This window comes from Petromyzon marinus, unplaced genomic scaffold (assembly GCF_048934315.1).
Source record: "Petromyzon marinus isolate PM22_M1 ecotype Great Lakes invasive population unplaced genomic scaffold, UKy_Petmar_22M1.pri1.0 PM_G_Scaffold_86, whole genome shotgun sequence".
Lineage (NCBI taxonomy): Eukaryota > Metazoa > Chordata > Hyperoartia > Petromyzontiformes > Petromyzontidae > Petromyzon > Petromyzon marinus.
This window is the reverse complement of record NW_027423042.1, coordinates 286,888-338,993: the sequence shown is the minus strand read 5'-3', so window position 1 is coordinate 338,993 and position 52,106 is coordinate 286,888. Positions and strand designations below refer to the sequence as shown.

Genomic DNA, 52,106 nt, shown 5'->3' with positions numbered 1-52,106 from the left:
ACCACTGTGCCAGGCTAGGTGCAGGAGGTCACGGGACAGGCCCAGCAGGTGGCATTAGTTTACTGACCGAGATGACTGGCAGATGCACCACTGTGCCAGGCTAGGTGCAGGAGGTCACGGGATAGACCCAGCAGGTGACATTAGTTGACTCACCGAGATGACTGGCAGATGCACCACTGTGCCAGACTAGGTGCAGGAGGTCACGGGACAGACCCAGCAGGTGACATTAGTTGATTCTTTAGCACCCATGCAGAACTGCCATAAAGTGGCGGTGACGTGACCACAGTGCTTGTGCCAGGTTAGGTGCACTTAAAGTGCACACTTTGAGGCCACGTGAAGTATCGAAGGCTCTCTGCGAGCCGGTCACGGGACAGACTGACCGAGATGACTGGCTGTTTCACCACCTGTGCTCCCCATTGTGCCAACTCGCTGTATTTTATCCGCCCAGTGCAACGCTCGTTGTTGTGAGCGTCGCTTCTCCAACCACTGCTGTTGTTGGGAGGGCGACTGCCTCTACTGCCCAGTAGCGTTCTTCAGGAAACTCCTCCACAGAGGCCAAGCTTGGCACCGCTGGTCAGCAAGTCCACTCAGCTCCAAATACTCCTGTGCCGCATCAGTCCATCCCTTCTCATAGTTTCATAGTTTCATTTATATGGTATAGCCCTGTGAGCCATTCGGCTCTTGAATCGGGTGCAACGCAAACAAACAAAAAAACATGAACAAGAAAACATCTTAAAGTGACTTTGTGCATGTGCAAACAGAAAATCCAGGAAAAAAACATCAAAATATTCCTGAAATAGCACCGTACACCAACGCTGTGTGCAAAAATCCCATTGGGATGCAAGTCAAACAACAACAAGAAAACTAAGATTAAGGCCATCAATTCTAGATTTAAAGCTTTCGTGACTGCAAGGATCCATACTCTTTGGTTCTATTCGGTAAAGTCACGTAGGTAAATTGTTGTTTTATTATTTACCTACGTGACTTTACCGAATAGAACCAAAGAGTATTAAGGCCATCAGTCTAACTCCGTACAACAATAAACAAAAACATGGTCAAACCAAAAAACTTTTAGAAATCACCAAAATAAAGCCATAAATGCAATGTAACAGTGATCATAGGAACTGTGACCGAATTTTTAACAATAAACTACATAAACAACCATGTAACACCAAACCCTAGAGCCACAGCTGGCTGCATGAGTTACTCCACAAACAACAGGAGCATCGGTCGGAGTATCAAATTTTTCAATGCACCTTTAAGATCAGCATGCTAAATCACAAAACAGATAATACTTTGCAGCGGTCATCCGGAGCGAAACATTTTATTTTATTTTAGGCCACTGAATAGCAGTGGCAAGCTAGGGGTGTACAACTCCTCTAGAGCAGTTTTGAGTGAATATCTCATAGGTAGCCATTCAAGTTGCAGTTTATTGGCAATAGCATTCCAGACCCTGGGGGCATCAATAGCAAAGGCCCTTCCTCCGGGTTTTTGTACGGGCAATAGGGAATGTGAAGCTGGTAGATGAGCAAAGACACGAGGTCAAAATTTGTTCAAATGTGTTCTTTGAAACAGAGAGGAGATCCAGCAGCAGGCAGTCTGCGGGTTGTTTGGTTCTCCAACTCATGGTGCGAACCCCTCGCCCACAACAGGGGGGGAAGGGAGGGGAATGAGAAGGGAGGAGCCGGAAGTGAGGGGGGGCGGGGTCTGAAGTGAGGGGCGAGGGGGGGGCGGAGGTGAGGGAGGTGACGGGGGAGAGGAGGGCCGGAAGCGAGGGGGGGAGGGTGGGAAGGGCGGAAGCGAGGGGGGAGGGGCATAAGTGAGGGGAGGGCCCGGGGGGAGGGTCCAAAGAGAGGACGAAAGAGGGGCCGGATGTGGAGGGGGGCCGGATGTGGGGGAGGGGCGGATGTGGAGGGGGGCCGGATGTGGAGGAGGGGCGGATGTGGAGGGGGTGAAGTGAGGGGGAAGGGCTGGAAGTGAGGGGGAGGGGCTGGAAGGTGGCGTCCTAGCCAGGTGCTGTCCCTGTCTCTCATCTCTCTGCGTCATCTCCCAGCTGCTCGGGACGTCTCCTGGGCTCCCGGGCGCTCCAACAGAGGTCTGATCCACCACTCCACCACCCTCCTCCTCCTTCCCTCTCTCTCTGCGCTGTCTCCCACGCAGCCGCTGCCGTCTTTGTCTCCCCTTGCTGCTGTGGCCACGGCCCCGAGATCTGTGTCAGTGTGTGTCTGTGTGTGTGTCTGTGTTTGTGTGTGTGTCTGTGTCTGTCTGTGTGTCTGTGTGTGTGTGTCTGTGTGTGTGTCTGTGTGTGTGTCTGTGTTTGTGTCAGTGTGTGTGTCTGTGTGTGTCTGTGTGTGTCTGTGTGTGTGTCTGTGTTTGTGTCAGTGTGTGTGTGTGTGTGTCTGTGTGTGTGTCTGTGTGTGTCTGTCTGTGTGTGTCTGTGTGTGTGTGTGTCTGTGTGTGTATCTGTGTGTGTGTCTGTGTGTGTGTCTGTGTTTGTGTCAGTGTGTGTGTCTGTGTGTGTCTGTGTGTGTGTCTGTGTGTGTCTGTCTGTGTGTGTCTGTGTGTGTTTGTGTTTGTGTCAGTGTGTGTGTCTGTGTGTGTGTCTGTGTGTGTGTGTCTGTGTGTGTCTGTCTGTGTGTGTCTGTGTGTGTCTGTGTGTGTTTGTGTCAGTGTGTGTGTCTGTGTGTGTGTCTGTGTGTTTGTGTCTGTGTGTGTGTCTGTGTGTCTGTGTGTGTATCTGTGTGTGTGTCTGTGTGTGTGTCTGTGTGTGTGTTTGTGTCAGTGTGTGTGTCTGTGTGTCTGTGTGTGTGTCTGTGTGTGTCTGTGTGTGTGTGTCTGTGTGTGTATCTGTGTGTGTGTGTGTCTGTGTGTGTGTCTGTGTGTGTGTCTGTGTTTGTGTCAGTGTGTGTGTCTGTGTGTCTGTGTGTGTCTGTGTGTGTGTCTGTGTGTGTCTGTCTGTGTGTGTCTGTGTGTGTGTGTCTGTGTGTTTGTGTCTGTGTGTGTGTTTGTGTCAGTGTGTGTGTCTGTGTCTGTCTGTGTCTGTGTGTGTGTGTCTGTGTGTGTGTCTGTGTGTGTCTGTGTGTGTGTGTCTTTGTGTGTCTGTCTCTGTGTGTGTCTGTGTGTGTATGTGTGTCTGTGTGTGTGTCTGTGTGTGTGTCTGTGTCTGTGTTTGTCAGTGTGTGTGTCTGTGTGTGTGTGTCTGTGTGTGTGTCTGTGTGTGTCTGTATGTGTATGTGTGTCTGTGTGTGTGTCTGTGTGTGTGTCTGTGTGTGTGTCTGTGTGTCTGTGTGTGTGTCTGTGTGTGTGTGTGTCTGTGTGTGTGTGTCTGTCAAAACAACCCCCTACCTCCTCGCGGGGCCGGACGGGCAACTCTGTCGTGGACAGTGCTGTGGGGGGAGATCCAATTTTGATTGGCTCCTCCCCTCATGGCATATGTGTCCACCACAGGGGCTAAACGGGGGCTCTGGACGGGTGCGAGGGGCTGGTAACCCCTCCATCTTCAATTAATTACCACGAAACCACGAATTAAACTGAAATATGTAACTAATAAGCTTGTGCCGGAGGCCCCGGGGGTCCAGGCGTCTATGACGTCTCCTGGCCAAACCCCATTTGGCAGAGCCAGGGGATTGAATACCTACCCTCGGGGCTACTCCAGAAACAACGAAAAGCCACTTCGGGTGGCCACGTGGAATGTTCGAACGCTCACTGCAGAGGAGAGGCTGCCACTCCTCTGTCGGGAGCTGGACCGGTACCGGCTGGATCTATGCGGCATTCAGGAGGTCCGGTGGTGGGTGTACACCCAGGACCCCATTCCAACCTAAAGTTTCCTGGTCTCAGTTATCTGATGAAAGTTGCAAGCGAGAATTTCATCATCGCTTGCGGCTGGGATTGGCATCGTCCCCGACTCCTGAATGCGTTTCTTTGTAGCCTTTGCTACATTTTAAAAATATAAGCACCCATGTATCAATAAGCACCCATGCTTTGTGAAATATTCTGAGATGCATTTGTATGTATGTATGTTGAGGTTCTTTCACACCGTACAGCGAGGGAAAAAAAAGTATTTGATCCCCTGCTGATTTTGTACGTTTGCCCACTGACAAAGAAATGATCAGTCTATAATTTTAATGGTAGGTTTATTTGAACAGTGAGAGATAGAATAACAACAACAAAATCCAGAAAAACGCATGTCAAAATTTTTATAAATTGATTTGCATTTTAATGAGGGAAATAAGTATTTGACCCCTCTGCAAAACACGACTTAGTACTTGGTGGCAAAACCCTTGTTGGCAATCACAGAGGTCAGACGTTTCTTGTAGTTGGCCACCAGGTTTGCCACATCTCAGGAGGGATTTTGTCCCACTCCTCTTGGCAGATCTTCTCCAAGTCATTAAGGTTTCGAGGCTGACGTTTGTCAACTCGAACCTTCAGCTCCCTCCACAGATTTTCTATGGGATTAAGGTCTGGAGACTGGCTAGGCCACTCCAGGACCTTAATGTGCTTCTTCTTGAGCCACTCCTTTGTTGCCTTGGCCGTGTGTTTTGGGTCATTGTCATGCTGGAATACCCATCAACGACCCATTTTCAATGCCCTGGCTGAGGGAAGGAGGTTCTCACCCAAGATTTGACGGTACATGGCCCCGTCCATCGTCCCTTTGATGCGGTGAAGTTGTCCGGTCCCCTTATCAGAAAAACACCCCCAAAGAATAATGTTTCCACCTCCATGTTTGACGGTGGGGATGGTGTTCTTGGGGTCATAGGCAGCATTCCACCTCCAAACACGGCGAGTTGAGTTGATGCCAAAGAGCTCCATTTTGGTCTCATCTGACCACAACACTTTCACCCAGTTGTCCTCTGAATCATTCAGATGTTCATTGGCAAACTTCAGACGGGCATGTATATGTGCTTTCTTGAGCAGGGGGACCTTGCGGGCGCTGCAGGATTTCAGTCCTTCACGGCGTAGTGTGTTACCAAGTGTTTTTTTGGTGACTATGGTCCCAGCTGCCTTGAGATCATTGACAAGATCCTCCCGTGTAGTTCTGGGCTGACCCCTCCCGTTCTCATGATCATTGCAACTCCACGAGGTGAGATCTTGCATGGAGCCCCAGGCCGAGGGAGATTGACAGTTCTTTTGTGTTTCTTCCATTTGCGAATAATCGCACCAACTGTTGTCACCTTCTCACCAAACTGCTTGGCAATGGTCTTGTAGCCCATTCCAGCCTTGTGTAGGTCTACAATCTTGTCCCTGACATCCTTGGAGAGCTCTTTGGTCTTGGCCATGGTGGAGAGTTTGGAATCTGATTGATTGATTGCTTCTGTGGACAGGTGTCTTTTATACAGGTAACAAGCTGAGATTAGGAGCACTCCCTTTAAGAGTGTGCTCCTAATCTCAGCTCGTTACCTGTATTAAAGACACCTGGGAGCCAGAAATCTTTCTGACTGAGAGGGGGTCAAATACTTATTTCCCTCATTAAAATGCAAATCAATTTATAACATTTTTGACATGCGTTTTTCTGGATTTTCTTGTTATTCTTTCTCTCACTGTTCAAGCAAACCTACCATTAAAATTATCGACTGATCATTTCTTTGTTAGTGGGCAAACGTACAAAATCAGCAGGGGATCAAATACTTTTTCCCCTCACTGTACGTAGCCAACCGTGCCATATCGGAGGTGCGGGGGAAGGACAACAATCTAAACACGAAAATCAGTAAAAAAAATAATTAGTTTTCAATTTAGATTTAAAAGTGCATCAGGATTAAATGTGGCATTATTGACTTGATTTCATTAGTAACAGGCCATTGTTATAATAATTGTCATGTTATACGAAACAAAACATTTCAGATTGTATTTGCGTTCAGCACGATAATTGTCAACCCTTGATATACCTTAAGCATGTTGTGAGCATCCTGTCGTGTCTTGTGTTGAGTACATTCATCATAGGTTTGCTCTGTAAAGGGGGGAATCGCAGTGAATTTATCCAAGTTTGCTCACGTCCCTAAGCCTCAGTGTGGACTGCATGATGATAGGTACGTTTGACGGTAAATTAAGTGTGCTGAAAATTAAAAATGCAACAGTGATGAATACTTTTGATTTAAAGCTTTCGTGACTGCAGGGATTCATATTTTTGGTTATTTAGGTAAAGTCATTTGATTGTTTAATATTTTTATTATTTTATTGCTCTCCTATTGTTTCACGACGTTTCGACTGCAACACAAGCAATCATCATCAGGTGTGAAAACCACAGCAATCATCATCAGGTGTGAAAACCACAGATTTGTGGTTTTCACACCTGATGATGATTGCTTGTGTTGCAGTCAAAACGTCGTGAGAATGTTATTGTTTTATATTTTTATTTTTTAATTGTTCCCCTTCTACGTGGTGACTTTACCGAAAGAACCAAGAATATGGTGATTAATACATTAATTATGCTGAGTCATACCGTGTTAAGGTGTGTTGTACTTGTATAGCCATGGCAAAGCTTGATATTTTAAACGTGTTTGTCTTATTGCAGATGCAGTGGCCCTTCTGAGCTCCTGTCCCCACAAGGCCAGTTGGGTAATGTGGTTATGTCTGTAGATAATAGCTATATGCTCAACTTAAAATGCTACACTTGTCATTTTGATAACTCTGTGTCGTCTGAGCTCTTAACCTCCTAATGCAATGACTACAATTAACTGCAACGTTTGATTTTAAAATAAGCGATGCAGGAGAGACTATGTGTCTCTTTGCCTATCTCTCTCTGGGCCCTTTGGTCGAGTGTCTGTCCCACGAGACATGCTTCATCATGCCCTTCATGTCTTATCTATCTCTCTGTCCCTTCCGCTTCCAAAGTGTAAAATCTTGGAGTATCAAAGGCCACCCTGATTTTCTTGTAATCATGCATCTTTTTTCACCTTGCGATACAGAACAATAATAAGGCACTGTTGTATTTATATGTTTATAACCCTACATTTTAATTGTGCAAACCTGGAAGCAAATTAAAGGAGATAAGAAAAGATGGAGGCTTAAAATACCGTCGTCAAAAAAGTCAGAATAATTGTCTTGCTCAAATGAGCATTGTTGCACACTGCTGTTTATAGCCCTGATCCAGCGGTGGGATTTCACCTTTCCGACGGCAGGGGCAGACCCTATGCATAGGACAACCACAGATTAATTGTTCTCACACACACTGGTACTTACAGACCACGCAGGGTTGATGGGCAGAGTCAATCCCAAATGAGGATTTAAATTTGTAATCTTCCAATTTGCAAGCATTCGATCTCGTGCTGAGCCACAACGTCGGATAGCTTTAAAATGCGGCCATAGACTCTAAAAAGAGCTCAACATAATTCGCTTGGGAATGTATTATAATAGATGATAAAATCAATTAAAATGTAATTCCTTGATTTCTTTTCCAGATTAAAAAATGTCAAAAGTACAAGGCCAAGCATATAAAGCTGTTTCCGACATACAGGGTATCCCAAAAGTTAGAGTAATTTCATTTAATGTAACACTGGCATTAAAAAAATGTGTTTATTCTTTAAGGTAATATTTTATCTATTATTATTAATACCTATTTTCTTCTGCCCCTGGGGTCACCTCGACAAAGAACCCGAATTGAATTGAGACAAAATAATTGATGAATGTTCAAAGATTACACCTGCAGTCAAAAGAGTCCTTAATGAATTTCAAAAGAGAATTCAAGCATCCATTAATGTCAATGGGAGTCAGTTTGAACGTTTGTTAAAATAAATCAAATAACCCGATGTGGTTTGTAAAAAATAAGTATAATAACTCTTTGTGCCCTTACTTTTGGGCTGCTACTGTATATTTATGCACTCTGGATAGGGACAAACATTTAACATGCAACAATATACATCAAGAAGCTTTGTAATACCGCTCTCTATGAAACGTGGTGTGTGCAGCTGTGTTTGCTGGTGACAAGATTGTGGATCATCGCACGTCGGGGTCAACAGAGTTACCAAGTGGAGTGGCCAAACTCCGATCTCCCGTGAGCGTCACTGATGTTCCAGCTCCAGCATTTCGAAATCAAGACGACAGTGGGTCTGTCTCCCAGATCACCTTTCACACAACACACATTCAACATGCAAACGTTATTCAGCGAAATCATCCAAAATGCACCACCAGGTCTTACCAGTCCAAAGCTAATCAGGTTTAAGTCTGATTAAGCATTCAATGGGTGGTCATCGGGACATGCCAGATGTTGATAGCTTGGACTATGATCTGGGTTGTCTCCGAGTTTTCCAGTTTTCTACAACATGCTAACTTTCTCATGAATGGAAATGGCCAAACATCCCAAACCAAGATCTTCTGGAAGCACAGTCTTAGTAGTCAGTGAGGTTTTCCTGGAAAATTAAATAGCTTGATCTTTAAGAGAGTAATGCAAGTTATGGGTCGAAATAAGCAACAGCCAATCAGAATATTCTGGTTGATACTGGTTTACTAGTATCAAGTCGATACCAGATGACAGGTATGGACTAGAATACCTATTTAAACAGTTCACATAATTAGCCTGACTTCATCCTGATTACAGTGTGGCATTCAGGCAAGATGGGAGGGCCCATTGGGTGTGGCCGGCCTGGTGGAATCGCAAATGAAATGTTGAATTTTAGCCTCCTTGACGATCACAGCGATGCCGATGCCTATGGAGTACATTTCAATGGCATTACTGGCCAGCTGGTTTCATGGTCTACGGCAGGGGTGGGGAACCTTTTTATCTGCCAAGGGCCATTTGGATATTTATATAACATCATTCGTGTTATATAAACAAATTAATTGGTGATAGTTAATAGTACAAAGGTAGATTGCCAATACTGCTAAATAGGCCACATTCTGGTTGTGCAGAGTCGACAAGAGGCATGGCAACCATAGGAAGAGACCTTATGACAGATGCTCAGGACTGGATGGGCAGTGGAGTCACCAGGAGCAGCGTGATCCAGCTGTTCCCCCGTGTGTCACACAAGCCAACCAACCCTTGCCAGCACATCCTGAGCAGGTAAAATTGCATCACAGACTTAACGTGAAAATGTAAATACTACATTTAATATGCACGTTTGGTAAGAATATGATAAACCACGATCGCACGCGCGGTTTAAGGTTTAGTTCCAAAGAAAGCAATGCAATTATGATTATTCATAGAATTTAACAACAGTTACCTCCTTATCACTGTTCTGTATCTGCTGTGACTACTCTTCGCTTGAACCTCACCCATTGAACTCTACACATATAATAATAATAGGGTTTTCCCCCTTTTTTCTGGCAACAAAACTGAAACCTTTTTACAAGGATTCATGTCTACTGCATTAACCACAATACTTGCAGTCAAAATGCAAACAAAACACATACTATGATAATATGATGCATTGTCCTTGAAACTGATTGGTCCACACCAGGGGACGGCTTTCTTTTGAGCCTCTACCCAATTGGTGCTCGACCAGATGACATCAAAAGGCTCAAAAGAAAGCCGTCCCTTGGTGTGGACCAATCAGTTTCAAGGACAATGCATATATTATCATAGTATGTGTTTTGTTTGCATTTTGACTGCAGGTATTGTGGTTAATGCAGACATGAATCCTCGTAAAAAGGTTTCAGTTTTGTTGCCAGAAAAAAGAGGAAAAACCCTATTATTATATTTTGGTACTGGCAAAGGAGGTCTAAGGATGTAGATGCTCTACACACATGTTGAGCGCTCGGTTTACCGGACTGTTTCATCTCATCCACGCTCTGCATGCGCTAACCACAACAACTCCCTCTTTGCTTCTTTCTTCTTCCCTCGCTTGTAGAAGTCTCGTGGTATCAACGGCTGTCGCCACGATGACATCTTGTGTTTTGACACGATTGTGATTGGAGGGCGATGTTTAAGTGCTTACTCTTTTTTGACATCTCAGGTGGCATGCGGTGTGAAATCCTACGGTGATTCCAAAAGTCGCATGTTTTTTTCTCCAAGTTCCACTAGGTGAGACAAACCAGTGCTTTAAACAACGGGCCCAAACACCGGTGCAGTATTATCGTATTTAACGTTCTTATACAGTGCCTGCCCCAGCGGTAGTGGGTTTTTTCCCCCGCTTGTTGTAAAGGTCCCGGGGTTAGAATCTAGCAGACTGTCCTGGATATTACTGCCAGGCAATGAACTGCTAAGTACGACATGCCGTCTGCTTCGAAGAGGATGCTAGAAGAGCCCGTGGCATTGTTTTAAGATGAGTTGGCCATTGCGTGCCGGAGTCAAATTTGCAAATGACAGTCCTGCACTATTGTACGCCGTATATTGAAAGGTTGAATTTCCCGTGGGGGTAAGAAGTGAAACGCTTAGTGACGGTGCTGTTGTTACGAGTGTGTAACAGGGAGTTCATTGAATCTTCAGACAGTGATTGTACTCGGTTGTCAAGAAATTGCCATCCGCCACAGTCGGTTCGTGACCTTGTGCAATGTGTCAATAGTGAGGAAGGGAATCAAGGCATAGTTTATACATTCCAAATGTTAGGATTTATTGTATTCTAGATCGGGTTACCGTCCTTCTGTCTGTCGTCGTGAAGCATGTTTAAAGAATCCGTCCGCGTTGGTGCCCTATAAAAAAAATATTGAGGGAATTGCACGTGAGAGAAAATGAATCAGAACAACCCACCCTCCCATATTAAACATGAGCAACCCTCACAAGTCCAGTCATGAAGCTGGGTGTAATTACCAGCGAAGCGTCACAGTACGCAATTTGTAAATGTTGTGCATTTATCAATGGTATGGGTTTCTTGGGTTAGATCGCAAAAATGTAAATGTGTCGTTAAACCCGCCACCACCCGACACAGCCAACTAGTAAGGTTTGTCATGTAAACAGAACGTGCCAATTCGTTACTAGTACAGCACGCCGGTGTGTTGCAGAGCAAATCCACAACATTAACAATCTGAGTACGACGTTTCGCCAGTGTTCGCGACCAGCATCATCAGGCGACAGCCAGATTTGTTCTGTCCTCCTGTCTCCACAAATCTGGCTATCGCCTGATGATGCTGTTTGTAATTACTGGCGAAACGTTGTACTCAGTTTGTAAATGTTGTGGGTTTACTCCACAACACACCCGGTGTGCTGTGCAGGTAACGAGTTGGCATGTTCTGTTCAGATGTCATAGTTTTCATAGTTTCATAATTTCATTATTTGGTATAGCCCTGTGAGCCATTCGGCTCTTGAATCGGGTGCAACCGCAACAAACAAAAAACATGAACAAGAAAACATCTTGAAGTGATTTTGTGCATGTGCAAACAGAAAATCCAGGAAAAAACATAAAAATATTCCTGAAATAGCACTGCACACCAACGCTGTGTGCAAAAATCCCAGTGGGATGCAAGTCAAACAAAAACAAGAAAACTTAGATTAGGGCATCAGTCTAACTCCGTACGACAATAAACAAAAACATTACCAAACCCAAAAACTTTTAGAAATCACCAAAATAAAGCCATAAATGCAATGTAACAGTGATCATAGGAACTGTGACCGAATTTTTAACAATAAAATACATAAATAACATGTAACACCAAACCCTAGAGCCACAGCTATGTCGGGTGGTGGCGGGTTTAACCACACATTTATATTTGCGCGATATAACCCCCCCTCCAAAAAAACCTTACTAGTACAGCACGTTGATGTAACGGAGAGCAAATCCACAACATTTTTAATCTGAGCACGACGTTTCGCCAGTGATTACAACCAGCATCATCAGGCGGACGGCCAGATCTGTGCATTTACTCTGCAACACACCGGTGGGCTTAAGTATGAACTAATTGGCACGTCTTGTTTACGTGACAAACCTTACTAATTGGCTGTGTTGGGTGGTGGTGGGATAACGACACATTTATGCGATCTAACCCAAACAAAAACCTTTCTACTGTATTCATAGCAATTGGCGCCCCCTATTGGAGTGATGTATTTTTTGACCGATGTTTTCCTGGGTTAATAAGTATAGTGACTATAGTCTATATGGTGAATAATATGGACTACTGTGAGGGTTTGTTAAAATTGACGCACTAATTGTAATGCTGGTCGTTGTTGTTCGACATTTTAGCGTACAACAAACGGAGGACGCTGAGGATGCTATGAAGAACTTTCTGAAAATATTTAGAGGGATTTTCTGAGTTGGTAAATTGATTTTGAAACGTCTGACCGAGGTGTTCTAGCAAAATTGCGTCACTTATATTCTTTACGGATGGTCTTCATCATAACAGCAATTTCCTTGCCTGCAACACAACTTGTATAAGTTAATGTTTTTTTTTTATAATGTAGTTTATCTAATAAAAACATTTCACGGTTGGTGTTGCATATCTAATCCTCTGATCGTATTACCAGTTTCAGTAAATGGTCAAGAGATGTAATGTTCCACAGTTGTGAAAATAAAGTCAAAGTTTCAAAATACTTTTGAGCGCCGAACGACGCCTCTGAAAGGTTTTTAGCCAGCGGAAGGACAAAGAAAATCCTTCTGTGATAGCGGAGGCGGCGGGGAGGGGGGACTGTGGACACAGCTCCTGTATGGGATGGAGAGTTTCTCCAGCGACCTAGGGGAAGAGGAGACGAGGCCACATGGTGGGAGACTGTGACGCAGATCTGAGAGAGGTCGCTGTTGTGCAGCAGCAGCGGTAGCAGCTGCGGGGATTGACGGGAGGGTAGAACGCGTTGGAACCTGTGCCAGGCTAGGTGCAGGAGGTCACGGGACAAACCCAGCAGGTGACATTAGTTGACTCACCGAGATGACTGGCAGATGCACCACTGTGCCAGGCTAGGTGCAGGAGGTCACGGGACAGGCCCAGCAGGTGGCATTAGTTTACTGACCGAGATGACTGGCAGATGCACCACTGTGCCAGGCTAGGTGCAGGAGGTCACGGGATAGACCCAGCAGGTGACATTAGTTGACTCACCGAGATGACTGGCAGATGCACCACTGTGCCAGACTAGGTGCAGGAGGTCACGGGACAGACCCAGCAGGTGACATTAGTTGATTCTTTAGCACCCATGCAGAACTGCCATAAAGTGGCGGTGACGTGACCACAGTGCTTGTGCCAGGTTAGGTGCACTTAAAGTGCACACTTTGAGGCCACGTGAAGTATCGAAGGCTCTCTGCGAGCCGGTCACGGGACAGACTGACCGAGATGACTGGCTGTTTCACCACCTGTGCTCCCCATTGTGCCAACTCGCTGTATTTTATCCGCCCAGTGCAACGCTCGTTGTTGTGAGCGTCGCTTCTCCAACCACTGCTGTTGTTGGGAGGGCGACTGCCTCTACTGCCCAGTAGCGTTCTTCAGGAAACTCCTCCACAGAGGCCAAGCTTGGCACCGCTGGTCAGCAAGTCCACTCAGCTCCAAATACTCCTGTGCCGCATCAGTCCATCCCTTCTCATAGTTTCATAGTTTCATTTATATGGTATAGCCCTGTGAGCCATTCGGCTCTTGAATCGGGTGCAACGCAAACAAACAAAAAAACATGAACAAGAAAACATCTTAAAGTGACTTTGTGCATGTGCAAACAGAAAATCCAGGAAAAAAACATCAAAATATTCCTGAAATAGCACCGTACACCAACGCTGTGTGCAAAAATCCCATTGGGATGCAAGTCAAACAACAACAAGAAAACTAAGATTAAGGCCATCAATTCTAGATTTAAAGCTTTCGTGACTGCAAGGATCCATACTCTTTGGTTCTATTCGGTAAAGTCACGTAGGTAAATTGTTGTTTTATTATTTACCTACGTGACTTTACCGAATAGAACCAAAGAGTATTAAGGCCATCAGTCTAACTCCGTACAACAATAAACAAAAACATGGTCAAACCAAAAAACTTTTAGAAATCACCAAAATAAAGCCATAAATGCAATGTAACAGTGATCATAGGAACTGTGACCGAATTTTTAACAATAAACTACATAAACAACCATGTAACACCAAACCCTAGAGCCACAGCTGGCTGCATGAGTTACTCCACAAACAACAGGAGCATCGGTCGGAGTATCAAATTTTTCAATGCACCTTTAAGATCAGCATGCTAAATCACAAAACAGATAATACTTTGCAGCGGTCATCCGGAGCGAAACATTTTATTTTATTTTAGGCCACTGAATAGCAGTGGCAAGCTAGGGGTGTACAACTCCTCTAGAGCAGTTTTGAGTGAATATCTCATAGGTAGCCATTCAAGTTGCAGTTTATTGGCAATAGCATTCCAGACCCTGGGGGCATCAATAGCAAAGGCCCTTCCTCCGGGTTTTTGTACGGGCAATAGGGAATGTGAAGCTGGTAGATGAGCAAAGACACGAGGTCAAAATTTGTTCAAATGTGTTCTTTGAAACAGAGAGGAGATCCAGCAGCAGGCAGTCTGCGGGTTGTTTGGTTCTCCAACTCATGGTGCGAACCCCTCGCCCACAACAGGGGGGGAAGGGAGGGGAATGAGAAGGGAGGAGCCGGAAGTGAGGGGGGGCGGGGTCTGAAGTGAGGGGCGAGGGGGGGGCGGAGGTGAGGGAGGTGACGAGGGAGAGGAGGGCCGGAAGCGAGGGGGGGAGGGTGGGAAGGGCGGAAGCGAGGGGGGAGGGGCATAAGTGAGGGGAGGGCCCGGGGGGAGGGTCCAAAGAGAGGACGAAAGAGGGGCCGGATGTGGAGGGGGGCCGGATGTGGGGGAGGGGCGGATGTGGAGGGGGGCCGGATGTGGAGGAGGGGCGGATGTGGAGGGGGTGAAGTGAGGGGGAAGGGCTGGAAGTGAGGGGGAGGGGCTGGAAGGTGGCGTCCTAGCCAGGTGCTGTCCCTGTCTCTCATCTCTCTGCGTCATCTCCCAGCTGCTCGGGACGTCTCCTGGGCTCCCGGGCGCTCCAACAGAGGTCTGATCCACCACTCCACCACCCTCCTCCTCCTTCCCTCTCTCTCTGCGCTGTCTCCCACGCAGCCGCTGCCGTCTTTGTCTCCCCTTGCTGCTGTGGCCACGGCCCCGAGATCTGTGTCAGTGTGTGTCTGTGTGTGTGTCTGTGTTTGTGTGTGTGTCTGTGTCTGTCTGTGTGTCTGTGTGTGTGTGTCTGTGTGTGTGTCTGTGTGTGTGTCTGTGTTTGTGTCAGTGTGTGTGTCTGTGTGTGTCTGTGTGTGTCTGTGTGTGTGTCTGTGTTTGTGTCAGTGTGTGTGTCTGTGTGTCTGTGTGTGTGTCTGTGTGTGTCTGTCTGTGTGTGTCTGTGTGTGTGTGTGTCTGTGTGTGTATCTGTGTGTGTGTGTCTGTGTGTGTGTCTGTGTTTGTGTCAGTGTGTGTGTCTGTGTGTGTCTGTGTGTGTGTCTGTGTGTGTCTGTCTGTGTGTGTCTGTGTGTGTTTGTGTTTGTGTCAGTGTGTGTGTCTGTGTGTGTGTCTGTGTGTGTGTGTCTGTGTGTGTCTGTCTGTGTGTGTCTGTGTGTGTCTGTGTGTGTTTGTGTCAGTGTGTGTGTCTGTGTGTGTGTCTGTGTGTTTGTGTCTGTGTGTGTGTCTGTGTGTCTGTGTGTGTATCTGTGTGTGTGTCTGTGTGTGTGTCTGTGTGTGTGTTTGTGTCAGTGTGTGTGTCTGTGTGTCTGTGTGTGTGTCTGTGTGTGTCTGTGTGTGTGTGTCTGTGTGTGTATCTGTGTGTGTGTGTGTCTGTGTGTGTGTCTGTGTGTGTGTCTGTGTTTGTGTCAGTGTGTGTGTCTGTGTGTCTGTGTGTGTCTGTGTGTGTGTCTGTGTGTGTCTGTCTGTGTGTGTCTGTGTGTGTGTGTCTGTGTGTTTGTGTCTGTGTGTGTGTTTGTGTCAGTGTGTGTGTCTGTGTCTGTCTGTGTCTGTGTGTGTGTGTCTGTGTGTGTGTCTGTGTGTGTCTGTGTGTGTGTGTCTTTGTGTGTCTGTCTCTGTGTGTGTCTGTGTGTGTATGTGTGTCTGTGTGTGTGTCTGTGTGTGTGTCTGTGTCTGTGTTTGTCAGTGTGTGTGTCTGTGTGTGTGTGTCTGTGTGTGTGTCTGTGTGTGTCTGTATGTGTATGTGTGTCTGTGTGTGTGTCTGTGTGTGTGTCTGTGTGTGTGTCTGTGTGTCTGTGTGTGTGTCTGTGTGTGTGTGTGTCTGTGTGTGTGTGTCTGTCAAAACAACCCCCTACCTCCTCGCGGGGCCGGACGGGCAACTCTGTCGTGGACAGTGCTGTGGGGGGAGATCCAATTTTGATTGGCTCCTCCCCTCATGGCATATGTGTCCACCACAGGGGCTAAACGGGGGCTCTGGACGGGTGCGAGGGGCTGGTAACCCCTCCATCTTCAATTAATTACCACGAAACCACGAATTAAACTGAAATATGTAACTAATAAGCTTGTGCCGGAGGCCCCGGGGGGCCAGGCGTCTATGACGTCTCCTGGCCAAACCCCATTTGGCAGAGCCAGGAGATTGAATACCTACCCTCGGGGCTACTCCAGAAACAACGAAAAGCCACTACGGGTGGCCACGTGGAATGTTCGAACGCTCACTGCAGAGGAGAGGCTGCCACTCCTCTGTCGGGAGCTGGACCGGTACCGGCTGGATCTATGCGGCATTCAGGAGGTCCGGTGGTGGGTGTACACCCAGGACCCCATTCCAACCTAAAGTTTCCTGGTCTCAGTTATCTGATGAAAGTTGCAAGCGAGAATTTCATCATCGCTTGCGGCTGGGATTGGCATCGTCCCCGACTCCTGATGTCGAGGGTAAATGGGCGAGGTTTAGGACTGTGACTCATGCAGCTGCAATGGCTGCTTTGGGTATGCGGTCCAGACCTCCCCAGAGACCCTGGCTGACAGAGGAGGTGTTCAGGATGGTTGAGAAAAAGCGACAGGCCCACTGTCATCGGCTACAGAATCCCACGTCAGAAAATGAGGAGGCTTACCGCAGCCTTCGCTCGGAGGTTCGGAGGGCCGTGAGGCGCTGCAAGGATGGGTGGTGGTCGCGGGTTGCTCAGGAGATAGATGCTGCCTCAGTGGCCCATGATCACAAATCTCTATTTAACTCCATCAAAAAGTAACCTGCAGCGCCACACCTATTACAATCATTAGGGAAAAAAACGGTGATCCAATCTCCGACCCCCAGGAACAGGTTCGCAGATTTGCTGAGCATTTCTGTGAGGTCCTGGGGGAGGAAAGATCCCTCAGCCAGGAAAACATCGTGGCACAAAATGAGGATGACCCTGCTGAGGCTGCGGTGCCTCAAATATTGGAAGAAGTCACCCCCTGTGAGTGGCTGGCTGAGGTGCCATCTGCTGAGGAAGTATTGAAGGCGATCAGGAGTCTGAGACCAGGAAAGGCAGCGGGCAGAGATGATCTCCCAAGCGAAATGCTGAGGGACGGTGGCGTTTGTGCACAGACTGCCCTATATGACATCGTAACAACAGTCTGGACCACTTGACGGGTTCCGCAGGATTGGAAGGATGCCCTGGTGGTCCCCCTTTTTAAGAAGGGGGACCGCACAGACTGTAACAACTACAGGGGCATCTCACTCCTCAGTGTGCCGAGAAAGGTCCTGGCAAGGATTATTCAGCATCGCCTTGCCAGGCACGCTGAGGAGAGGCTTGCGGAGCCCCAATGCGGTTTCAGGAAAGGGCGGTCCTGCACAGATGCCATATTTTCTGTCCGTCTGCTACAGCAGAGGTGTAGGGAATTCCAACAAGACCTACATCTCTGCTTTATTGACCTGGTCAAGGCCTATGATACCATCAGTAGGCCTGGGCTATGGGTCGTTCTTCGTGCTTTTGGAGTACCTGACCCTCTGCTCACGATCATTAAGGACCTTCATGATGGTGAGCGGGCCCGGGTAAAACTACGTGGCCGGGAGTCAGAGCTATTTCCTGTACACCTTGGGGTGCGACAGGGATATCCTCTGGCTCCCACATTATTTAACATCTATTTTGACCATGTAGTTCGTGAAGCCTTCAATAGCTGTACCGGGGGAATCTCCATATGGTACAGATATAATGGGAGGCTAATCGATGCCCGGGTGCGGTCAAGGGATGGCTCCCTATTGCTCAACCACGTTATGTATGCTGATGATTTGGTAATAGCTGCTCAGTCAGAGGAGGAGTTGGAGACGCTGCTGCTGAGACTGGAGCGTGCGACTAAGAGGTGGGGCCTTACCATCAGCCCCACCAAAACTAAGCACCTGCCTGGGTATTTTGTACCATCGGACACTCCACCCCCACAACTCCCAATCGGTGATGGGGCAGTTGTGGAGAGAGTGGAGAGTTTCCCATACCTGGGCAGTGTGCTTATGACTGGCTCCAGTTTAACAGCAGAGGTCTCACTCCGAATCAGTCGAGCGGCAATATCTTTTCATCGGTTGCGTAACGCTGTGTGGAAGCTACCTGGTCTGTCGCTCCGCACTAAGCTTCATGTCTTCTCGGCCACGGTCATTCCCTCCCTTCTCTACGCTTGCGAAACGTGGACCCCCCTGGTGGAACATCTTCGCCGGTTAGAAACATTTAGGCTGGCCTGCCTACGATCCATCCTGGGTTTAACCAGACTGGATTGTGTGAGGAGCTCACAAATCCTTGAAAGATCTGGGCAGGGTCCCATCGGTGAGCTCCTCCGGCAGGCAAGGCTGCGATGGCTGGGTCATGTAGCCCGCATGCCCAGCCACCGCATGCCGAAACAGCTTTTGTTTGGCCGGATTGAGGGGGCTAAGCGGGCGCGGCATGGGCTAGAGAAGAGATGGAGTGATGTGGTACGGGAGGACGTGGAGCTGAGTGGACTTGCCGATGACTGGTACCAGCGGTGTCAAGATCGGCCTCTGTGGAGGAGGCTCGTGAAGGATGCTACTGGGCAGTTGGAGGCAGTCGCCCTCCAACAACAACGGAGGGCGGAGGAGCGACGCTCACAACAACGAGCGGAGCGCCGGGTGGCTAAAGCACAGCAGGTTGGCACAGTAGGGGGCACAGGTGGTGCATCAGCCAGTCATCTCAGTCAGTCGACCCGTGGCACCTGGGTCTGCCCAGTGACCTCCTGCCAGCGGGCGTACGACACTTCACGTGGCCTCACGGTGCACATAGCCTGGCACAAGCGTCGTGGTGACGTCACCGCCACTTAGTGGCGAATGGCGGTTGTTGTTGTCTGTGTGTGTGTCTGTGTGTGTATGTGTGTGTGTCTGTCTCTGTGTGTGTCTGTGTGTGTCTGTGTGTGTGTGTCTGTGTGTGTCTGTGTGTGTGTCTGTGTGTGTGTCTGTGTGTGTGTCCGGTGGACCGGTTCTGGCTCCTGCCACCATGAGGGGTGGACAGTCCTCTACTCGGGGCAGCAGACTGCCAAACAACAGGGTGTGGCTCTTCTTTTGAACAAAAGAATGAAGGGGGCGTGGGAGCGTGGCGGTGAGGTGTGGGAAGCTGTAAGCCCCAGGCTACTTTGGGCTCGCCTTCCCATCAACCGGAGGCAAGGAATGGTGGTCGTGGTTACTTATGCCCCCACCGAAGATGAACATCCATGGAGGGATGCAGGCAAAGCCGATGAGTCAGATGCCTTCTATGACCTCCTGTCACAGGTGCTGGCTAAATTGGCCCCTCGGAAAAGAGTCATCATGTTGGGTGACTTCAATGCCCGAGTTGGTCATGATGCTGGCACCTGGTCTGGAGTGATTGGAGGGCATGGGCCAGATCAGCTCAATAACAACAGTAGGAGGCTGCTAGATTTTGTGCAGCCCATGGGCTTGTAATTACCAACACGCTGTTCTGGCATCGGCACATCCACACAACATCATGGATGCATGCCGGGTCCACGCAAGAACATCTGCTGGACTACATAGTGACGGACCAGCGGATGCGAGCCCATGTCCTTGACACCAGGACCTACCGTGGAGCTGATCTGCCCTCTGACCAGCGACTTGTCATCTGTAAGATGCGCCTGCCATTCTTCCACTCCGGTGGTGGGTGTACACCCAGGACCCCATTCCAACCTAAAGTTTCCTGGTCTCAGTTATCTGATGAAAGTTGCAAGCGAGAATTTCATCATCGCTTGCGGCTGGGATTGGCATCGTCCCCGACTCCTCCTGATGTCGAGGGTAAATGGGCGAGGTTTAGGACTGTGACTCATGCAGCTGCAATGGCTGCTTTGGGTATGCGGTCCAGACCTCCCCAGAGACCCTGGCTGACAGAGGAGGTGTTCAGGATGGTTGAGAAAAAGCGACAGGCCCACTGTCATCGGCTACAGAATCCCACGTCAGAAAATGAGGAGGCTTACCGCAGCCTTCGCTCGGAGGTTCGGAGGGCCGTGAGGCGCTGCAAGGATGGGTGGTGGTCGCGGGTTGCTCAGGAGATAGATGCTGCCTCAGTGGCCCATGATCACAAATCTCTATTTAACTCCATCAAAAAGTAACCTGCAGCGCCACACCTATTACAATCATTAGGGAAAAAAACGGTGATCCAATCTCCGACCCCCAGGAACAGGTTCGCAGATTTGCTGAGCATTTCTGTGAGGTCCTGGGGGAGGAAAGATCCCTCAGCCAGGAAAACATCGTGGCACAAAATGAGGATGACCCTGCTGAGGCTGCGGTGCCTCAAATATTGGAAGAAGTCACCCCCTGTGAGTGGCTGGCTGAGGTGCCATCTGCTGAGGAAGTATTGAAGGCGATCAGGAGTCTGAGACCAGGAAAGGCAGCGGGCAGAGATGATCTCCCAAGCGAAATGCTGAGGGACGGTGGCGTTTGTGCACAGACTGCCCTATATGACATCGTAACAACAGTCTGGACCACTTGACGGGTTCCGCAGGATTGGAAGGATGCCCTGGTGGTCCCCCTTTTTATGAAGGGGGACCACACAGACTGTAACAACTACAGGGGCATCTCACTCCTCAGTGTGCCGAGAAAGGTCCTGGCAAGGATTATTCAGCATCGCCTTGCCAGGCACGCTGAGGAGAGGCTTGCGGAGCCCCAATGCGGTTTCAGGAAAGGGCGGTCCTGCACAGATGCCATATTTTCTGTCCGTCTGCTACAGCAGAGGTGTAGGGAATTCCAACAAGACCTACATCTCTGCTTTATTGACCTGGTCAAGGCCTATGATACCATCAGTAGGCCTGGGCTATGGGTCGTTCTTCGTGCTTTTGGAGTACCTGACCCTCTGCTCACGATCATTAAGGACCTTCATGATGGTGAGCGGGCCCGGGTAAAACTACGTGGCCGGGAGTCAGAGCTATTTCCTGTACACCTTGGGGTGCGACAGGGATATCCTCTGGCTCCCACATTATTTAACATCTATTTTGACCATGTAGTTCGTGAAGCCTTCAATAGCTGTACCGGGGGAATCTCCATATGGTACAGATATAATGGGAGGCTAATCGATGCCCGGGTGCGGTCAAGGGATGGCTCCCTATTGCTCAACCACGTTATGTATGCTGATGATTTGGTAATAGCTGCTCAGTCAGAGGAGGAGTTGGAGACGCTGCTGCTGAGACTGGAGCGTGCGACTAAGAGGTGGGGCCTTACCATCAGCCCCACCAAAACTAAGCACCTGCCTGGGTATTTTGTACCATCGGACACTCCACCCCCACAACTCCCAATCGGTGATGGGGCAGTTGTGGAGAGAGTGGAGAGTTTCCCATACCTGGGCAGTGTGCTTATGACTGGCTCCAGTTTAACAGCAGAGGTCTCACTCCGAATCAGTCGAGCGGCAATATCTTTTCATCGGTTGCGTAACGCTGTGTGGAAGCTACCTGGTCTGTCGCTCCGCACTAAGCTTCATGTCTTCTCGGCCACGGTCATTCCCTCCCTTCTCTACGCTTGCGAAACGTGGACCCCCCTGGTGGAACATCTTCGCCGGTTAGAAACATTTAGGCTGGCCTGCCTACGATCCATCCTGGGTTTAACCAGACTGGATTGTGTGAGGAGCTCACAAATCCTTGAAAGATCTGGGCAGGGTCCCATCGGTGAGCTCCTCCGGCAGGCAAGGCTGCGATGGCTGGGTCATGTAGCCCGCATGCCCAGCCACCGCATGCCGAAACAGCTTTTGTTTGGCCGGATTGAGGGGGCTAAGCGGGCGCGGCATGGGCTAGAGAAGAGATGGAGTGATGTGGTACGGGAGGACGTGGAGCTGAGTGGACTTGCCGATGACTGGTACCAGCGGTGTCAAGATCGGCCTCTGTGGAGGAGGCTCGTGAAGGATGCTACTGGGCAGTTGGAGGCAGTCGCCCTCCAACAACAACGGAGGGCGGAGGAGCGACGCTCACAACAACGAGCGGAGCGCCGGGTGGCTAAAGCACAGCAGGTTGGCACAGTAGGGGGCACAGGTGGTGCATCAGCCAGTCATCTCAGTCAGTCGACCCGTGGCACCTGGGTCTGCCCAGTGACCTCCTGCCAGCGGGCGTACGACACTTCACGTGGCCTCACGGTGCACATAGCCTGGCACAAGCGTCGTGGTGACGTCACCGCCACTTAGTGGCGAATGGCGGTTGTTGTTGTCTGTGTGTGTGTCTGTGTGTGTATGTGTGTGTGTCTGTCTCTGTGTGTGTCTGTGTGTGTCTGTGTGTGTGTGTCTGTGTGTGTCTGTGTGTGTGTCTGTGTGTGTGTCTGTGTGTGTGTCCGGTGGACCGGTTCTGGCTCCTGCCACCATGAGGGGTGGACAGTCCTCTACTCGGGGCAGCAGACTGCCAAACAACAGGGTGTGGCTCTTCTTTTGAACAAAAGAATGAAGGGGGCGTGGGAGCGTGGCGGTGAGGTGTGGGAAGCTGTAAGCCCCAGGCTACTTTGGGCTCGCCTTCCCATCAACCGGAGGCAAGGAATGGTGGTCGTGGTTACTTATGCCCCCACCGAAGATGAACATCCATGGAGGGATGCAGGCAAAGCCGATGAGTCAGATGCCTTCTATGACCTCCTGTCACAGGTGCTGGCTAAATTGGCCCCTCGGAAAAGAGTCATCATGTTGGGTGACTTCAATGCCCGAGTTGGTCATGATGCTGGCACCTGGTCTGGAGTGATTGGAGGGCATGGGCCAGATCAGCTCAATAACAACAGTAGGAGGCTGCTAGATTTTGTGCAGCCCATGGGCTTGTAATTACCAACACGCTGTTCTGGCATCGGCACATCCACACAACATCATGGATGCATGCCGGGTCCACGCAAGAACATCTGCTGGACTACATAGTGACGGACCAGCGGATGCGAGCCCATGTCCTTGACACCAGGACCTACCGTGGAGCTGATCTGCCCTCTGACCAGCGACTTGTCATCTGTAAGATGCGCCTGCCATTCTTCCACTCCGGTGGTGGGTGTACACCCAGGACCCCATTCCAACCTAAAGTTTCCTGGTCTCAGTTATCTGATGAAAGTTGCAAGCGAGAATTTCATCATCGCTTGCGGCTGGGATTGGCATCGTCCCCGACTCCTCCTGATGTCGAGGGTAAATGGGCGAGGTTTAGGACTGTGACTCATGCAGCTGCAATGGCTGCTTTGGGTATGCGGTCCAGACCTCCCCAGAGACCCTGGCTGACAGAGGAGGTGTTCAGGATGGTTGAGAAAAAGCGACAGGCCCACTGTCATCGGCTACAGAATCCCACGTCAGAGAATGAGGAGGCTTACCGCAGCCTTCGCTCGGAGGTTCGGAGGGCCGTGAGGCGCTGCAAGGATGGGTGGTGGTCGCGGGTTGCTGAGGAGATAGATGCTGCCTCAGTGGCCCGTGATCACAAATCTCTATTTAACTCCATCAAAAAGTAACCTGCAGCGCCACACCTATTACAATCATTAGGGGAAAAAACGGTGATCCAATCTCCGACCCCCAGGAACAGGTTTGCAGATTTGCTGAGCATTTCTGTGAGGTCCTGGGGGAGGGAAAATCCCTCAGCCAGGAAAACATCGTGGCACAAAGTGAGGATGACCCTGCTGAGGCTGCGGTGCCTCAAATATTGGAAGAAGTCACCCCCTGTGAGTGGCTGGCTGAGGTGCCATTTGTTGAGGAAGTATTGAAGGCGATCAGGAGTCTGAGATCAGGAAAGGCAGCGGGCAGAGATGATCTCCCAAGCGAAATGCTGAGGGAGGATGGCGTTTGTGCACAGACTGCCCTATATGACATCATAACAACAGTCTGGACCACTGGACGGGTTCCGCAGGATTGGAAGGATGCCCTGGTGGTCCCCCTTTTTATGAAGGGGGACCGCACAGACTGTAACAACTACAGGGGCATCTCACTCCTCAGTGTGCCGGGAAAGGTCCTGGCAAGGATTATTCAGCATCGCCTTGCCAGGCACGCTGAGGAGAGGCTTGCGGAGCCCCAATGCGGTTTCAGGAAAGGGCGGTCCTGCACAGATGCCATATTTTCTGTCCGTCTGCTACAGCAGAGGTGTAGGGAATTCCAACAAGACCTACATCTCTGCTTTATTGACCTGGTCAAGGCATATGATACCATCAATAGGCCAGGGCTCTGGGTTGTTCTTCGTGCTTTTGGAGTACCTGACCCTCTGCTCACGATCATTAAGGACCTTCATGATGGTGAGCGGGCCCAGGTAAAACTATGTGGTCGGGAGTCAGAGCCATTCCCTGTACACCTTGGGGTGCGACAGGGATGTCCTCTGGCTCCCACATTATTTAACATCTATTTTGACCACGTAGTTCGTGAAGCCTTCAATAGCTGTACCGGGGGAATCTCCATATGGTACAGATATAATGGGAGGCTGATCGATGCCCGGGTGCGGTCAAGGGATGGCTCCCTATTGCTCAACCACGTTATGTATGCTGATGATTTGGTAATAGCTGCTCATTCAGAGGAGGAGTTGTCGACGCTGCTGCTGAGACTGGAGCGTGCCACTAAGAGGTGGGGCCTTACCATCAGCCCCACCAAAACTAAGCACCTGCCTGGGTATTTTTTACCATCGGACACTACACCCCCACAACTGCCAATCGGTGATGGGGCAGTTGTGGAGCGAGTGGAGAGTTTCCCATGCCTGGGCAGTGTGCTTATGACCAGCTCCAGTTTAACAGCAGAGGTCTCACTCCGAATCAGTCGAGCGGCAATATCTTTTCATCGGTTGCGTAACGCTGTGTGGAAGCTACCTGGTCTGTGGCTCCGCACTAAGCTTCAGGTCTTCTCGACCACAGTCATTCCCTCACTTCTCTACGCTTGCGAAACGTGGACCCCCCTAATGGAACATCTTCACCGGTTAGAAACATTTAGGCTGGCCTGCCTACGATCCATCCTGGGTTTAACCAGACTGGTTTGTGTGAGGAGCTCACAAATCCTTGAAAGATCTGGGCAAGGTCCCATCGGTGAGCTCCTCCGGCAGGCAAGGCTGCGTTGGCTGGGTCATGTAGCCCGCATGCCCAGCCACCGCATGCCGAAACAGCTTTTGTTCGGCCGGATCGAGGGGGCTAAACGGGCGCGGCACGGGCTAGAGAAGAGATGGAGTGATGTGGTACAGGAGGACGTGGAGCTGAGTGGACTTGCCGATGACTGGTACCAGCGGTGTCAAGATCGGCCTCTGTGGAGGAGGCTCGTGAAGGACGCTACTGGGCAGTTGGAGGCAGTCGCCCTCCAACAACAACGGAGGGCGGAGGAGCGACGCTCACAACAACGAGCGGAGCGCCGGGTGGCTAAAGCACAGCAGGTTGGCACAGTAGGGGGCACAGGTGGTGCATCAGCCAGTCATCTCAGTCAGTCGACCCGTGGCGCCTGGGTCTGCCCCGTGACCTCCTGCTAGCGGGCGTTCGACACTTCACGTGGCCTCAGGGTGCACATAGCCTGGTACAAGCGTCGTGGTGACATCACCGCCACTTAGTGGCGAATGGCGGTTGTTGTTGTGTGCAAGCGGATGCCTAAACAGCTAGAGAAGAGATGGAGTACACAGCAGGCGTCAGGTTCGGGATCGAATCCACGACCTCCTGTATACCAGGCGAGGGAGTCAACATTTTATTGATTGGCTGTGTCGGGTGGAGGAGGGCCCGAACGCACACACACGCGCGCGTCCACAAGAGATCTTGATCCCAAAAAAAACAAATTACGAATCGTCTTCTCGGGCGGCATCTTTGCTCCCTTATACACCGCAATCGATTAGGGCGGCATCTTTGCTCCCTTATACACCGCAATTGATGATGCTATCCAGGAGGGCACGGGACGGATGCGCGTTTGTTTTTTCTCGAGTGCCACCGAGAACTCGTCTCTCGGCAGCGCGCGAGGAACCAACGCAACTGCCGTGGCCTTCTTAGGAAATGCGTCCTCATGGACATGACCTCCGAACAAGTGACCGATTGACATTTTACAACGAAAATAGATGAACGCTGTTCGAACAGAGGGCAGTAGTGATAATAACGATGTGATTCAGTTCACCCGGGGGGGAATTCCTCGCCAAGTCTCAAGGCTCTTATTCAAGAAGGGGTTTGTGAGATTTTTGCACACAGAGTTGTAATAAGTTTTTTTCTTTTCTGGAAGATTTGCTGTTTTATCACAGGATGTTTCCGTTACGCGTCGTCGCTTTAAGATGTTTCTCTGTTCATATTTTGTTTGTTGCGGTTGCACCCGAACTCAAGAGCCGCATGACTCACAGGGCTATACACCTAATAAATGAAACTTGAAACTTGATTGGACTTGCCGATGGCCGCTACCAGCGCTGTAGATGTAGATGCCACTGGTTCTTCACGTTCTGTAGATGTAGATGCCACTGGTTCTTCACGTTCTGTCGATGTAGATGCCACAGGTTCTTCACTTTCTGTAGATGTAGATGCCACTGGTTCTTCACGTTCTGGAGATGTAGATGCCATTGGTTCTTCACGTTCTGTAGACGTAGATGCCACTCGTTCTTCACGTTCTGTAGATGTAGATGCCACTGGTTCTTCACGTTCTGTCGATGTAGATGCCACTGGTTCTTCACTTTCTGTAGATGTAGATGCCACTGGTTCTTCACGTTCTGCAGATGTAGATGCCATTGGTTCTTCACGTTCTGTCGATGTAGATGCCACTGGTTCTTCACGTTCTGCAGATGTAGATGCCACTGGTTCTTCATGTTCTGTCGATGTAGATGCCACTGGTTCTTCACGTTCTGCAGATGTAGATGCCACTGGTTCTTCACGTTCTGTAGATGTAGATGCCACTGGTTCTTCTCGTTCTGCAGATGTAGATGCCACTGGTTCTTCACGTTCTACAGATGTAGATGCCACTGGTTCTTCACATTCTGCAGATGTAGATGCCACTGGTTCTTCACGTTCTGCAGATGTAGATGCCACCGGTTCTTCATGTTCTGCAGATGTAGATGCCACTGGTTCTTCACATTCTGCCAATGTAGATGCCACCACTGCCATTTATTGTGCGTGGAGGTTGAACTTACGACTCTCATTCCAAACGGGCAACTGGACAAACGGGATAGGTTTTTTTTTATTATCTCTAAAAGTCCTGAAGTTGAATGTTTGTAAGCAGAGTAGTGCCTGTACAAACACGGGTGAACGTTTCCCCGCAGCGGCGTCGCTGAATTAGACCGGCGGCCACGATGAGCTGGGGCTACCTCACACATCTGCTGGAGGAGGTTCATCGGCACTCCACCTTCCTGAGCAAGCTGTGGATCACCACCTTCGTCATCTTTCGCGTCGTTCTCACGACGGTCGCCGGCGAGTCCATCTACTACGACGAGCAGGGCCGCTTCTCGTGCAACACGGCGCAGCCCGGTTGCGAGAACGTCTGCTACGACAGCTTCGCCCCGCTCTCCCACGTCCGCTTCTGGGTGTTCCAGATCATCGCGGTCGCCACGCCCACCATCCTGTACCTCGGCTTCGCAGTGCATCGCATCACCAGGTACCGAGGTTCTCGGAGGGAGTTTTCACAGTGGGGGGGGGGGGCTACGGTGGAAATTTGAATGGCTGCCCGCAGTTGGAAATGTTTTAATTTGTTTTTTAATTAGGTTGCGCCATCGATTTGGTCACGAGTTTGAACGGTGAAAGTGCCGGCAAGGTTTCCCCTTGACTTAGGAACGGAGTTCCGTTCCCGAGCCCCCCCGTCGGTACGTCCGAACGGCTAGTTCAGTTCGGGAGGGCGAATGTGCGCTGTGTTTAAACACGCACACGGTCAGCGTCGTAAAATATTCTGCGATTCAACAGCAAAAAGGGAAGCATTGTTAAACTCTTCAACAATAAGAAATATACATTTGCATGCGATATTATAATTGCATATGTATAAAAGGCAAAGTTGTGAGTATGTGTCTGTTCAAAATGTTTAGCGTACTTCCCGACATGCAACAAACTTGAAATTTGCCATGTGGGTACTTTCCATACTGTACACCATGCAAACATAAAAATACACTTATTTTTTTTGGGGGGGGGGTGGGGAAATGACGATGAAGTGTGGCGAGAATCGATATCTGGTGAGCTTTGTGGTATCGATTAAACAGGAATAGGCTGATTCTAAAGAAATCTACAACCTTCGATTCCTTTGCGCGATCTAAAGAATCGAATCTTGGCGCGCGAGCGTACGTTTTTTTACGCCGCGCGTTGGGTTTCATTTTAGTTTTGTACGAATGAGGCAATGATCAAAGTTTTTTTTTCCACTTGTATATGTTATGTTTTTAAGTTTTGAGAAGTGTTTCAATATATGTTTTCCCCCGGACAACGCCGGGTGCTTCCCGCTTAGTAGTAAATAAAGCGTCAAATTTTAAAGGAAGGTAAATATTTTCACTTACCTCGAGTCCCGACGGTGGCTCGCTCGTAGCGAGGGGTGAAACTTCGACGCCGCCGCCGCTCTCTGTCGTGGTAGGATCGAGTACAAGCGAGACGAACAAACCAAGCGAGCCAAGCGAACCGGCAGCCCCGACCGCGTGATTGAATGCACGGAGAAAGAGGAGGAGGTGGAGGTGGAAGAGGAGGTGGAGGAGGAGGGTGAAGAAGACGGCGAGGGGAAGCAGCACAACGAGCGGTGGAGGATCAAGACGGACGGCCTGATGGTGGCCTACACCCTCCAGCTGCTGGCCCGCACGCTGGCCGAGGTTGGCTTCCTGGTGGGGCAGTACCTGATGTACGGCGTGGAGGTGGCCCCGCGCTTCAAGTGCGTCCGTGACCCCTGCCCGAATAGCGTCGACTGCTTTGTGTCGCGCCCCACAGAGAAGACCGTCTTCCTTCTGGTCATGTACGCAGTCGCCGGTCTCAGCCTCCTGCTCGAACTGTCCGAGATTGCCTACCTGGGGCTGGGCACCATCCACGACTCGCTGAGCGGGAGGCACCGGCCACGGAGCAGGTGGGGAGCCTCGCCGGCGCGGTTGGCATTGCGTCACGTAAACTAAACGTGCCGGGTCGCTACCAGCTCGACACTCGCCGGCTGTGTGTCAGAGAGCGACCCCCAACTACGCCGACAATTCGAGTTTCCGTGACGTTTCGCCGATGATGACAACAGCAAAAAAACATCATGGGACCTCCCTTGCCAGTAACAAAATATAAGAATTGGTTTTACCCTTTCTAGTAATAAAACAGCTGTGTGAACATGATAACACCAAACGTAAACCTCTTGCAAGGAATCATCTCACTGCATTGGCCACGCACACGGTACTTGTAATGAACATGCAAACAGAAAAAAAACAAGCTCTGGTAGTCTACGAGATGATGATGATGCATTGTCTTTGAAACTGATTGTTCCACACCAGAGACAGCTTTCTTTAGAGCCTCGTGTGTCTCACCCCGAGCTGTCAATGTCTTCGTAGTGGCATTGTCCTCTCATCTAACACTGTTTGAGACTAGGCTCTAAACAAAGCTGTCTCTTATTCTTGGTTCTTTCGGTAAAGTCACGTGGAAGGGAAATAATAACGGTTCCGTCAGCTTCCCAACCGCTATATATAGATGTTGTGTATAGTTTATAGTGTAGTGTATAATGTAGTGTATGTGTTGATATCTATGTATATAGATGTTGTGTATAGTTTATAGTGTAGTGTATAATGTAGTGTATGTGTTGATAGCTATGTATATAGATGTTGTGTGTAGTGTATAGTGTATAATGTAGTGTATGTTTTGATAGCTATGTATATAGATGTTGTGTGTATTGTATAGTGTAGTGTATAATGTAGTGTATGTGTTGATAGCTATGTATATAGATGTTGTGTATAGCTTATAGTGTAGTGTATAATGTAGTGTATGTGTTGATAGCCATGTATATAGATGGTGTGTATAGTTTATAGTGTAGTATATAATGTAGTGTATGTGTTGATAGCTATATATATGCTGTGTGTAGTGTATAGTGTATGTGTTGATAGCTATGTATATAGATGTTGTGTGTGTAGTGTATACTGTATAGTGTAGTGTATGTGTTGATAGCTATGTATATAGCTGTTGTGGGTAGTTTATAGTGTAGTGTACAATGTAGTGTATGTGTTTATAGCTATGTATATAGATGTTGTGTTTGTAGTGTATAGTGTAGTGTATGTGTTGATAGCTATGTATATAGATGTTGTGTTTGTAATGTATAGTGTAGTGTATGTGTTGATAGCGATGTATATAGATGTGTGTAGTTTATAGTGTAGTGTATGTGTTGATAGCTATGTATATAGATGTATGTAGTTTATAGTGTAGTGTATAGTGTAGTGTATGTGTTGATAGCTATGTATAGATGTTGTGTGTAGTGTATAGTGTAGTGTATGTGTTGATAGCTATGTATATAGATGTGTATAGTTTATAGTGTAGCATATAATGTAGTGTATGTGTTGATAGCTATATATATAGATGTTGTGTGTAGTGTATAGTGTAGTGTATGTGTTGATAGCTATGTATATAGATGTGTGTGTAGTGTAGTGTATGTGTTGATAGCTATGTATATAGCTGTTGTGTGTGTAGTGTATACTGTATAGTGTAGTGTATGTGTTAATAGCTATGTATATAGATGTTGTGTGTAGTTTATAGTGTAGTGTACAATGTAGTGTATGTGTTGATAGCTATGGATATAGATGTTGTGTTTGTAATGTATAGTGTAGTGTATGTGTTGATAGCGATGTATATAGATGTGTGTAGTTTATAGTGTAGTGTATGTGTTGATAGCTATGTATATAGATGTTTGTAGTTTATAGTGTAGTGTATAGTGTAGTGTATGTGTTGATAGCTATGTATAGATGTTGTGTGTAGTGTATAGTGTAGTGTATGTGTTGATAGCTATGTATATAGATGTTGTGTATAGTTTATAGTGTAGTGTATAATGTAGTGTATGTGTTGATAGCTATATATATAGATGTTGTGTGTAGTGTAGTGTATGTGTTGATAGCTATGTATATAGATGTGTGTGTAGTGTAGTGTATGTGTTGATAGCTATGTATATAGCTGTTGTGTGTGTAGTGTATACTGTATAGTGTAGTGTATGTGTTGATAGCTATGTATATAGATGTGTGTAGTTTATAGTGTAGTGTACAATGTAGTGTATGTGTTGATAGCTATGGATATAGATGTTGTGTTTGTAGTGTATAGTGTAGTGTACGTGTTGATAGCTATATATATGTTGTGTATATTTTATAGTGTAGTATATGTGTTGATAGCAATGTATATCGATGTTGTGTGTGTAGTGTATAGTGTAGTGTATGTGTTGATAGCTATGTATATAGATTTTGATTTAAAGCTTTCGTGACTGCAGTAATTCATATTCTTAGCTCTTTCGGTAAAGTCACGTTGAAGGGAAACAATAAAATAATAAAATATATATAAAACAATAAAAAATTCTCACGACGTTTCGACCATAACACAAACGGTCGTCATCAGGTGTGTCGGTTTGCATTATTTTTTTTATTTTTTTACAGTGTCTTTATTTCTTTTAAGAAAAACGTCAGCGCCACGCGCAGCGATTTGGCAGTTTATTTAGAAGGACGAGTCCATCTATGTTCTGAAAAGAGGAGGGGGGAGACGAAAAATTAATGTATGCTGTCTGAAAGCCACTGTAAGCGTGAACAATCAATTAAGACCTGAAATGGTTAATCAAATCTTTCCAATGATTGCTAAGCCAGAATCCATCTTCTCGGTTGGAATTGTCTCTGTCCTTGTATATGTGGATAGCCTCATGAACGAATCTCTCATGGTAGCCAGATGGCTTACAAAGAACCTCTGTCTTGGAAAAGTCAATGTCATGTGAGCCTACTGAATTATAACAATGATCTGCCACGGCCGAGGTGTTGGTCGTACGGTGTTTAAGGTCTGCTTTGTGTTCACGGATGCGGTCCGAGACGTGGCGTTTGGTTTCTCCAATGTAACTACTACCACAGAGGCAACTTAGTTTGTAGACACCAGGGTACTGTATGTCCGGAATCACTTCTTTTACAGACGGAACCAGATCACGTATTTTATGTAATGTGTTGAAACGGACCTGGATCTTGTGTTTATTCAAGATTTTAGAGATCTTTTTTGTGATCGCCGCAATGTAGGGTAAAGTGATGGTTTTGAAAGGCTCCTCAAGAGGGTCCTTCATGGTTTGAGTGATAGCTTTGCGGATTGTATAGTCGGAGTAACCATTAGCCTTAAGAACTTGGTGTACGAGCTTGAGTTCACTGACTATGTGTTCCTGGTCGGATATGCATTGGGCTCTATGGTACAGAGTCTTGATGAGAGAATTCTTCTGTGATGGATGGTGGTGGGAATCCGGTTTTATTGTTTTATATATTTTTTATTATTTTATTGTTTCCCTTCAACGTGACTTTACCGAAAGAGCTAAGAATATGTATATAGATGTTGTGTGCACTATACACTGCACTATACACTGCACTATACACTACACTATACACTGCACTATACACTGCACTATACACTACACTATACACTACAATACACTGCACTATACACTGCACTATACACTGCACTATCCACTGCACTATGCACTGCACTATACACTACACTATACACTGCACTATACACTACACTATACACTGCACTATACACTGCGCTATACACTACACTATACACTACACTACACACTACAGTACACTATAAACTACACTATACACTACTATCCACTGCACTATACACTACACTATGCACTGCACTATACACTACACTATACACTACACTATACACTACACTATACACTACACTACACACTACAGTACACTATACACTACACTATACACTACTATCCACTGCACTATACACTACATTATGCACTGCACTATACACTACACTATACACTACACTATACACTGCACTATACACTACACTATACACTATACACTGCACTATACACTACTATACACTACGCTATACACTACACTATACACTGCACTATACACTACATTATGCACTGCACTATACACTACACTATACACTACACTATACACTGCACTATACACTACACTATACACTATACACTGCACTATACACTACTATACACTACGCTATACACTACACTATACACTACACTATACACTACTATACACTACACTATACACTGCACTTTATACTACTATACATTACACTATACACTGCACTTTATACTACACTATACACTGCACTATACATGCGATATAACCAAAAAACCCTCTATCATGGAGAGTGTATATATATTTTTTGTTAATGAAAATACTCTTATTGAAATTCGACTCGTTTCTAGGGTGGCAGATGCCGTCGAGCCGGAGTCCACGGCGGGTCCCAGAGCGACGTCACCATCGGAATTGTGGCAGCTCCGTGACGAGTTGAAGGAGCTTCAGACGGAGCTGGGGGCGACGCCGAGGGCCCACCAGGAGCCCCCCGAGCAGGCCGCTGGCGGCGCCTCCCACGGCGTGGACGCGCCCCATGACCTGCACGTCTTGATTTAGCGGGATGGTTTTACTCTCGGGCGTAGTTATCGCTCAAATCGCTTTTTGCCATCCCACGTTCCATTTACTCGGCCCCCCAATGCCCCGCCGCCGTTTTGATCGTCTCGACTTTGGAGGTTTTCTTGACATTCTTCCGTCAAGATTCAATCGGAGGCGACCGTTTGCGCTTTTAAGATTCGAGCGGCAGAGCGCGGGCACCCCGCTAACGCGCTCGCGACGGCACGGGGGGCACGCCAGCACCCAGCCTCGTGGCTCGGGGGATTCGGCGCTGGGTTTGTAACCCAGAGCGTTGAGAGTTCAAATCTCCTTAGAACGCGTTTTGTGTGGCATTGTGGCTTTCGCATTCGGCCAACGTATAAATGCACGAGTCGGGGGGGGGAATGTTTGCGTGAGTGTTTAATCAATATGGAGGTGTGTTTTGATTAAAGCAACCCAAATATTTTTGTTACTTTAGCTTACTTCTTAATTTGCGTGAGTTTCTGTTTTCATTGTTTTGTTAAACTTCCTCGTTCATCGGTGGATAAGAGGGCCTGAGTTTAGCGGGCACGTCGTTATTATACCGTAACAGCCTGCTCCGATTTATATTTTGTCAAACCAAAAGGCGTTTAAGATGCTGGCTATGCGGTTTGTGAACAGCTGTGGCCAAATCTGAACGGCAGGTGACACAGTTCATAATAAAGGTTTTTGGGTTAGATCGCGTTTATTTATAAATGTGTCGTAACCCTCCACCACCCGACACAGCCAATCAGCAAAAAAAGTGTCACGTTGACAAAAGACAAATAATTCACTACTTCAGCCCACCGGTGTGTTGAAGAGTTAATCCACATTTACAGTTTGAGTACGATGTTTCGCTGGTAAATACATCCAGCATCATCAAGCAATTCGCCAGAATGGTAAAGCCCTCGCTTGCTCCCAGTTTTTATATAGAGCAGCAGGGTGACGTCATCACTTAACTCATATCAGGTGCATTGATTAGAGGCGGAGGGGGGGGGGGTATTGTAATTATATAATCGATTAGTAATCAGTTATTGGTTATGATTAGTAATGAGTTGTAGATTAGTAATTCTTTAAATGTAATGTGTATTATTTAATAATACGCTTCCAGGCCGCACTAAGCCGGTAGCTGTCAGAGCGATTAAAGTTATTCTTGTTCCTCTCAATTTCAATGGATTCTCTAATTAGTCTTTGCCGGTAATAATTCGTTTTACACACCACTGCAACATTGTCAAAATCAATTGAGTGTCCTTGTTGACAAGCATGTTCTGCCACTGCCGACAGTTGTGTTTGAGATAATTTAATATTTCTCTGATGTTCTTTTAGTCTTACGCTGATGTTACGTCCCGTCTGCCCAATGTAGCAGCTGCCACATGAACAATTAATCCGATATACACCTTCTGTTGATAGTTCAGGTAATGCATCTTTAGTGCAAGATACTAGTTTTTGAATTTTGTGTACTGTACCAAATCTTACTGTAATGTTTTGCTTTTGCAGAACACGGGCTAATTTGGCAATATTATGAATAATATTGGTCGCGAAAGCCTACGTGTTAAACTGAGGTGACACAGTGTTCATGTGGCAGCTGCTACATTGGGCAGACGGGACGTAACATCAGCGTAAGACTAAAAGAACATCAGAGAAATATTAAATTATCTCAAACACAACTGTCGGCAGTGGCAGAACATGCTTGTCAACAAGGACACTCAATTGATTTTGACAATGTTGCAGTGGTGTGTAAAACGAATTATTACTGGCAAAGACTAATTAGAGAATCCATTGAAATTGAGAGGAACAAGAATAACTTTAATCGCTCTGACAGCTACCGGCTTAGTGCGGCCTGGAAGCGTATTATTAAATAATACACATTACATTTAAAGAATTACTAATCTACAACTCATTACTAATCATAACCAATGACTGATTACTAATCGATTATATAATTACAATAACCCCCCCCTCCGCCTCTAATCAATGCACCTGATATGAGTTAAGTGATGACGTCACCCTGCTGCTCTATATAAAAACCGGGAGCAAGCGAGGGCTTTACCATTCTGGCGAATTGCTTGATGATGCTGGATGTATTTACCAGCGAAACGTCGTACTCAAACTGTAAATGTGGATTAACTCTTCAACACACCGGTGGGCTGAAGTAGTGAATTATTTGTCTTTTGTCAACGTGACACTTTTTTTTGCTGATTGGCCGTGTCGGGTGGTGGAGGGTTACGACACATTTATAAATAAACGCGATCTAACCCAAAAACCTTTATTATGAATAATATTGGTCGCGAAAGCCTACGTGTTAAACTGAGGTGACACAGTGTTGTATGTATTGTTTTTCAGAAAAATATTCAATAAAATTGGGAAATGTAAATTATTATTGTGTATTTCATGTTAATTGATGCTAATTGAGTAAGTTTAATGTGATCAATCGCACACCCACTAAACACACGCACACCCCCACTAAACACAGACACGTAGGTAAAATAAAATAAATGAAAACTAAATTAAATCACGACGTTTCGGAGGCAACACAAGCTTCCGTCTTCAGATGGAAACCGTCAGCAAAATTGCTTTGATAGCAGGCTACAGTCTACATTAGTGGTTTATTATTTTAGTTTATGATAGTCAACAACAACCGCCATTGGTCACTAAGTGGTGATGACGTCACCACGACGCTTGTGCCAGGCTATGTGCACCTTGAGGCCAAGTGAAGTGTCGAATGCCCGCTGGCATGTCACGGGGCATACCCAGGTGCCACTGGTCGACTGACTGAGATGACTGAGATGACTGGCTGATGCACCACCTGTGCCCCCTACTGTGCCAACTTGCTGTGCTTTAGACAGACACACAGACATACAGGACAGGCGGACAGACACAGATAAGAGGAACACAGAGACAGAAAGATAGAGAGACAGAGACACAGGCAGAGAGAGACACAGAGGCAAACAGAGATACAGACGTACAGAGAGATGTTGAATCGAACACATTTAACTCGCTCCATTGAAAGAGATTCCTCGATCTTTGCCCATCCCCGAAAGTCGTTCTAGTTTCTATTTATTTCATTGTGTGTGGTGTGTACGTGTAAGCAATGTGGGATATCGATGTACACGGATATGAACAATATCAGCAGACAAGACGTCTTTCATACTCTTTGGTTCTTTCAGTAAAGTCACGTAGGTAGAAAAAATAAAATAATAAAAAAAGATATCACGATGTTTCGATCACAACACGAGCAGTCATCCTCAGGAGAAACATCCAGACATTGTCGCGGCAGAAGTCACGTGAGTTACAGAACGTGACAAAGGTGCCCCCCCCCCCCCCCCCCCGTGGCTCACCCCGCTCAGCTGAGCATTGTTTTAATGCGGTGGGCTCACGTGAAATGTATTTCTGTAAAAGGAAGGTACTTTGAAAACCCACTGGCTTTACTCTTTTACAGTGAGGGAAAAAGTATTTCATCCCCTGCTCATTTTGTACGTTTGCCCACTGACAAAGAAATGATCAGTATATAATTTTAATGGTAGGTTTATTTGAACAGTGAGAGACAGAATAACAACAACAAAATCCGGAAAAAGGCATGTCAAAAATGTTATAAATTAATTTGCATTTTAATGAGGGAAATAAGTATTTGACCCCTCTGCAAAACATGACTTAGTACTTGGTGGCAAAACCGTTGTTGGCAATTACAGAGGTCAGACGTTTATTGTAGTTGGCCACCAGGTTTGCACACATCTCAGGAGGGATTTTGTCCCACTCCTCTTTGCAGATCTCCAAGTTCTTAAGGTTTCGAGGCTGACGTTTGGCAACTCAATCTTCAGCTCTCTCCACAGATTTTCTATGGGATGAAGGTCTGGAGACTGGCTAGGCCACTCCAGAACCTTAATGTGCTTCTTCTTGAGCCACTCCTTTGTTGCCTTGGCCGTGTTTTTTGGGTCATTGTCATGCTGGAATACCCATCCACGACCCATTTTAAATGCCCTGGCTGAGGGAAGGAGGCTCTCACCCAAGATTTGACGGTACATGGCCCCGTCCATCGTCCCTTTGATGCGGTGAAGTTGTCCTGTCCCCTTAGCAGAAAAAAACACCCCCAAAGCATAATGTTTCCACCTCCATGTTTGACGGTGGGGATGGTGTTCTTCTTGGGGTCATAGCATTCCTCCTCCTCCAAACACGACGAGTTGAGTTGATGCCAAAGAGCTCAATTTTGGTCTCATCTGACCACAACACTTTCACTCAGTTGTCCTCTGAATCATTCAGATGTTCATTGGCAAACTTCAGACGGGCATGTATATGTGCTTTCTTGAGCAGGGGGACCTTGCGGGCGCTGCAGGATTTCAGTCCTTCACGGCATAGTGTGTTACCAATTGTTTTCTTGGTGACTATGGTCCCAGCTGCTTTGAGATCATTGACAAGATCCTCCCGTGTAGTTCTGGGCTGATTCCTCAGCGTTCTAATGATCATTGCAACTCCACGAGGTGAGATCTTGCATGGAGCCCCAGGCCGAGGGAGATTGACAGTTCTTTTGTGTTTCTTCCATTTGCGAATAATCACACCAACTGTTGTCACCTTCTCACCAAGCTGCTTGGCAATGGTCTTGTAGCCCATTCCAGCCTTGTGTAGGTCTACAATCTTGTCCCTGACATCCTTGGAGAGCTCTTTGGTCTTGGCTATGGTGGAGAGTTTGGAATCTGATTGATTGATTACTTCTGTGGACAGATGTCTTTTATGTATACAGGTAACAAGCTGAGATTAGGAGCACCCCCTTTAAGAGTGTGCTCCTAATCTCAGCTCGTTACCTGTATAAAAGACACCTGGGAGCCAGAAATCGTTCTGATTGAGAGGGGGTCAAATACGTATTTCCCTCATTAAAATGTAAATCAATTTATAACATTTTTGACATGCGTTTTTCTGGATTTTGTTGTTGCTATTGTCTCTCACTGTTCAAATAAACCTACCATTAAAATTATAGACTGATCATTTCTTTGTCAGTGGGCAAACGTACAAAATCAGCAGGGGATCAAATACTTTTTTTCCCTCACTGTATATAAGTGTTGTGTCCTTAACTAACCACATGGAGACATCTGGTTGAGGCAACACATTTATTATAACTCTTTCGAACTCGGCTCTACACACTACTGAAACACGAAGGGGTACGTCCCCTTCCACCCGATCGCCTACGGGAATGACAGACTCCCTTCTATCGCAGCCTGCACAATCCGGGCTCTGCTACCCACGGGTCCCTTAGCCCGGCGTTAAGGGAAGACTGGACGACCTGTCCTAGCCAGGGTACGGGAGCTCACCTCTGGTCTGCTACAACCTGGCTCTGGCTAGAGCCTGGGAAGGGTCCCAGGGTGTCCGAGCCACCTCTGGTCCGCTACAACCCGGCTCTAACAAGAGCCTCGGATGAGGGTCCCCGGGTGCCGGTCCAGTCTTCAGGTCTTCGGATGTCTTCAGGCTTGAGTTAGTGAACACTGCCTCGGCCCGTCCAGAGGGCCGGCCTTTTATCCCCAGGTCGGGGTCACCCCTCCCCTCCTGAACCTTCTGAAAGGTCTTAAGGGGCCTTAGGGACGGGTGGGGGGTCAGGGGTGTCAGTCTCCGATCACGGGGGGGTGGGGCGGGGATTTAACCTTTGGTCGACCCCTACGCACCGCGCTCTCTCTCGGCTGCCCCGTTGACCCGTGAATGTGGTGGCAGGTCAGCTTACAGTGCCTTGTTATGGCGCTTATGCACAACTTCGTGACGAACACTGCACGTTCCGTCATTTTCATGCATGGGGTGCTGCAAACCTATGCGCCCCCTGCATGAACGACGGAGGCGCAGGGACAGACGTTCAATCGTGTTGAAATCGATCTGCAGACGACTGTCTTCTCGCACGGCAAGCTTTGTGTCGCCTCATCTCGATCCCGCGATCCCAACCAGGTGAAAGTCCGCATCGAACGGAACCCCTGGCAAAGCCATCTACTTAATGACGAGAGAAAATTCACACGAAATATCGTTTTCAATGAATAAGCTGTTAATGAAGAAATACAATTATTTAATTCAAAACATAATACAATTCAAAGTTGTTTCATTTTCAAACTTCAAAACGGAGCATTGGGAGCTTGCGTGGATGCGTCGTTCTTGTGCAATTTTTTTCGTGACTTTCCTGGCCCAAGGCCGCAAATGGTTGTGAGGGGCGCCGCAGGCGGTCAGCCTTGCTTCAACCCTTGGTTGTGAACATCCAGACGTTAATCAGCAAGGAGCATTTCTAGTCCTAGTTTGACAAAATCTACGTCAACACGTAATACAAAACTACAATTTGTGTTGTAGAGAATGAATCTCCTCTACGTGTAACCTTTGAGAGGTATGCCATGTAACTGATTAATGATCCGAGTGTGCTCCCTATTTCAAAGACAATGAGTTGCTCCAGAGGGAGAAGCTTCCTGAAAACACAAAATACCCTTTGACCTGTATGACAAGAACAATGAGTCTCACCTGAGTTATCTGTACAGGTTACTTCCAAAACACACACTTTGTCCTAACATCACTTATTCAATGTTTAACCCTTATAGACAAAATGGTACATGTATGCACACAATCAGACAAGTATTATTGACAGGCATATTAACAAAATTCAATTACTGCACTGAAACATACTGCATCAGGTTACATCGCATTAACAAGAAGCTATTTTAGTATGTACAACATACTATTGCGCCATTCAAAACGAGTAGGCCATTGCATACTGGCGTCTGGGTCAAAATTTATCAAATTCTAAACATTACCTACAAACTCCACAACTAAGATGCCACATCAACCATCGCCTCCTACTGACAGGCTCTTGTGCACATGCAGGCCGGAGCAGGGCCACCACCTTGTGCCACACAGGGGCAGCTGCTACTTGGGGATGCTCTTCGAGTGTTTGAGACGAGATACGACACAAAACTCCGAATTGCCGAGGCGATTAAGCAAGCACCATATAAATGGAATTATTAGAACCTAGTGAATGCTTGGGAGCTTATTCGACTCTCGCTCCTGGTTAGAGATCTACCCAACCCACAGGTCCACAAAGACTGGCCGCTCTTACCCTGCAGGTTGAACCTAGGAATTGAGCGTTCAACTTCATTCTTGTCATTAAAGGCCTGTGATGAAGGTGCATCTATTGGAGCGACATCGTTTCAAGCTTACACATCTACCGGGTCTCCATTTGAGTTGTATTGTCTCGGAGGAAGTCCACCCACACCTCCACTTCCACAAACTGCTGGGAGTTGCCTCGCTCTGCCTCACAGTCAGAATTCACCTCCTGCTTCACGTTGCCTCCATCGATGTGAAGGTCCCATTTTGGAGCTGAATCTTCATCTTCACATTTTACCCTCACTTCTTCGCTCTTCACTTCTTCACATTTCACCTTGACCTCTTCAGATTTCACCTCGATACCTTTAAAAGTGTCCAAGCTGGGATTTTCTTCCGGTTGTTTCATGAGGGATGGGCTCATTGCGTCACTTTGACTTTCACAAGCTGATTTCAGACTCCACTCCTTGTGGATCTTCTGATGCTTTTGTGTTCTCTGGTGTACTTTAAGATTTGATGAACGTGCAAACGCCTTCCCACACACACTGCACTTGAAGGGTTTCTCTCCCGTGTGTGTTCTCTGGTGTTCTACAAGAAGAGATGAACGTGCAAACGCCTTCCCACACACACTGCACTTGAAGGGTTTCTCTCCCGTGTGTGTTCTCTGGTGTGCTACAAGAGTAGATAACTGTGCAAACGCCTTCCCACACACACTGCACTTGAAGGGTTTCTCTCCCGTGTGTGTTCTCTGGTGTTCTACAAGAAGAGATGAACGTGCATACGCCTTCCCACACACACTCCACTTGAAGGGTTTCTCTCCCGTGTGTGTTCTCTGGTGTATTACAAGAACAGATAACTGGGCAAACGCCTTCCCACACACACTGCACTTGAAGGGTTTCTCTCCCGTGTGTGTTCTCTGGTGTTCTACAAGAGTAGATGAACGTGCAAACGCCTTCCCACACACATTGCACTTGAAGGGTTTCTCTCCTGTGTGAGTTCTCTCGTGCCGTGTCAAATTTCCAGTACGATCCGTGCTGTATGCACACCAGTCACAATGTTGCCTTGTAGTAACAAGCTGCGCCGAGCGCCTTTGCACCATCAGACCAATTCTGCAGAGGAAGCGTCAGAGGAAGCGTCAGCTGCAGACATAAAAATATATCTACACCATCTACACGTCAGTATCGATACACAGAGGAAAGCATATATACACAGTAAAACGTGACTTACACGTCTATACTTATTCATATATTCATGATATAGTGGAAAAGTGTCCCAAATTCAACACACGGGCTGTTATGGCACACAATGAGAGGGAAAATGGTTACAAACATGCCTGGAAGCCCTCGTATCTTCAAAATGAATGTTAACCAAAAACTCCGAGCACACAATTTCAGCTGTCTGGCTTCAAAAGGAATATTTATGAAAGCTAACTTCAGCTGACATAGCAAAGGGTGTTTAAAATAATACTATTTGTGTTATGCAGAAATGCATAAATTAATGTTCAATCGCAACTTAGAGGTGTGAAGCCAGGCTCAGATGTCCTTGAATGCTGGGATGAACAGATCCGACTTCAGCTGCACGTGTGTGCTGTGTTAACTTCCTGACTCCATTCTTACAAAGAGTTGCAGAGGAAAACAAAACTAAACTACTGTTTTGATATAACCTCCGTGCTCAATAGAGTTAATAGACTTTACTGAAAACACAACTTGACACTGTCACACACTCAGAGGTGGAGCCAGGATTTTCAGGTAGGGGGGCAACCCCTCCAGCAATGAAATGACAGGAGTTGTTAGTAAGTAAGGAGTTGCTAGTAAGGAGTTGTTAGTAAGTGAGGAGTTGTTAGTAAGGAGTTTTTAGTAAGTGAGGAGTTGTTAGTAAGGAGTTGTTAGTAAGTAAGGAGTTGTTAGTAAGTAAGGAGTTGTTAGTATGTAATGACTTGTCCCTTACTTTTTATTCGACGCGTGTGATCGGCATTGCGCTCGCTGAAGGTGTTTGCCTTCAGGGAAGTCGTGTACTCTGTATACGCAACTGCGCAAAATTCTGTGAGTCACTTACAACTGCTTTGCCGTTACTTATTGCCAATTATGGACTTGGACTGTTGTCCTCTCATAGAGTCCCTGGCACGTAATAATATGCCACACGGTGGCAGTGGGGGTCGCAAAATGCTGATTTATCTATATATATGAAAGGGAAATGTGTGGATACTTGTGTCTGTTCGAAATGTTTAGCATACTTCCCAACGTGCCACACACTTGAAATTTGGCATGTGGGTATGTTCCATACTGTACACAATGTAAAAAATATAAAAAAAGTCTTTATTTTTTTTTTTTGGGGGGGTGGGGGAATGACCATGAAGTGTCTGGCGTCAACCCGCAACACCTCTGAGTTAAGCGCTCTGCAATGCTTAGAGCTGTTAACAGACGTGCCGGGAGATTTTAGGTGGCGCTTCGCTCCTGGCCGATGAAGCCATTGGCTTCTCGGAGTTCAATACATATCCTCCGTGCGAAGAACGGGTAGAACTGCTATCTTAAATATGAAGCAGAACATTCCATCTGTTTGTTTGTGCGAAGCAGCAAAAACCTCTCCAGCGCCGAGCTCTGGCGTCGTGAAAATTTGCACAGCTGACGCTGTCTGGAATTTCTAAATGAACGTGACTATTTTCAGCTCGCCACGTCATTATTCCCTTCCCGGGTGGCCAAAATCGACCTTACGTATAAGTGGCGTAAGAGGTTGAATTTCCTTGAGTGAAAACATCCGATTTAGGTAAATTGATTTGTTTCGGCTTTTTTCTTTCTTGCAAGCATCAATTTTTTCCAGGGTTTTTCAGTCAAATGGAAGGGAATGTGAAGTTAATCCAAGACAATAATCCAAGTCCCGGGCGAAGCTGGGTAGTGAAGCTTATTACTAATAAACCCCAATGATCCTATCAAAATTAGGGATTTCGATCGGATCGTTGGGGGGGGCACGTGCCACCCCACCCCCCACTGGCTCCACCACTGTCACACACTGGCATGGTTCACAGGTGGTGGTGTGTCCAGACCCACGCCTTGCCACCTTCACCTGCTCAGTATTAATGCTTCCTCACTCCACCAAGTAGTTAATTGAGGATCAATCAACACAACCGAGGCTGCGTGTCTCTCTCCCCGTGGTCGTGTGGATTTCCTTCCCGAACCCCCGGTCTCCCCTCTACATGTAGAGAATGAACACCGCCACGCATCTAGAGCAGTGGTTCTTAACCTTGTTGGAGGTACCGAATTCCACCAGTTTCATATGCGCATTCACCGAACCCCTCTTTAGTGAAAAATAAAATGTGATTTTTTTCAAATTCAAGACATAGATATGTTTTTTACTGGTACACAAAATGAGCCGTGCATGAACATTACCTTGTTCAAAGAATAAAACCAACACAATGCATAAACTCACAACAAATTACATACCTGGAAATCAATGTGACTTCTGCTGTTGCCTTTGAGAGATCAGTTCAGATATGCGTGGCTTCACCTTGGCAAGTGCCACTCTCATGTCATTTTCACAGCAAAGTCACCACCACGTAGAATGAGAATAAAATAATAAAATAACACAATAAAATTCTCAAGACGTTTCGGCCACAACGCAAGCGGTCATCTTCAGGTGAAAGGTACAGACCTGTCGGGACGACAGAGCTTCAATGGAGCTTCAATGGAGCTTTGTCGTCAAAAACCAAAAGAGACGGCCGCTTGCGTTGTGGCCGAAACGTCGTGAGAATTTTATCGTGTTATTTTGTTGTCGAGTTTGCGTGCTAAGATTGGTCCACAGCCACACACCACGATCCTACAGGGACGTCTCTCTCTCTTTAATGTGGAACACCGGAATGGAGAGAAATCACAGCTGACGCATCTGAAGGCATTCCTGTATTCCCCCGGGGAACGTTTCACCCCACACACGTACGTGTGTGTGTGTATATACGTCTCTTCATAAAATTAGTGCAAACCTGCAGGGGCGTATATTTATATAATTACGTGTAAGTTGAAATGGATTTTTGTTGTTGTCACGGACAATGTATGCCATTTGAGCCTCTGATGCAGCCGGACGTCATCAGTAAATGTCAAAGCAGCCAGACGAACTTCCCTCAACACGAGCAGCAGAGAGATTGTCAACACCGCTGGCGTTTCCCATCGTACCCCAACTCCCATCGCTCGCGTCCTTTATTTTTACGCACAATTAAAAGAGTCATTGCCCGAAACGCCGCTGACTGCATACACGTTTAAACATTTTGATTTAAAGCTTTTGTGACTACAGTAATTAATATTCTTAGCTCTTTCGGTAAAGTCACGTTGAAGGGAAACAATAAAATAATAAAAAATATAAAGCAATATTTTTATAATAATAAAATATATATAAAACAATTGTTTTATATATATTTTATTGTTTCCCTTCAACGTGACTTTAGATATATTTTATTATTTTATTGTTTCCCTTCAACGTGACTTTACCGAAAGAGCTAAGAATAAGGAAGACAAAGTTAAAGAAAAATAAAATGTATTTTTTGTTACTAGGCTAACAACGAATAAAATTCGGCATGCGCAACTGAAATCACTTTTCACTTCGTCTCTGGAGGCGCTTCAGCTGGACGAGGCCCCTGGGCTGCAGCCCCTGAAGTCCCCCCCCCCACGCCCGGATCCGGCCCCGATGTTGGATGTTGGTGGATGAGTGAGCGAGTGAGGAAGACTAAGTGAGAGAGAGTGAGAGAGGGGAGTGTGAGTGAGGACGAGTGAGTGATGTAAGAGCTATCGGTTCATCCGGCGGTTGTTTATTTTAGCGTTTCGGATGAATCGCGCGGCGGCAAACGTGCAACCGGGGCGACAAGCTCGTACGCGCGGAACGTTGCAAATTACGCGGCTGTGGAAACTTTAGCTGACGTGGAAATAAGTCGATAATCCTTCGACGCGCCCGCGCGCACAAAACCAGAGCGCCACGCAAATTCGAGAATGGTGTTGAAACCGCGTCAACGATTGGGGGAAAAACAATAAATCTCGAGGCTCACTCAAACAACAAATATTAAGGAACGCGACCCTAAATAACAAACCGCGGGGCGGCGTGGCGCGCTCGCGAGTCCCGACGTACCGCGGCGACGGTGCCGAAGCAGACGAGCAAAAAAATTCTAGATTTGAAGATTTCGTTGACTGCGAGGATCCACACTCTTTGGTTCTATTCGGTAAAGTCACGCAGGTAAAAAAAATGAAACAATAAAAAATCACGACGTTTCGGCCACAACACAAGCGGCCTTCATCAGGTGACTTCTTGTCCCGTTGTCTGTTAAAAGCTCTAACAGATAGGTGAAAACCCTCCCCGTAGAGGCTATCAATTCTAGATTGGAAGCTTTCGTTGACCGCGAGGATCCACACTCTTTGGTTCTATTTGGTAAAGTCACGCAGGTAAAAAAAATAAAACAATAAAAAAATCACGACGTTTCGGCCACAACACAAGCGGCCTTCATCAGGTGACTTCTTGTCCCGTTGTCTGTTAAAAGCTCTAACAGATAGGTGAAAACCCTCCCCGTAGAGGCTATCAATTCTAGATTGGAAGCTTTCGTTGACCGCGAGGATCCACGCTCTTTGGTTCTATTCGGTAAAGTCACGCGGGTAAAAAAATAAAACAATAAAAAATCACGACGTTTCGGCCACAGCACAAGCGGGCGTCAAAGGTCTCGCCACGGAGCCCAGGCCACTGGGTGACGGGCTAAGGAGCTCGGGGAACGAGCGGCGAGGGTCGTCGAGAGTTCCGGCAAACTCGTAGCCACCTACCCGGCGGGTACGCGGGCGGTCCGTGTACACAACGCGTGTGCACGTGGCATCGTGACGTGTGCACAACGTGTGCACGTGGCATCGTGACGTGTACACGTGGCATCATGACGTGTACACAACACGTGTGCACGTGGCATCGTGACGTGTGCACGTGGCATCGTAACGTGTGCACGTGGCATCGTGACGTGTGTGCACGTGGCATCGTGACGTGTGCACGTGGCATCGTGACGTGTGCACGTGGCATCGTGACGTGTGCACGTAGCATCGTGACGTGTGCACGTGGCATCGTGACGTGTGCACGTGGCATCGTGCCGTGTGCACGTGGCATCGTGACGTGTGCACGTGGCATCGTGACGTGTACACAACGCGTGTGCACGTGGCATCGTGACGTGTGCACGTGGCATCGTGACGTGTACACAACGTGTGCACGTGGCATCGTGCCGTGTACACGTGGCATCGTGACGTGTGCACAAAGTAAAGGATTGGCGACGTTGTTGCCGGCGGTTTGGTGACGATGTTTCGCGCGTTGCTTGATGGAGATCGAGAAAGTTTTGATTTAAAGCTTTCGTGACTGCGGCGATTCATATTCTTGGGTCTTTCGGTAAAGTCACCACGCTGAAGGGAAACAATAAAATAATAAAAATAAATATTTAATAATATGTTATTGTATATTTTATTATATATTTTGTAATATATATTTCAACATAAATAAATATATAATAAAATTGCATTCGAATTTTGATATATATTTTATTATTTTATTGTTTCCCTTCAACGTGACTTTACCGAAAGAACCAAGAATATGAATATACATTTGGATTTAAAGCTTTCGTGACTGCAGCGATTCATATTCTTGGTTCTTTCGGTAAAGTCACCACGTTGAAGGGCAACAATAAAATAAGAAAATATATATTTTATTAATAAAAATGTATAGTTTATATTTTATAATTTTATTGTTTCCCTTCAACGTGACTTTACCGAAAGAACCAAGAATATGAAGACCGAGAAGTTTCTGCCTGTCCACGCCGCCCGTGTTTAACATCCGACAGCCGCCGTTTTGAGAGCGAGGCGGTCGCGTCCGGTGCCGTCGCACGGACGTGCCGTCGGCCGCGGAACCGGCGGCCGTCGGCTCCGGCAGAGGGAAGGAGGCAGTGGCGAGGGCACCGCGGCACAATTGGCCGTCGCGACCCCGTGACCCAGCACGCACCGCCGGGCCCCGCCCCCGTAGCGGGCAACACCCGCGTGGAGCGGTTCGCCGCACCACGCCGACCCCGGGTCGTCCTCGCGGCGGCGGCAGTGGCTCCTGGCTACCGATGGACACAAAGACGGCGGTCGCTGCCGCTTCGTCGTCGTCGCTCTCAGATGCGCTGCCGCAGCCGTCTGGAACGCTCACCACGGGAGCTGTGCACTTGGAAATGATCGTCTGACGTTGAAAACTAATTCACTTACAACTCATCTCCTTTGGTTCTTTCGGTAAAGTCACCACCACGTAGAATGAGAATAAAGTAATAAATTAATAAAATAAAATAACGCGATATAACTTATTATTTTATTCTCATTCTACGTGGTGGTGACTTTTACCGAAAGAACCAAAGAAGATGCATCCTTGCAGTCACGAAAGCTTTAAATCGAAATTTACTTAGAACTGTTTTTGTCCTTCCCCCTACCTCCACCCCCCCCTGCTCCCGCATCTCCGACTGGCACGGTTGGCATCGTGCTCACACGCACCTACGTGTACGCACCTGGCCGAGTCGGCAGGACGCCCTTCACCAAACACACACAATGCTGCATTCCGAGGTGGGTTGACCGCCGCTCCCCCCTCCCTCCCCGCGCTGTCACGCGCCACGCGGGGAGGAGCCGCGTGCCGCGGCGGTCTCCGCCAGCACGGCCTGCAGCAGGCCGATGTAGCGAACCGTCGTGCGCAGCGTCGCCGCCCGCGACGGCCGGAGGCAGTCCGGCGGCAGCAGGCGACGCAGGAGCAGGAACGCGCGGTTCAGGTTTCGCACCTGAGGGCACGGACACGCAGACGGACGGACGCGCGCGGACACGCCGTCAGTGCCGGGGATGGACGCCGCTTGGTCCTTGAGCGGCGGCGCTCGAGGGCCGAGCGGCGTCGAAGGCGATTGACGATCCGGTGAATCGCCGATTCGCTTCCGGTCGCTCGCTGGCGGTCAGTCGCCCTCCCTATCGCTCTTCTCTCGCCACCAGCACAGGATTTTTGTTCCCGTGAATTTAACTCGTTCCGCCACCCGTGGGTGAGGACTCGGTTCGACCAGACTTCAACCGTCTCGCGTCACCCCGTGCCGCGTTCCAACAACCGCACGGCAGGCCACGATAACGCGAAGTCATAGTAATAGGTTTTACCATTTTAACTGGCACAAAAACTGACACCTTTATTCAAGGCATCATGTTTGCAATAACCACAACACAAGCAGTCAAAATGCAAACAAAAGAGGCAACTCTGATAATAATATGCACTGTCCTTGAATTTGATTGGTCCACACCCGAGACGGCTTTTCTTAGAGCCTAGTCTCCATTGATGTTGGACCAGATGACGCCAAAAGGCATACAAGGGTAAAACCTATTACTATATCTTGTTACTGGCAAAGGAGGTCTCATAATGTAAACGCGAAGTCACTCAAAAGCACGGGGAGAGAAACGGACGCGTGGGAGGATGGGCACACGGACGGACGGATCCGAGTTTTAAGTTAAAAAATTATTTGTTTTACGCGGCGTCCTCGTCGCGGGCCATCTCTTCGCGCGACGATGAGCGACTTTACGTTTTACACCTCAGACGTTTGAAAGGGCACCCGCCAGCTCTCCCAGTGGCAGCTATCCTCGTGCTGCATTATGTGACGCCCGGCCTGCAAGTGGGGGCCAGTCGGGAGGAGACTGTCGCTGCTACGTGCGGTCCCAACTGATGTAGGTGCAGTGTCAATGTTTAAAACGTCACTCACATGGACCACGATGGGCTACTCTATTCACGTAATCGCTGGGGTGGCCTGCGAGATCCGAACCGAATCTCGAACGTGCCACCGCCGGGCCATATCACCCCCCCACCCCCCCTCCCCTCCCCCCCCCCAAGTTTTATTTTAGTCTGAGTCAACCTAAGGGGATCGTGGCTTCTCACCCGGAGCCTTTCGCGCACGTTCGCTTTGCTCTTCCGAGCTAACGCGGCAGCAGCCGCTGTCCTCGGGGAGGCGGAGGAGCGCCAGCGGAAGGAGCGTGAGGAGGTGGAGCAGACGGCGGTGGAGGTGGTGGAGCAGACGGCGGTGGAGGTGCTGGAGCAGACGGCGATGGAGGTGGTGGAGCAGATGGCGGTGGAGGTGGTGGAGCAGACGGCGGTGGAGGTGGTGGAGCAGACGGCGGTGGAGGTGGTGGAGCAGACGGCGGTGGAGGTGGTGGAGCAGACGGTGGTGGAGGTGGTGGAGGTGGTGAAGTTGACGGAGGGACCCGTGAGAGTCCTGCAGAGCCCAGCTGGAATCTGAGACCCCTTGAGAACCACGCAGGACGACCCCGCTTGCAGCATCCGCTGCTGCTGTGGCTGCTGCTGGTGGTGGTGGTGGACCTGCTGCTGGAGGAGGACCTGCTGCTGGTGGTCGTGGTGGTGGACCTGCTGCTGCTGGTGGTGGTAGCGGACCTGCTGCTGGTGGTGGTGGTGGACCTGCTGCTGGTGGTGGTGGTGGACCTACTGCTGGTGGTGGTGGTGGACCTGCTGCTGGTGGTGGTGGTGGACCTGCTGGTGGTGGTGGTGGACCTGCTGCTGGAGGAGGACCTGCTGCTGCTGGTAGTGGACCTGCTGTTGCTGCTGCTGCTGCTGGTGGTGGTAGTGGACCTGCTGCTGCTGGTAGTGGTGGACCTGCTGCTGCTGCTGGTGGTGGACCTGCTGCTGCTGGTGGTGGACCTGCTGCTGCTGCTGCTGGTGGTGGTGCTGCAGGAGGACGATATCGACGAGACTTGGCTGGGAGTCGTCTCGCAGCTCGCCACGCTGCACGGCAGAGAAGAGCTCCGGTGCCGGGGTGCGGAACAACAGGGGGGGCGGCACCGGGGGGGCACCAGGCCACCGGGCCGGCCCGGGGGCCCGACGAACGGCGCTACGGAAGGAGAAGCACAGGGCGAGCGACCCCCTCACGATGGGGGGGGGGGGGGGGGGTAAATGTGTCGGCCTGCTCTTCCACGCTGGCCAAGACGACTCGGGGAGAGGCGGCGGCCACTCCCACGCCTCGGCCCGCCGCACGCGACCTGCCCCGTTGGGCTTCGACTGCCGCACCACAGAGACCGCCACAGAGACGGCCACACGTCACTGACACACCGCGGTTGCCCTCGTGGCAAACAGCAAACAGCGAACAGCGAACACAGCACAGCCAACACAACACAACACAGTGAACACAACACAGCCAACACAGCACAGCGAACACAGCACAGCGAACACAACATAGCAAACACAGCATAGCCAACACAACACAGCCAACACAGCACAGCGAACACAGCGAACACAACACAGCCAACACAACACAGCGAACACAACACAGCCAACACAACACAGCGAACACAACACAGCCAACACAGCACAGCGAACACAGCACAGCCAACACAACACAGCGAACACAGCACAGCGAACACAACACAGCGAACACAACACAGCCAACACAACACAGTGAACACAGCACAGCGAACACAACACAGCCAACACAACACAGCGAACACAACACAGCGAACACAACACAGCCAACACAACACAGCCAACACAACACAGCGAACACAGCGAACACAACACAGCCAACACAACACAGCGAACACAGCGAACACAACACAGCCAACACAGCACAGCCAACACAACACAGCGAACACAGCACAGCGAACACAACACAGCCAACACAACACAGCGAATACAGCCAACACAGCGAACACAACACAGCGAACACAACACTGCCAACACAGCGAACAGAGCGAACACAACACAGCGAACACAACACAGCCAACACAACACAGCCAACACAACACAGCCAACACAACACAGTGAACACAACACAGCCAACACAGCACAGCGAACACAACACAGCCAACACAACACAGTGAACACAACACAGCGAACACAACACAACACAGCGAACACAGCACAGCTAACACAGCACAGCCAACACAACACAGCGAACACAGCACAGCCAACACCGCCCCTCACCGGCTGGCCAGGCCAGGGGTGCCCCGGGGGTCGGCCCGGCTCCGAAGGCCCCGCGGGTCCCGGAGGCCACTGCCGGAGTCTCGACGGGTCCGCGGAGGCCACGGGTTCCAGAGGGGTCACGTGGCCCCACGGGTCACGTGACCCCCGGGAGCCGGCGTCCAGCCGCTCCGTGGCGCAGGGGGCGACGGGGCTCTGTGGTGCATCAGAGACGTTCACAAGGCACGTCACGTGCATCAGAGGCGTTCACAAGGCACTGTGGTGCATCAGAGGCGTTCACAAGGCACTGTGGTGCATCAGAGGCGTTCACAAGGCACTGTGGTGCATCAGAGGCGTTCACAAGGCACTGTGGTGCATCAGAGGCGTTCACAAGGCTCTGTGGTGCATCAGAGGCGTTCACAAGGCTCTGTGGTGCATCAGAGGCGTTCACAAGGCACTGTGGTGCATCAGAG

The 52,106-nt window shown here is 48.4% G+C and overlaps 1 protein-coding gene and 1 long non-coding RNA gene across 3 annotated transcripts; both read left to right on the top strand.

The window, feature by feature from the left end:
* Positions 1-1,987: 1,987 nt before the first annotated feature.
* Positions 1,988-12,391, top strand: LOC142921710 (uncharacterized). Of its 2 annotated transcripts, none has more exons than XR_012939627.1 (6): positions 1,988-2,095; positions 6,509-6,552; positions 7,902-8,040; positions 8,842-8,992; positions 9,885-9,952; positions 12,045-12,391. It is a non-coding gene; the product is annotated as an uncharacterized LOC142921710 (long non-coding RNA). The 2 variants fall into 2 exon arrangements; XR_012939626.1 differs by lacking the exon at positions 1,988-2,095 and adding an exon at positions 5,657-6,023.
* Positions 12,392-14,724: 2,333 nt separating this feature from the next.
* On the top strand, positions 14,725-34,096 carry LOC116938075 (gap junction gamma-1 protein-like). Its single transcript, XM_076063020.1, has 4 exons — positions 14,725-14,833; positions 27,355-27,686; positions 28,641-29,117; positions 33,444-34,096. Exons 2-4 carry the CDS (start codon positions 27,385-27,387, stop codon positions 33,646-33,648), a joined length of 984 nt encoding a protein of 327 aa, XP_075919135.1. The 5' UTR covers positions 14,725-14,833; positions 27,355-27,384; the 3' UTR covers positions 33,649-34,096.
* Positions 34,097-52,106: the final 18,010 nt, after the last annotated feature.

What these genes read in the sequence shown, in the direction of transcription:
- LOC116938075 (XM_076063020.1), top strand. Translation starts at nt 27,385, where the DNA reads ATGAGCTGGGGCTACCTCACACATCTGCTGGAGGAGGTTCATCGGCAC. An exon ending in GCAGTGCATCGCATCACCAG is followed by an intron (nt 27,687 to 28,640) that starts GTACCGAGGTTC and finishes CTGTCGTGGTAG; the next exon opens with GATCGAGTACAAGCGAGACG. An exon ending in AGGCACCGGCCACGGAGCAG is followed by an intron (nt 29,118 to 33,443) that starts GTGGGGAGCCTC and finishes ACTCGTTTCTAG; the next exon opens with GGTGGCAGATGCCGTCGAGC.